The 72,089-nt window shown below is 34.1% G+C and overlaps 4 protein-coding genes across 11 annotated transcripts; 2 read left to right on the plus strand and 2 right to left on the minus strand.

The window, feature by feature from the left end:
* Positions 1-5,346: 5,346 nt before the first annotated feature.
* Positions 5,347-7,295, minus strand: LOC109177349. Its single transcript, XM_019326683.1, has 2 exons — positions 7,112-7,295; positions 5,347-6,003 (listed from the first exon to the last, which is right to left on the minus strand). Exons 1-2 carry the CDS (start codon positions 7,197-7,199, stop codon positions 5,495-5,497), a joined length of 597 nt encoding a protein of 198 aa, XP_019182228.1. The 5' UTR covers positions 7,200-7,295; the 3' UTR covers positions 5,347-5,494.
* Positions 7,296-9,087: 1,792 nt separating this feature from the next.
* LOC109177346 (septin and tuftelin-interacting protein 1 homolog 1-like) lies at positions 9,088-13,020 on the plus strand. Of its 6 annotated transcripts, none has more exons than XM_019326681.1 (4): positions 9,088-9,160; positions 9,210-9,262; positions 9,789-12,485; positions 12,650-13,020. In XM_019326681.1, exon 3 carries the CDS (start codon positions 9,821-9,823, stop codon positions 12,377-12,379), a length of 2,559 nt encoding a protein of 852 aa, XP_019182226.1. In that variant the 5' UTR covers positions 9,088-9,160; positions 9,210-9,262; positions 9,789-9,820; the 3' UTR covers positions 12,380-12,485; positions 12,650-13,020. The 6 variants fall into 6 exon arrangements, with proteins under 6 accessions (XP_019182226.1, XP_019182225.1, XP_019182223.1 ...); XM_019326680.1 differs by having other exon boundaries at positions 9,210-9,254; positions 9,786-12,485; positions 12,650-12,998; XM_019326678.1 differs by lacking the exon at positions 9,088-9,160 and having other exon boundaries at positions 9,161-9,254; positions 9,786-12,485; positions 12,650-12,752; positions 12,867-13,020.
* Positions 13,021-22,984: 9,964 nt separating this feature from the next.
* Positions 22,985-27,101, minus strand: LOC109177348 (guanine nucleotide-binding protein-like NSN1). Its single transcript, XM_019326682.1, has 9 exons — positions 26,967-27,101; positions 26,597-26,844; positions 25,941-26,073; positions 25,656-25,829; positions 25,032-25,246; positions 24,543-24,807; positions 24,272-24,451; positions 23,954-24,165; positions 22,985-23,476 (listed from the first exon to the last, which is right to left on the minus strand). The coding sequence occupies exons 1-9, from the start codon at positions 26,983-26,985 to the stop codon at positions 23,108-23,110; spliced, it is 1,815 nt and encodes a 604-aa protein (XP_019182227.1). The 5' UTR covers positions 26,986-27,101; the 3' UTR covers positions 22,985-23,107.
* A 17,901-nt stretch (positions 27,102-45,002) lies between these two features.
* Positions 45,003-51,563, plus strand: LOC109177394. Of its 3 annotated transcripts, XR_002053575.1 has the most exons (7): positions 45,003-45,444; positions 45,957-46,071; positions 46,278-46,940; positions 47,170-47,278; positions 48,378-48,448; positions 51,149-51,193; positions 51,268-51,563. XR_002053575.1 is itself a non-coding variant. In XM_019326758.1 (6 exons), exons 1-5 carry the CDS (start codon positions 45,362-45,364, stop codon positions 48,401-48,403), a joined length of 996 nt encoding a protein of 331 aa, XP_019182303.1. In that variant the 5' UTR covers positions 45,003-45,361; the 3' UTR covers positions 48,404-48,448; positions 51,149-51,556. The 3 variants fall into 3 exon arrangements, 2 of the variants coding, with proteins under 2 accessions (XP_019182303.1, XP_019182304.1); XM_019326758.1 differs by having other exon boundaries at positions 51,149-51,556; XM_019326759.1 differs by lacking the exons at positions 51,149-51,193; positions 51,268-51,563 and adding an exon at positions 48,742-48,959.
* The last annotated feature ends 20,526 nt before the right edge of the window (positions 51,564-72,089 follow it).

Below are 72,089 nucleotides of genomic sequence, written 5' to 3' on the forward strand. Positions count from 1 at the left end.
TTGGTGAAGTTAGTAAGGTATGTGTGCAATTTATGAAAGGTCCTGTGTTTGAATTTGTCATTATCATGATTTTAAAAAATGATAATTTTCATCATCTAAAATGTTCTATCGGATTAGAGATTCAACATTTTTGGGAGAAGTATGTACTAAGATAAATCTATGAACTTGCAAACTACTTAATTGTGCGTTTTGAGTGCAGTTTGAGTGGAGACCCTACGGGGACAACTTGGATGAGTACCCAGATTACTGCAAAGCCGGGGAGGGCATTTGGATGACGAAGTCGCCTCTGATCATGTACGAGGTTGTAGAGTGGCACCTGCCGGACCGAGTTCTCCGTCAGTTCGGGAAGTTCAAGCAGCCACCGCCGGCGAACTTCGACACAGAACCAAAACTGCACAAGATCGACGGGAGAGGGAAAGGGTGCGCAGATTGGAGCCTCCGACACGACAAGTACGTGAGAGAATGGGGAAAGCGCCAAGAAAATGTCGTGCGTGCAGTGGCTGATGATGACGACGATAGAAGTTGGGAAGGCGAGTATGATAAATGGTTTGAATTGATCGGACGTCGCATCATCACCAACCCCGTCCACCGTCCTGCTCGCGGATTCATGCCCTTAGCATCAAAACTAGAACACCTGGTAAGTTAAATCACCAATCCATTCTATTGGGCTGAGACTCGTGAAGGGTCGAGTCCAGCAATGGATGACGGTGAAGGGTCAAGACCAACACTTGCAGTTAGACATTTATTACGAGCTATAACTTGATTTGAGTCTCAGCAATAGTCAAAACTATACAAACTGTGCATTTAAGATTGGGACGGAGGGTTCAGGGTCAAACCCAACACCCTGCCTCTCCAGTAAGTTCTTGATCCTAATACATATTCATAATTTGACTGTTTTTGCCATTTATATTGGAATGCTGCAGACGAGGGTGATTCATGGCATAAGCTGGATGGCAAGGGATGAATTGGAGAAAAATACAGATATAACTGAGGGGCATCAAGGATACTTTGCCATTAATGAAGCATGTGTTGAAGCTTTGAAGCTTATTGGTGAAGAGAAGAGGCTTGAAAGTCGTCCTGATCTCTCCATCCCGCCAAGTGATGATGCTCAGGGAGCTGATGTTGCAGATGATGATGGTGATGCTCCTCCACCGGCACCTCATCGGCGTAGAGACCCGGCTGATGGGCCGCAGCCTAGAAGGGGAGGGAGGAGGAAGAAGATAAGGGTAGTTGAAGGTGCTGACGTTCAGTAATTATGAATATAGAATCTTGTCCACCTTCTTATATATGTATGTATGTATTTGGTGGTTTAATGTTGGAACTGAATATGAAGGTGTTTTAAATTTTAATGTTGGTTTGTTGGAACTTGCATTGTTACTTTCTGATTACTGTGGGGTTGAAGTGTGAATAATTATTGTGTTTTGATTTCTTTTGTGTATGTAGTGATTGGAGTTGGTTTCAGTTATTTATTTATTGTTTCAATAGTGCAGATGAAGTGCAGAAAAGGGGAAACAACTTTCTATTGTAGCTGATGATGATGACTATCATTTTCAAAATTTTTATTTTTTATTTGAATAGTTCTTTGTTTTTATTAGGATGACACCAAGGCAATATGTATAAATGTTTCAACATATACAAGTTTAATTGAGAAATTAAGATACTTGATTGTTATATATATCTTTTATATCTATCTACTATACTAATAAGAGTCCAAGAGAGTTAGGCCTATAATCGGTAGAAAAAATGGCGGTCAAAATTTTTAATCAAATGAATGGCTCATATTGATCATATTTTAATTTTTCCTTGAGATTTCCTAATTTATCCTTAATGAATATGATTATCCGTTAACTTTTCCATTAAATATTATCTTTTCTGTTAATTTATGTTAGTTCACCGTTAACTTACTCATTGATTTCAATAAGAAAGGTCTTAGGTTCGAACCCCATCCTAATCAAAGTTGGCATATTTAGTACTCTATTTTACTCTTATTAAATTAAATAATAATTTAGTAGCTACAACAAAAAATAATACATATGCATTTCTTTGATTTAGAATTCTGTGTCTACAATGCATTTATTAAAAAAAAATTATTCATTATCAATAAATTAAATAAGATAAATAATTTCATTAGTTATATTGTCTTTATTTTTGCTCCAATATAAAAATTCTTTACATTCAAACTTCAAATTTATTAATTGATTATATTCGCTACATTGTCCCTACAATGTCTTTATTAAAAAAAAAATTATTCATTATCAATAAATTAATTAAGAAAAATAATTTCATTAGTTATATTGTCTTTATTTTTCTCCAATGTAAAAATTCTTTACATTCAAATTCATCAATTGATTATATATATTCACTACATTGTCTATTATCTTTTTTGTGCACTATTTTTTAATTAAATATCAAAGTTATAATACAAAATCATGTTATATATTTATTTACCAAAGTATTTTATTAATACCATGAAAAAAATTTTAAAAAATAAATTAATAAAGCCAATCATATTAACTATTTGAGGGATTGGTTGACAAAGAGTGTATTCAAATCACACAACAAATTGAAGTGAGAAACTATCTCGCAGTGTCCTTGTTTGACAATCAACAGTTAGCGGTTAGCATTATCGGATTTGACCAGCGAATTACATCAACGGTTGGTGAAAAGATATTTGAAAAAATTAACTATTTAAATATAGATGTGTTTTGCGGAAATCATTCTTAAAAACGCTAAGTGAAAATATTGTAAATTGCAATGTTTGTATTTTCAGTGGTTTGGAACAAATTGTTGCTTCAAACTGTTGAATAACCAAAACACTTTCTTTAGCATTTTGATCTTTGGGTTACATCATATTTACTAATCGTCCAATATATTTGAGTTACATTATAATTAAAAATTTTAAATTTTTACTACATCTAAATTCCTTAAATTAGAAATTTCTGTATCCATAATAATTTATTCAACAATAATGGTTGAACTAAATGAACACTGAGCAAAAACACCTAAAGGATTGGTACCGTTGATTCATTCATTGATCTTGTATATATGTGCATTCATTAAATATATTAGAACCCTTTGCAACAAAAATACTTGGTTACTATTTAAAAAAAAGTTTAGTAACAATTATAATGAATCTCCTATATTACATTGTATTCGTATACTTATGAATTACATATTTAAATAAACAAATTAGACATTAAATTACTTATGTTGAACTTCTCATATATAATCTTGCATTGATATAGTTTCAAATATTTATTTAATTATAAACATTAGGTAGAAAAAATAACCGTCAAATTATTAAATCAAATGAATAGTTCAGATTATTCAGATTTTAATTTTTCCTTGAGATTTTCTAATTTATCCTTAATTATATGATTATGTGATCCGTTAACTTTTACATTAAGTACCTTTAATTCACCATTACTCTAATTCTAATATTAAAGTCTAATATAGAATTATAACTACAACATTAATCTAATTCTAATATTAAATTCTTAATAGAACTCTAACCACAAATCCTACAGTCGGAATCTCCTCAAACAATATTAGCATATATTTAATATTTTATGCTTTAATTTTTATTTGCTCTCCCTTATGTCCCGTATTTGGTTTAAACCATACCCATACAATTATTTTATTGACAATTATAATCAATCTTGAATATATTATCTTGCATTTGTAAACTTAGAATTACCAATTTAAATACGCAAATTCAACATCCAATTATCTATGCATGAACAATTCCAATATAATCTTGCCTTGATATACTTTAAAATACTTATTTAAGAAAAATATTGGGCATTATCCCAATCGCGCATTGCGCGTAAAAAACTAGTATATATATAAGTGCAATCCAATGTTGCAGAATGTCTTAGGCTCTACTCGGGTATTTTGGGAATGCCTAGCACTTAAGGTGCCTAGGTGGCCAACTAATTTTTTTTTAATAAAAAAAAAAAAATTATTGAAACTCTAACAATAGTGCAATACTAAGGCAAATTAAAGTTAATATGAAATCTTAGGACTTATTGAAGATGATATTTCCGGTGTGCCTAGATGGCGGGAGGTTTATAACTCCAGCTAATTGATGTACTACAACTCGGGTTTCCCCCTTCCAGTTTTATATAAAAATTAAAAAAAAAAGTTAATATGCCACTAATGAACTTAGTACCAGTCGATGTCACCCGCAACGACGAAAACTTAGAGAAGACGTACAGGCGGCACAACGGTGCAGAGTAAGCGGAGGACGAGTAGACGACGGCTGGTCTAGCTAGACAATGGAGTCATAGATCACAAATTGTGTTCACCCTAATTCACCATTTCTTGCATTTTTAATTAGATCCCCAACTCAATAGATTGGTTCACCCTCGAATCGTTTCTCACCAAATTCTTCCATTTTTGCAAACAACTCGACTCGATCTCATTATCATTCACCATTCTATTTTGTAATTATACTCTATTTCACTTGTAAGCATAGATCATTTGACAATTTCTACCATTTCAGGTAGGTGAACTTGTTTCAATTCCTTTCAGAAAAATCAAATTTCTCATCATTGATCATCTTTATTTTAGGTAATTATACTCTATTTCACTTACAAGGGAAGAGCGCGTACCCTAGATCTATAACTAATTTCTACCATTTTAGATAAGTAAACTCATTTCCACCATGTAACACGGGTTAATTGGCAAAGGCAATAGTGCAATACTAAGGCAAAATTAATATGACACTAATGAACTTAGTACCAGTTGATGTCGACGGTGATCGGCGATGACGAGAACTCATCAAAAATGTGCAGGCAATGCAGAGCAAGTAGAGGACGAGCAGAAACATCGGGAGATTGCAGAAGGAGCGAGCTTTGCATTTGTTGGGGAAGGAGCGGAGCATTGCATTTGTTGGGGAAGGAGCGAGTTGCGAAGGATAAGGGTTAGGGATTCTTAATTAATTTTGGAAAGAAAAAAAATAAGCACGGCGTGTGCACAGACCAACGCGTATGCTTGATCACTCCAAATTTTTATATTAATTTTTTAAATTTCATTTTATTTATAAGACTTGGGCCACTTTTTAATTTGATTTTATTTGGAAGACTTGGACCCAAAAAAAAAAAAAAAAAAAAAAAAAATCCTAACAAGAATACTTTGAAATCTTATTTTTTCAAATAGAAATATTTTTAAACTTATTTCTCAAATAATCACCCTACGCCCACGACAACTGCCCAACAAGCTTTTGGGATTCCATTTGGATCTAATACCTATCGATAAAACCAATATAAATTTCTTGTAATTATTTGTACGTTGACCTCGTAGGTGAACTTGTTTCAATTCCTTTGAGAAAAATCAATATATAAATAACCACAACATCTATCAATTGTCAATTTCCCACAATGAATAGCTTCCCAATACCAGATGAAGTGCAGAATGGGGGAAACAACTTTCTAGTGTAACTTCACCACAAGGGCCTATGTAACATTCTGCCCATTTCTCACACCCTGAATTCTCAATCTTCTTTCTCTAAACACTTCTCAAGATTATTCTTTCCAGCCAGATCTTCAAGTGTTAAACCTAAAGTTTCTGGAGAACCTTTTTTCACTTCCTCCCCACGAGCAGCCAGAAAGTCCTCCACACTACTAGGTTCTCCGAACCACCCCAACCGATCAGCAATGAGGTGCAAATTATTGCACCCATCACATCTAGCCACCACGACCCCTTTGTAATATGACTCACGACAAACTGACTTCATGGACCGGGTTTCGCACCTCTTGCATGTAAAGAACATAAGAAGGTCGTGTCTTGGAGAGATCTTCAAATTTGATGTCATCTGCTTTATCATGGTATTGCTGTTGATTGGACTAGGGGCAGAGTTAGCAGATACACCGCAACTTTCAAGTTCTTCCCCAGTTTCACCATCCTGTTTACTGGCTTCTGCAAGTGTTCCTAGACTTCTGCTGTGAATGTCATCCCTGCTTAAAAATGAACTTGTCGAGGAAAGAAAAGGCCAGGACGATTCTGCAGCCATACACAAAGTTATTAAAAAAAAAAAAAAAAAAAAACCATATATAAGAAACACAATAGTATGCCAAAACTTGATCAAGACATGCAGAAGTTGCAAGGGTAAAGGTATAACCAGAAATATCACCATATATCAGCCATAATATGTGTTACGATTAGGAAAAATAGTCATTCCATCACTGTTTAGCAACTTTAGAAAAGAGAAATAAACTTCTACGTGAACAGGTGATGATAGCACAATACAGAAAGCCACTTCTAGGAAAAAAAAAATCATGAGATAAGCAAATGGTATTCTCAGAAAGATATACTTTGCCATACTGAAAAAAACACAACTGTAAACAAACAATAATATACACTCCAAGTGAAGAAAATCTCGAAAATATTCAATGAAGTTAGTTGCCCAGTGATATAACTGAACAAAGCAATGTTCCTTCCCAAGAATCTACAAATCTTTCTTCCTCATAGCCTGCAACATACAGGAGCCTGGAGACTAGAAAAACCTTTTCAAAGTTTGGGCTTGATGCCATAGTCCAGAGCTCAGCACAGATTATTTAGAAAGAAAACAAATAATCTGTTAGCAATTCTCCTTTCATTCTTTGTAAAAGAATTAAAAGATATTAATCCATATTAGTACTATTTCATATTCCCTGTACACACATTGAAACGAAATTCCATGGATTCAGTCTCTTTCAGAGAAAATTTTATTCATTTTCATTCCTCAACCAAGCCCACAAACAAGACTACCATTATTGTAACTTTCAATATGCAAAATTCACAAAGATGCTGCAGCTCTTAAAGGTTATTAGTATAACCAGAATATGCTCCACAGCATCAATAGACAAGCGACAATATATGATTCAAAATAGTTAGCTGCTTATATGGTGAAATGCATATATGACAGTGAGGAAAAATATAAACACTTCCATTTTTTCCCTAATATTGATCATTGAAAGATATTTCGAGACCAGAAACACCCCTACACACAAATATAGATAATCCCCCGTAGAAAAAGATTCAAAATTTATGGCATGTCCATCCAGAATTCATGGCTTCAAGTGGAATGGACATGTATTTTTTGTGAAATTTAGGGCTTAAAATTAAGTACCTCTGAAGCGACGGGCGGGGGTCTGAAACTGAGGCTGACTGGCTGCGAGGAGAGAGAGAAGGCGCCGTTGAATCTGTCGAGCTGCCATTGATACTTCTGCTGCCCGAATTCGCAAGTTAAGAGAGAGAGACACACGCCGCCGCTGAATCGGTACGAAAATTTTGATTAAGGGAGTGTTTGGTTATTGCCTTATCAGTCAAAAAATGGTTGTTTGGACCATGTTTAGTGGCAATTTATATCATGTACCACGGCGCGCGTTGCATTGTGCGGCTAGATGCAAAACGACTTCATTTTAATTTTTTTTTTTTTTGAAATTTCCCGCTCCAGTGTTTGGCAGTTAATTTTTCTTTAAAAAAAAAATCATGTTCAAAAATGTACATAATGTTATACTAGAATACACATAATTGTATACATGAATGTACATAATTATATAACAAAATATACATACTCTTTTTTAAAAGATAATACACATAATACACAAAAATTTTCTAATTAGAATGTACAGAATATACATAGTCACAGCAACTTACCGGGTTTTTAAGTTTTTTTTGTTGGAAGTTACGTTACTAGCTCTATTACATTGTAGTATCTGTTAATATACTTTCTCCACTGAGGCTCGAAATCATAATCATAATCTTCCAAATGGAAGTTCAACCCGGATACCATTAGACCATATAGTCCTGGTACGATTGATGTTTAGTAGTTTGATCCTATGAATAAATTGATTTGGAGTATTTGATAAATGGCTTATGGGTCTTGGCTGATTGGGCTTATCAGTCAAAATACTAAATGCTTCTATACCTAGAATAGTTTATTGATTTTATTTGTAAAATGACAATGTTATTTTTTTGAAATCCTTAATTTTTCGCTCAGTTCTCACCTTTGTGTTTGCCTCCTTCGCTTAGTTCTCACCTTCCCATCTGCCTCCTGTCCCCATATCACGTCGTCTGTCGTCTGAATTCCATCTCTTCTCACCTTCGTGACTACCTTCTCCGATTCACTACCGGTCGTCGCTTCTCTCCAAGGTAAATTCACCCCCTCATTATATCTTATTTTCTCAGAATTTCTCTTCAATTTGTAGTCTATATTTTATTTTTCATGTGCCTTCTTTGTGTCGCACTTGTGATTAGCACGATTGGCAGACTTCTCATGTGTTTGCTCTTGAAGTAGAGCTCCATTTGAGGGTTGGGATGACAGTGTAATTAACCCAGCAGACATAGAGAAAAAACTTAGGCCTCTCCCTCTCTGCATATATGACCCGTCAGAGTACCAAATAATTTTTTGTCCAAAATTGATTGCCAGAGACCAAGATTAAAAAGGAAAAAAAAAAAAAACATAGGCAAGTGGGACTATCTTCCACTTACGTTTGTGTTTGATCGGGATTGACATAAAACACATTTTTCAAATGTCTTTTTTCTAATTTTGTCCAATTTTTAGAAAAAAAGTCCTAATTTTAGAAATACATGCTAATTTTGTCACATTTTCTCAAGATATTTTCATCTTGTGGGCCCAGAAAAAATTGTCTACATCCATGATTTGTGAGAATGAGTAAAAGTTGAGAATACACAAGCAGTATTTTCCTTGTGCAAGAACTTTTTCTTTTTGTTTTGTCTCCAAAATGGAATCCACCTATAAAAAATGTCACTTGCCGCGTGAATAACACCAGAATGCATCCAATCGGACTCGTGCACTTCACGTGCTTGCTGGGAGCGTTAATCTACAACCATTTTTTCTTTTTTTTTTTCAGATTTTATTTTACTTTTTCCTTCATTTCCATCTTTTTTCTTAATCATCTACAAAAAAAATAAAAATAAAAATAAAAATAAAATTCTCAAAATCTATGATTATTGAGGATACTCTAATAGCCAAAAGTAAAAAAATTTAGCCCAATAGAAAAACAAAACCCAATTAGCCCTTCCCCTTCTTTCTCAAATCTCTCTTTCTGACTGTCTCGACTCTCGACCAGTGACCAAGACGACCACTCTCTGTCTCTCCCTCCGCAGTCCGGCAGTTCGCCCTCGTCATTCGTCTCTCACCGCCTCACTCCCTCACGCCCTTCGCCCTCGCTCGGTCGCTCCTCACATCCTCAGACGGTCAGCGACTCACCGGCGACCGTACGGGACTCAGCGACTGCAACTCCACTCCCTCAAGGTAAATTTTTACATATTAAAATTAAAAGGAATTTCATACATTATATATGCTGGATTTTCTGCGAATATATGGAGCTCTAATTGTTTGAAAATTAATTGTGGAGTCTGGACAGTGTGTTACCGACTTACCGTTTAATGGTTCATTATTATTTTATGTAAACTTTTGAGAAATAAGTAAATAACCCTACTATGGTTGTATCATTGTATATTTGTATATTACTGACTTTGAGAAATAACCATACTGTGTAATGGTTCATTATTATTTGATGTATCACTGTGTTTGAGAAATAACCATGCTTGTTAATTGTTCGGTTTTTCAGCAACCGACCAAAACCCAGGTCGGATTTTCAGTCGGTTATGCCGGTCAAAAAACCCCATCGGTTATTCAGCTGACTGATTGATCACCCCTATCTGAAATTTATTAATATGGGTTGATTTGCTGATTTTTTTTTGCAAGTTTGAGTGTTGTTGTGCTTACTTAATGGCAATTATTCGTTTTGATTAGAGTTTATTGTGTTGACTTGTAAGTGTTTCTGCAGTTTATAAGGAGGGTGTGAAGATGGATGAGGACCAGGAGATGGAAAGATTTGGGATGGAGAATGATTTTGATGACGGTCAGTGGATTGGTGGTGAGTTTTACTACCGTAACCGCAAGGAGAAGCGGACGCAGACCAAAGACGATGTTCTCTATGGCATTTTTGCTTCTGGGGACAGTGACTCGGACTATGAGGGAAAGGGGTTAGGTTCCTCCAGAAAGCGGAAGAAAGACCTTTCTAAGAAGCCAGACCTTACCAAGCCTGTTCACTTTGTCTCCACCGGGAGTGTAATGCCCAACCAGGAAATTGATAGTGATCTTAAGGAGGATTTGAAAGAGATGGAAGAGGATGATGATGATAGGCCGCCTGTTCTGGGGGCTGGAGCATCATCTTCTGGCCTTGGATTTGGTTCAAAGACCACTCATGGGGATGGAGAGGGAGATGTTGACAATTTTCTTCCCTCTGCTTTTGGAAAGAAGATCAAGGAAGGCGCACTGTTGAGACGGGAGAAGGAAAAGGAGAAGTCAGTGTTAGCCAAAAAATCTTCTCAGGCTGAGAGGAAAGAACCAGTCGCGGGTGACGTTGGATCCTTTGAGAAGCACACTAAGGGGATTGGGATGAAGTTGCTTGAAAAGATGGGTTATAAGGGAGGTGGCCTTGGGAAGAATAAACAAGGTATCACAGCTCCTATTGAAGCAAAGTTGCGACCCAAGAACATGGGAATGGGTTTCAATGACTACAAAGAGACTAAGGTGCCAGCACTTCAAGAATCAGAAGCAAAGTCTACCCCTCTTCCTGCTCAGCCATTGGAAAGCCACAAAAGAGAGAAGCCCTGGCTGAAGCAAGCTTCAAAAAAGAAGCTTTACATAACAGCAGACGAATTGCTGGCCAGGAAGCAAGAGCAGAGTCTTGATGTTGTTCAAAAGGTGTTTGATATGAGGGGTCCACAAGTTCGGGTATTGACAAACCTGGAGAACTTAAATGCTGAAGAAAAAGCAAGGGAAAATGATATTCCTATGCCTGAATTTCAGCACAATGTCAATTTGATTGTTGATTTAGCAGAGCTTGACATACAAAAAATTGATCGGGATTTGAGAAATGAAAGGGAGACAGCGGTTGCTTTGCAGAAAGAGAAGGAGAAACTCCAAGCTGAGGCAGTTCACCAGAAAAAACAGCTTGAAAATATGGAAAACATTATGAATGAATTGGACCGGATAGGTGGAGAGAGTAAAGAGGGTACATTGACTCTTGACTCACTTGCAAACTCATTTCTAGATTTGCAACAACGTTATGCTGATGATTATAAACTTTGTAATTTGTCATCCATAGCATGTTCGTATGCTCTGCCTCTGTTTATTAGAGTATTTCAGGGATGGGACCCGCTTCAAAATCCAACACATGGGTTAGAGATTGTTTCTTTGTGGAAGAATCTATTGGAAGACAACTCTTTTGGTTTCTCTGATATGGCATCTCCTTATTGTCAGCTGTTTATGGAAGTAGTTTTTCCTGCTATAAGAATATCTGGGACCAACACTTGGCAGGCTAGGGATCCAGAACCCATGCTTCGATTTTTGGATTCCTGGGAGAAGCTGTTGCCTCCTGCAGTCCTTCACACCATTCTGGATAACATTATTTTGCCAAAATTATCAGCTGCTGTGGATTCGTGGGATCCCCGTCGAGAGACGATTCCAATCCATTCTTGGATTCATCCTTGGCTGCCCTTGTTGGGACAGAAGCTGGAAACATGCTATCACACTATACGTTGCAGATTGGAAAGTGTACTTCATGCTTGGCACCCAAGTGATATGTCTGCATACTACATATTGTCACCTTGGAAGACTGTGTTTGATCCAAGCAGTTGGGAAAAGCTGATGGTAAGATTTATTGTCCCAAAGTTGCTGGCTGTCATGCATGAATTCCAATTAAACCCATCAAATCAAAACCTTGATCAGTTTTACTGGGTCCAGACATGGGCTACTGCTATTCCCATTCATCACATGCTTCCACTTATGGACATCTTCTTCAACAAGTGGCAAGAAGTTTTATACCATTGGTTGTGTTCAAATCCAAACTTTGAAGAAGTTACTAAATGGTATTTAGGTTGGAAGGAACTTTTCCCACCCGAACTTCTTGCAAATGATCATATCCGCTATAGGCTTAATGTTGGTCTGGATATGATGAACCAGGCTGCTGAAGGCATGGAGGTAGTCCAGCCAGGTTTGAGAGAGAATATAAGTTATCTCAGAGCACTTGAACAGAGGCAGTTTGAGACCCAGAAGAAGGCGGCAGCCCAAGCTCAAGCAAACTTGAGTGGTGGGCTACAAGGAGATGGTAAAGACGGTGGATCAGAGCTCAGCTTGAAAGAAGTAATAGAAGTTCATGCGCAGCAGAATGGTTTGCTATTCAAGCCAAAGCCAGGCAGGATACATGATGGTCATCAAATATATGGCTTTGGTAGCATAAGCATAATAATAGACTCTCTGAATCAGAAGGTATTGGCACAAACCGAGGATAAATGGTCTTTCGTGTCTCTTGAGCAGCTTTTGGAGTTACACAATCGATATAGTTTGAAGAGGCGATGATAAAGCAAGAAATCTTCTGTTTGATCCACAGATTACACTTTGTAGACTCTTTTTCCAGACAATAGACATGCTTTTGTTAGCAGTGTTGATCCAAGAGTCATTCCCGGTATGTTATGCTGCTTTACTGTTTTAATGGTTTTTTTTTTTAAAAATTTCTTTTAAAGAATATTAATAAACATTTTATATAAGGGTTACAGAAATGGTTTGCTATCCAGGAAAAATATGCTAATTATCATTCTAATTATACTAATGTTGCTCTCCTTCTTTCAGTCTGAAACCACAGAAACTCCACTGCTGAAATGATAATCCAAGAAATGACAGAATATTGTTTAATGGTGATGGCAATCTAACCGAAGACTTGTACCTTAAACGGGTATGCTTTATTTATTCATATATTGTCAATGTTGGACGATAGCCTAGACTCATAAATTTATAAACATTAGACACTCCAAAACGGGGCATTGAACGATCCATTTGGTCCAAACAGGAGTTTTCATGGAAAAAATTATCCAAGGTTGAGTTGAAAGATATTCATTGTGTACCATTGTTCATCCCTTCTTCATTGTACTAGTGACTGGATAATGTTCCAAAAAAAGGATTAGTGTATGAATTGGAGATACAAAGTGCTTATTCTGCTGTAATTACATACAAGAGAAAATTTCAATTTTGGTCCACTGACTATTGGGGTTGTGTTAATTGCAACACTTGACTTTCAAAAATGTTAATTGAATACCTTGACTATGCAATTTCTTTCAATTTTGGTCACTCCGACCAAATTACCGGTCAAATCTCACCGGAAATTTTTAATAGGTCAAATAATGAGGGCTTTTTTGGTCATTTTACTTTTTACCTTTCTTCTCCGGCGAGCAACTCCATTTCCAGCGAGTATGCCGGCTCAAAATCAGTCGCTCCGGCGAGGCTATTTTTAGATGGCAAAGCAATGAGAAACCAGACATGACACAACATTGAATTTCACCACCTTCGACACACTACTGTTGGTTTTTTCTATTACTGGAGCACCGAATATCGGAAAGAGTGGTGGGTTTATTTTGCTAGGGAGAATGGGTGAAGCGCAGGCGAACGGCGGCGGAACGGAGTTCGGAGTTCAAGAAACAAAGCATATGGAAGTAATCGAGGCGAAACAGGGGAAGAATAGGGAAACAAACAGCGCAGAACCGCCGCAGACGGCTGCGACGGCGTTGAGGTGGGAGAGCTTTCTGACGAAGATGGTGCTCAGAGTTTTGTTGGTGGAAGCTGACGATTCTACTTGCCAGATCATTGATGCTCTTAGTTACCTTACTCTGTTCAGCACTGCTTCGGTTGGTAGCTAGTGGTTGAGCATTTAATTCATCCGACGATTTTACTCTGCCGACTCCCATCCCCTCTCCTCTCCGCCGCATCTAAGAGAATCGGGAAACTCATCGAATTTCGCCGGAAATGGAAAAACTCACCGGGGAAGAAAGAAAAGACGATCAAATGACTAAAATACCCTCCTTATTTGACTTATTAAATTTTTCCGGTGAGATTTGGCCGGTAATTTGGCCGGAGTGACCAAAATTGAAAGAAATTGCATAGTCAAGGTACTCAATTAACATTTTTGAAAGTCAAGTGTTGCAATTAACACAACCCCAATAGTCAGTGGACCAAAATTGAAATTTTCTCTTACATACAATTATATATTTATGTTTGTTCCCTTGCTTGGAATTCATTACTCTTCTATCCCAGGTTAGTAATTCTCCTACTCCATGTCTATTTTTATTCATTTAGTGAACCAAACATGCTGCTAATGAAAGTGCAATAGTAGCTTTGTGAATTTTGTAATAGTCTTTATGAAACTATAATGGTAACTTTATGAATCTATAATAGTTACTTAAGAATTTATAATAGTTTAATGACTTTATAAACTTAGCGTAGCAATTTTATGAACGTATATATTCATTTAAAAAATTAAACAAAAAAATCACTACGGGTGTTATTTAAAATATTTTAATTAAAACTGTTACAATGTTATATTTTTTACAATTCCAAAATAAGCTATTACTAGAAACTACTAAAAAAATTCTACATTTGATCTAAAAATTGTTTGGAATTAAAAAAATTCTTAAAAATAACAGTTGAATATGGATAGTTTTAACAATTGAAATTAAAATTGAAAAAAAAAAAACAAAAAACATAGAATTAAAAAAAAAAAGATTCGAATTATCGATTTTGAAACCACTTGTTCTGAACTTGAACTATTAATATCAGACTCCCTTCAACCATTCATGAAAATATAAGGTCACCTTAAAATATATGATATTCTCATGAGAATCACATTCTTCTCATATTTTAAAGTTACCTAAATTTTTTGAAAATATTATATATTTCAAAACATTTCTTGAACTAAACATCCTTTTTTAATGTTATTTTAAAAATTTGTGAATTATTTGTTATAATTAATTTGAAGTATTTTTAAATATAAATTTTTAAAAATATATATACAATATTTGATCAACATTAGTGTCTTTTGCATAAAGACAAAGTACAATCATATAAATATATATACAATATTTGATCAACATTAGTGTCTTTTGCATAAAGACATAAAGTACAATCATATATTTTTTTAGTTAGATTTCCTTTGGGCTAGTTTCTGTGCCTCCCGGAGCGAACCGGGTGGATCTGGATCGTTAAACGGACGGAGAAAGACCCGAACTACAATGTGTGGTTTACACCAAAAAAAAAAAAAAATTATTTTTTTAGTTGTATCGGATATGATACAATCCTCTAATGTACTTACAATCCTAAAAGAGCAAATACCAATTTTAGTCCCACGAGTATTAGTAAAATGACGGTTTTAGTCCACATGTTTAATTCCTACCAATTTTCATCTACGACTATTGTTTTAGTACCAATTTTAATCCACGTCTATTATTTTAGTACCAAAATTCATCACGTCTGTCACCTATCTATTTAAAACATCCTGAAATTTAAAAATTTAAAGGCATTTTCGTCCTTTTCAACTTAAGATTTCAATTTGAGCATAACTAAATGAATTTAAGCCCTAAAATCGATCTCAATTCGCATTTCTCCTTTTCATCATATCTTCATTTGAGGAAGAAAACTGCGAATTGGTATAGATCTTAGGGTTTAAATTCTTTTATTCATGCTCAAAAAGGGATCTTAATTTGAAAAGCACGAAACTGCCCTTAATAATTTCATATTTCGACATGTCTTAAACAAAGGGGTGACCAGTGTGATGAATTTTGGCACTAGAACAATAGTTGTGGATAAAAATTGGTGCTAAAACTATAGTCGTGGATGAAAATTGGTAGGAATTAAACATGTGGACCAAAACTGTCATTTTGTTAATACTCGTGGGACCAAAATTGGTATTTTTTCATCCTAAAATTATACGGAGTACATAATTATACCAATTACCCAATTTCAAAAGACATCGGTAATTATAGTGTAAAGTTAATTACTGATTTGGTCCCCCGACTATAAGAATTTTACCAATTTGGTCTTCAATTTTCAAAATTCTTCAATTTAGTCTTCCACTATGCTTTTTTACCCAAATGTTCCTAACCGTTAGATGTCCGTTAACTCGGGACCAAATTGATAATTTTGTTATAGTCAAGGGACCATTTCAATAATTAACTTTCAGAGAACATGATGCATGTGATGACCGAAATGGTCCCTCGACTATGGTAAAATTATCAATTTGGTCTCGAGTAACAGACGACTAACGATTAGGACCAATTTGGGTATAAAAAATAAATAAATAAATAAATAAATAAATAAAACATAGTCGGAGACTAAATTGAAGAATTTGAAAAGTCGAGAATCAAATTGGTGAAATCCTCATAATCGAGGGACCAAATAGGTAATTAACTCTTATAGTGTAATTTGGATCTTCAAATATGTTGGACGGATTGTTAAGCAATGTCATAGCATTGCTAGTGTCTAGTGATATTCGGAAGGTGTCCGTTTTGTATTAGCACCATTGTGCGTCATGACCCAAAATGACGTCATTTTGGACCTTTTCGCGTGTATGCTGTGTTAACTCCTTAAAAAAAATTCATGTTTCGAATCTATAGAATTGTATAATAGAATACACATAATTTTATATCTGAAAACACAAAATTTTATAACGAAAAATTCCCATGTTTAGAGTGTACAAAATTATATAATAGAATGCACATAATTTTATACATGAAACACAAAATTTTATAACGAAAAATTCCCATGTTTCGAATGTACAGATTATATAATAGAATGCACAGCATTTTATATATTCAAATTTCAAAATTGCGCGGGTACAAGATATCTATCAAGAAGTCCTCTGATTCTTCACTTGATTTACTGAGTTGAAAACTTTGCTGACTTGTTAGAGTCTCCGATCTTTAATTGGCTTGATCTTCAGTCCACTTTAACTTAGCTTGAATGGATGAAATATTTAATTTTCAATCCACATAACTTGATTTGATCTCCAATCCTCTAGCTTGATTTGATCTTCAATCCAGAGGTTCTCTTCAATTCTTCAAGTGTGTTCTTTAAAATGGATGAAGAGCTCTATTTATATGGAAGAATATAAGAGACTTCCACTAGAACCCAAACTCTTCAATATTATCCTTATATTATCAATTAATATTTTAGGATAATATGAACATTTATCCAGAATGCATCTAGTCACCATTGCATCCAGATTCATAATCTTATCACATATTCAAATTAAATAATTAATTATTTTAAATATATAAATATCTTATCACATATTCCAATTAAATAATTAATTTAAATATTTTCTTGCTGGGCCAAATATGGATCAGTCCATATAATCTGAGTCCACTAGTCTTCAATTTATATTTAATTCGGATAATTTTGCCACTTTAATTGGTCCAATTTTATCAAACAAAGCTCAACACATATAAACCAATCCATTTGTCGATTTCAAATTTTCTGTGACTACAAATTGTCCGTTCTAAATTTGTCCGAACACGCTGCTTGATGTGCTTGGAGCGAGAACGTGTTGAATTTTAATCTCTAGTCATCAACTGCCGTTGTAATTATGAACTCATCCTTGTCTTAATCTATTAAACATGAATTCACAAGCTTTAATCAATCAATTTAAATTTCCTTGAAGCCATCATGCTTTACCGTGCCAGTCACGACTCACGAGCTTTAACCCATCAATTTAAATTTGCCTGAAACCATAATCTTTTTACCGTGCCAGAAATATAAATTCTGAGATCCCTTAAACTGCAATCCCAACTCTAATTCAAACTTTAAACCCCAATCAAACTATGAGTCCTGATTTACTCAGAATTTCAATTCAACCCATATTGAACCACCAAGAATACCTATAAATAGGACCTTCCAGCATCACAAACTTCACTGGTGGATTAAAACGCACGAAACGAATCAAGAATTGTGTTCAAGATTGATCTTCACACAAAGGTAATCTTGAAAATTTCAAACTTTTTTTCTTGCAATTTTGCCTTTGTTTTTTTCCCCTTTTCTTACACAGTACACGGCACACGTACACACATGCAATATATATAATACATATGTGTATACACATGATATATACGTACATACATATATGTTCACGTACACACATGTTAATTATGTGCTAATGACTAATATATGTGTATGGTTCATCATCTTGAAATGCATGATTTTACATAGCATGTACGTTTACTTTCCACTGCCATACGTACGAAACATTCCTTTGTATTATGTACGTGGCGGACAAACTCTGCATCATTTTAATTGCCGATAAACAAACTTCTTCCTTTTGCAGCTACTCCAAAATCATGAATTTACAGGATCACACGTACCCAATGGTCAGAAAAGTCTCATACTAACGAATAGCAGGGATGCTCAAAAAGTTATGCTGCCCATTGACCCACCTCTAGTTCCACAACACTTACCAATATTAATGATATCATACGGCGAAAGCGGTTGGACCTCTGAATACGACCTTCCTCCATCTAAAGTTTGGACTCTGCAACCTGGTCTACATCACGAACCCTTCACAGGCACATTCCCGTTATTAGGAAAGCGCATACTTGACGGAGAGGTTTCTTGGAGCAAGCACTTGAACTTTGATGGTGAATTTTCTTTCACAAAAGACTACTGGGAATGGCTGAGGACATACTCAGCCACTTTGGCAAGCTGCTTAGGAAAGGGTCCATATATGATGTTGTGTACTTGTGTATGCATCATTATTCATATATGATTGCAACACCAACATCATCCAGGCCTTTTGCGAAGCATGGTACCCACTAACTAACACTTTGGTTACATCACAAGGCGAGCTGACTATCACACTCCGGGACTTGCACATGCTTGGTGGATTACCCTTACTTGGCGAGGCATATGATGAATGAATTCCCACGGCTTCGGAGCTAAACGAGATTCATATCAATGCTAACTCTTCACCTAATAAGTGTTGCTCATACCTATTTGCTGTTTTCCATCACCTGAGCAAACAAGAAGTTGACTCTCCTCATATTTATGCCTCTCAATGGATCGCATTTTGGTGTTGAAAATCTCAAAGATACGAAGCTCCCCCACCTCGTAAAGAAGCAAAGGGTAGAAGATCTCGTCCAAAAGCTACGTATAACCCAAATGTGATTCTTGACACTTCCAAAAGTTGGTCAAGTGCTAGTGACGCGCCCTTTGAGACACTCGGCATTCCACGAATTCAAGAAGGAAAAGTCTGCTGCTGGAGAAGTCTACTTGGCAGCATTCTTAGCGTGTCTCAATTGTCTTAATCCATTGTCAAGTAGACTTCTCCTTCTTGAATTCGTGGAATGCCGAGTGTCTCAAAGGGCGCGTCACTAGCACTTGACCAACTTTTGGAAGTGTCAAGAATCCCATTTGGGTTATACGTAGCTTTTGGATGAGATCTTCTACCCTTTGCTTCTTTATGAGGTGGGGGGAGCTTCGTATCTTTGAGGTTTTCAACACCAAAATGCGATCCATTGAGAGGCATAAATATGAGGAGAGTCAGTTTCTTGTTTGCTTAGGTGATGGAAAGCAGCAAATAGGTATGAGCAACACTAATTAGGTGAAGAGTTAGCGTTGATATGAATCATGTTTAGCTCCGAAGCAGTGGGAATACATTCATCATATGCCTCGCCAAGTAAGAGTAATCCACCAAGCATGTGCAAGTCCCGGAGTGTGATAGTCAGCTCGCCTTGTGATGTAACCAAAGTGTTAGTTAGTGGACACCATGTTTCGCAAAAGGCCTGGATGATGTTGGTGTTGCAATCATATGTGAATAATGATGCATACACAGCATCATATATGGACCCTTTCCTAAGTAGCTTGCCAAAGTGACTGAGTATCTCCTCAGCCCATTTCCAGTAGCATTCGGCTTCAAATTTTCTATGTCTACAATGAAACTTACCAAAACGACGTCGTTTTGAGAGGCGCGGGGCGCACATTGTTATGTGCGCCGTGGTTCACAGTATAACGATTGGATTGGTTTCAATTGGTATCGTCCTCTCATTTTTATAGTGACTTATATTTTAAAATAATTTGGTTGATTTCTTTCATAAGTGTTAATAGTGTACTTTTTGTATTTTTAATTAGTTTACATTTCCTCAAAATTTTGAAAAGTTACTTTTTGAATTATTTTTTTATGGTGATACAAAACGTGATTATTTATATTAAAATATTATTATACAATTTTTTGATATGATATAAATTGCCAATATAAGTTTAAATTAAATATCAAAAATGGGATTCACGATAGTACGAGGAGATCCTGTTTCGCTGTGGTTTGTGTCTCACATATCAAGCTCATTGGTCTTCTAGCTGGTCCTATTTTTTTTTCTCAATAACTAAAACTAAAGACACTTTGCGAATAAATATAGTTTTATTTTATGCTAGATTTTAATCCAGATGATAATAGTTTTGTTTAGTTTTTGCCTTTTTTTGGTAACAATCTATAGTTTTATAATAATTAATTATTACTCCAGTATAATAAATGATGTTTTTAAAATAATTTATATTGGATATTAAAAAAAGAAAATCACACTCGTACGATTACTATTCCCTATGCCACTTAAGGGTTAAAAAATGTTATTGGTGAATCGGTTGACCGCACCTTGTATTCAGGACCAGTTATGAACATGTCTAACATGTGCGACCGCACAGGATCCCCAATTTTTGGAGGCCCTATATTTAAAAAAAAAAAATTATATATGTATATATAGTATAGGCAAATTATGTTGTGCATCCGTATGCACCATGCATCGTGTATACGGATGCAAAAATGACGTCATTTTATTAAAAACGCGCATCTCCCTTTAAAAAAAAAAATTCAGGTTCGATTCCCAGCAACAACATATGAACTAAAATTCCAGAATCGATGAACTATAATTCCAAAATCTATGAACTAAAATTCCAGAATCTAATCTATGAACTAAAAAGTCCAAAATGAATGAACTAAAATTCCAGAATTTATGAACTAAAATTTCAGAATCGATGAACTACAATTCCATAATCGATGAACTATAATTCCAGAATCAATGAACTAAAATTCCATAATCTATGAACTAAAATTCCAGAATGAATGAACAACATAATGTTGTTGCTGGGAATCGAACCTGTTTTTTTTTTAAGGGGAGACGCGCGTTTTTAATAAAACGACGTCGTTTTTGTATCCGTATGCACCATGCATGGTGCATACGGATGCACAGCATAACTATATATTTTTTCTAATCCTTTGATTCTCTTCCCTGCTTTTGGCAATTTCCAATTGAAAATCTCAAATAACAATTAGCATTTTCGATCGGGACGTTCCGCTAATTAGCAATTACAATTAATTTTATTTTTTAATTCAATTATATTCCCAAATCTCAATGAACAGTGTGCAGTGGTGATATTAATGGAAATGAAATGTCTATTGAGCTACAATTGTTATCGAAAGAAAAGATATGGGCAATGAGTATATTGAATTCATTGAAACAGATGGGTTGTTTTCTAAATGCCACTATTGCATATCGAATATTATTGGCTATCCCAATTACTGTTGCCTCTGCAGAAATGAGTTTTTTTTTAAGTTGAAATGGTTGAAATCTTACTTACAATCAAGTATGTTGCAAAAGAGAGTCAATGAAATAGCTTTAATCTCCATTGGAAATAAGTTTTTGGAATTAGTTGATATCAAAAGTTTAGTAGATAATTTTGCGTCTAAATTTGCACGGCGCATGTCAGTTTTTAAATGAAAATTTATGTATTTTTTATACAATATTTATATTTTGATATAACGTTTTGAATAACTATTATTTATATAGATATTATTTAGAAAAAAGGGTCTCAAATTAAGATATTGTACAGGGCCCCAATTGTTATTGGAACGGCCATGCTTGTATTAATAAGAAATCTACGAATTTAATAAAAAGATGGCATGTTAAAGAGTGATAATTGTACGAGTCTCTAGCATGGTTCTTAAATAAACAATCATCGTTTGATTATTACATTTTGATATGATTTATTAGTTTTATATAATAAAAAATGAGTTAATACCCAAAATTGTCCTCGACTATAGTGGTTTTTCTCAATTTCGTCCTAAACGACTTTGGTGACCTAATATCGTCCCAGACTTTTGTGTTTCGCTCAATTTAGTCCCAGACTTTAGTGTTTTTGCTCAATTTAGTCCTTCATTTGTTATTCTGTCCATTTGGTGTTAAATAAATAGACAATTCAGTAATTTTAATATTGACATCTCTTTACTCATAGACATGTGAACTGCGAAAACTTTTTTTTTTTACGAATTACTCCCAGAATTACTCCTAAAACTGCGAATATAAAATTTGATTTGCAGGTCCGGGAGTAATTCTGGGTGTAATTCGTACAAGAAAGATGAATTTCGCACTTCACATGTTGAAAGTAAAGAGAGATCAATATTGACATTACTGAATTGTCCCTTTATTTAACACCAATTTGATGAAATAACAAATGGAGGACTAAATTGAGCGAAACACAAAAGTCTGGGACGATATTAGGTCACCAAAGTCGTTTAGGACGAAATTGAGAAAAATCACTATAGTCGAGGACAATTTTGGGTATTAACTCAATAAAAAATGTTTTCTAAGAGTATTGTTATTGATTATTAATATTGCATATGTCAAAAAAATTGTTTAAAAAAATAAATGTTATTTAATTTATTTGATATTAAGTTTTAGCATAAACAATTAAACGATGACAAGAGGTGTTTATGGTGGCGTGTAAGAAAGCATTATCTTAGATAAGGAGCTTTTAGCTTCATAATATTATTTTACAAACTAATTGCCTCATGCTTCAATAAATCATTACTAATTGCCTCATGCTTCAATAAATCATTGTGACCATCGTAGCACTTTTTCCTACCTCAAAGACTTGGAAGTTGTCCTTGCTTGAACAAGTGAACAACACGTGAAGCGTCATTTCAGCCATCTCATCAAACCGAGTCGCTTCCGCTCAAAAATGTAGCGCGATCGACTTGACTAGGCCTATAGATAAACATCATGTCCCTCTTGTCCACAGGATTTTGGCATATGTTCCATGGTCCAATTCAATAAAAGCTAGTTTACTATAATTAGAACATACTATAATTAGCAAGGCATATTTACACAAAACTCTATTTCGCAGAAAAATCTTTTGAATAAATCAACTCTCCAAATCCCTTATACATTAAATCAACCTGAAATTCAAAACTTTCCTCAAAAATTCTACAAGCAAAATTTCCCATTATTCATTCTCCAATGTAACCCCAGAAGGTAGCTCAAACCTGTTTCTATTACTATCATCAGCAATGACAATGTTCTCACTGACATCCATTGCTGAGCTGCTTTTGGCATAATCTACCTTGAAATCATAATCATCGTCATCTTCCATCATCGACGACTCCTTGTCTTTTTTCCTCCTCTTTTTCTCCGCTTTTACCAATTTGGTATTCAGCATACCCTCCTCAGTGTATAACCTCTCGTTTTGTTTGCTACTGGCACTTTTGGTTCCCGTAGTACCTGCATCCTCTTCTCCCGAACCCATCGCTTCATCATCTCCATTATCAACGAGTTGATCTCCTTCACTGTTAGTCGGGCGTTGTTGTGGATTGTCCTGTTATAGGATTCAATAATATCCAATCAACAGGGATAACCATCAAACCAACAATTAACATGATTTTTTTTAAGTGGACAGGAATTTCTATCTATTATTCCTTTGACAGCATTTATATAAATTTTAACAAATTGCAGCAGCAGTACAAATCGGGCAACAATTTGAGGCTAAACAAATCAATCACATATCAAATATGCTATCACGAAAACCAGCTTGGTTGGCGTGAGTGGCCGTGCACTTTCATTCCTTAAGAGAGGTCGGGAGTTCGAACCCCCTCTCGTATGGAAAAACCAAACTAGCTTACTAGCCAGCACTTTGCCCCTTAATTGGGCCGGGCCGGTGCGAATGGGGATTAGTCTGAGTATGGTACAGGCTTAAAGGTGCCTCCTACAGTTAGGGCCTGCTCAGGACACCTCATGGCCTGACCCCAAAAAAAAAAAGTTATGAGGAGTAAATGGTATTAGAAAGCTCGTATACCTCAAGCATCTTCTCATCAAAACTAACCGGACAGTTAGATGGAACCTCAACTGGGTTGAATTCATTAACAGACTTGAGGCTGCCAATGAACGACGATTCACCGCCATAAACTTCATCCACATTGAATTCTTTCCCCAATTCTGAAACAACCTTCACTTCTGAATGCTCTTCCTCATTCCGCTTTGGAGGCATTGTGTAGTATGGAATTTTACCTGGAACACATCAAATTATTATGCTCTACACTCTATGAACCTTTGTTTTCCATCTTATACTGTTCCCCCGAGGAAAAAAAAAAAATCCTACCCTAAAAACACATACCCTCATTCCAGTCATGTAGAACTATCCTAGCTGCTGCATCGATGTCAACAATGCCACCCTTTTTAAGTTTACCCCTTAGAGTAGCAACCTTTTGAAGAAAATCATCTGCTGTTTCGAAGTTGGGAACCTTGTACAGAGTCACCAGCTTTGCAGCAGGACAGAGTTTGAGAATCTCCTTCACTGCACAATCCATAGAAGGTATATGCATGAATTTCTCGTGGAAATATAATGATAAGTATCCTTGCAGAGATAGAAAACACAATGAAATTACCTGGACCAATTGGGTCATCTAACTTCTCTATTCTCTTGCAATTACGAAGAGCAATAGATGCATCATTCTCAGCAGATCTAAGCATCACAACACCAGGGCAGTCCAAAAGCTTAACGTTCTTGTCTAAATGAACTTCCTGCATAGATCTGGTTAATCCTGGTGTAGATCCAACATTGACAACATGTGATCTCTTCAAGCTATTAATCAAACTGCTTTTGCCAACATTGGGTAGACCAATAATGCCCACAGTGATTGATTTCTTTATCTGCAGCCAGAACATATCATTACTAACTAAGGCAGTTCACTCATATAACTGAGACAACAATATGGATTGGAAATGAAAAGAAAATCCCACAGTTCTACAAAACAGACTATCATAAATTCATCAAAAACATTTCAACCATCCTAACAAGGAAAACCAGGATTATCAGTACTGTTAACCGTTCAGATCTTAGATAGAAATTGGAATTCCACAGGAGCTTTAAATACCTCATGGCTTCTTGAGTAATTTTTCAGCAATTTTAGAAGAGTTTCAGCACCAAGACAATCACTTGTCTGCAAAAGATTCTTGGTCTTTCCAGCCTTTGAAGATTTCCAACTCAAGTTTGACTTCTGCTCTTGAGTATTACATTTAAAAGCAACTGTTGGTAATTCCTCTCGAAGATACTTGAGCCACTTTTCAACGGCTTCCCTTGGGACTAGATCTGAAATGGAAAGAAGATAACTTTAGCCATAAAAAACGAAAATACAATCATCCAACAAAATACCACAGTAAGTCTCTATATACTATACATTTGATTGATGGTTCACTCCAATCTTTGCATAGTCAAGCAAAGAAACACCATTCTATTCAAAGCCTACCATAACTCAGAATCTCAGATATTTGTCAACTCTAAATATCTAGTAGATTATATTATATTGTAAATAAATATAAAAGAAATTTAAACTATTATACCCTTATTGCAAATTTAATTATGGCTTGAGATTATTGGTCAGCTAAAGATGACATTATTAACAATTAAACATATAAATATAACTTGAACCACCTGTCTAAGATCACAACCTCAAACGAACAAAATATTAGTCTGAAGAAAACTAGAAGAAAATGCATACCAATTTTATTAAGGAGCAAGACAAGATGTTTGTCATGTCCTGATCTCATAACCATCTTTTCCATGTCAATGCAACGAGTACCAAGTGGATCTCTGGCATCAAGGACTTCCAAAATGACATCAGAAGCTTCAATAACTTTGACTAATTCCTTGCAGAAAGCCCGATCTGAGTTATCTGCATTATTCCAATGAAAAGGCAAAATCAGAACCAATCAAACATGAGGTGGCAAAACAAACACACAAGTAGCCACAAAGAGACAAAAGTGTAGAAAACTTTCTAACATACCATGCTTTTTACCAACAGCTGCAAAACCATCATCAATAATTTCCCCAACAAACTTTTGCTCTTTCACAGAAGCCATGTCTGCTAGTTTTGACAAATCATCATCTTCAAGGAGCCCCAACTTTCTCTTCTTAGCCTAGAAAATCAATTAAAGACATCTATTAGTTGACAGCAGAATAGGAGAACAAAACTTATACTATCGATGAGAAAGGGAAACTAAGATAATAAAATAACAAGCACCCTATTCAAAACGCTAATTTCAAACAAGAAACTAGGGAAAGGCCCTGTGTCCCAAACTTGCTCCTATTTTCTCTCTGGGGATCATTTACAGTCCCATACTTAGCCAATCCTATAGAAAATGCCTCTAATCCAGTTCTAAAACTGTTGCAAGACTATTAAAAACCAGCTAGTAGATATTAAGGTGCCATGTGACCTTAATGGAATTTTTCTGTTCTTGGTTTAAAACCCCATAATCGCTACAACAATCATCTATTATATATACAAGTATACAACCAATATAAAATTAAAAATATGGCAAAAGTTTTCATTTTATTAACCCCTACATTGCCATTTAAGCTACAATTCTTTTGAAAAAGTGTGTAATATAAATCAAATATAAGAGCAAGCATCTCCAAGTGATATGATAGTATAATTAGTACCCTCTCTTTGCGGGCAGCTTTCTTCTGCTCAATTTCCTCAAGGGCTCGATTACGACGATCTTCGAGAGCCTTGAGCTCCTGTTCCTTGAAAGGCCATTCATTGGGGATACCAGGGTCCTTCTCGACCTTCTTGCGGCCACCTGACTTCGCCGCCTTCTTGGCCTCCTTGGCTTTCTTCTTGTGGTGCTCCTTCACCTTCCTTATGACCTTGTACTTGTTCTTCAGAGATACTCTCTTGCTCTTGCTCTCTGCATCCAAGGCAATAATCCCAAAAAAAAAATTATTAAAACAAAGTCTATGTCTATCAACTATCAAGGCAACAGATAATCGAATCCAAATTAAAGCAATAAACGGAATGTAGATAGCTTACTCTTGCTCTTCTTAACCATCTTCGTTTGTCGAAGGAGAGAGCTGGGAAGTGCTGAATGCCGTCTGCCGAATTAGGGTTGCAAAAGTATGCTCAATAGTCAATATAAGATATCACAATCACCAAAAATACATTTAGACTATTTTTTATTATTTTTTTTTTGTCATGCGATGAATTGTCCTGAGCGATCACACTTTTAACTCTTTAAACTCATATCCTACTTAGATTAATTCTCATTCGCACTGAACCGGTCCGAATCCGAATTAATTTTTTCATACGAGAGGAGTTCGAATTCTTGACCTCTCTTAAAAATGAGAGTGCAGGACCACTCACGCCAATTAAGCTTGTTATACATTTAGACCATTAACAAAACCTCTAGATAAATAATGTTGGTAAATGAAGATCACCTAGATCAAGCACCAAAATAAATATTATTCAAATTAATTAATATTTTAATTTTTAGATTATTATGAACTATTTTGAAATTTAAATTTTTAGATTATTATGAAATATTCCAAATTAATTAGTATTTAAGTTTTTAGATTATTATGAAATATTTTGAAATTTAAATTTTTAGATTACTATGAAATATTTTGAATATTATGACAATTACAAATATTTTGGTAAATTAATCGTTTTTGTTCAATTTTATCAAAATGTCTTTAATCTATCTATGGATTTATGTTTTATAAAATTTATATAAATAAATAGATAAGTTACATTTTAAATTCAAATGTTTTAATAGGAAGATATCCATGATAATAAATAGTTAGGATCTTAAAATTGTTAGAAGGTTATATAGACTACTTGATTTCACAACCTCCCATATGAGAGTGCAATTTGGTGTCACTAGACCCCAAGTAGAGACTGAATATTAAAAATATTATTGTTATGTTATAGCGAGATAAGTATGATTATAATTACTTTAAGTTGTTTATTAAATATATAATCCTTTAATATAAAATATAAAATAGCAATAAGAAACCGTAAATGCTTAATAGGTGTCAGAGTTGTACGGACTTATGTAGTGATGGAAAGAAAGTGTTACCTGAAATCAAGAATATAAAAGTTGTCTTCCATGATGTAGAGGTATATGCCCATAACACTATATTGTATTTCAACACTTTCATTTTTCAAATTGCAAACAAGAAATTTAAGTATGGTTAATTTCATTGTAGGGCACTGTTATCCATTCCTACGATGAATGATGTGTCTAGAATTCAAATTGTAAAAGATAATTACAATATACTAATACAACTAAACTAACGTAACTTACAATTAACAATATCCTAATATATCTCACACACACCCTTCAAGATAAAGGTTGTAGGACAACAACATTGAGCTCGTCACGAAGAGCATTGAAGCGCGAACCGGTAAGGGGTTTGTGAAAATATCCGCAACATGGTCCTTGATGGAAATAAAGTTGACCTGGAAGTCACCTGAAACTACTTGTCTCGAACAAAGTGGTAGCCAATGACTTATTATTAGTTAATAAAAAGTAATTGAATATGGAAAATTAGAGAAAAGATTCATTTTTGGTCCTATAACTATTGGGGTCTTGTTAATTGCATTTCACGAGTTTTAAAACTGTCAATTTAAGACCTTAATTATTCAATTTTTTTATCAATTTTGATCCCTACGGCCAAATTGTCGATCAAAACTCACCGAAAAATATTAATAGGTAAAATAATTAGGGTATTTTAGTATTTTTACTCTTCTTTTCTTTTCTTTTTTTTCCCTTGGGATTTTCTTCATTACTTCTGCCATTGCATGTGTGTGCTTCCGGTAAGGCCGGGTTGGGGCAGTGAGCCTCCACCCAATATGTCGCCTTCACCGCCAACCCAAGCACGATATAGACGACGAATGTCATGTGCTTAATTGGCAAATTGAATAACTCATCTAGTGGGGGTGCTTGGGCTAGTTCGTGAAGCACACGGGCCGCCAATCACAAACCCTAGGCAATGTATGGAAAAATAGGGATGGCTTCAGGCCTTCCGCTACATGCACCCAAAAGAGGGATCTCGGGGCAACTCACCAAGGAGGAGGAGAAAGAGTTGGACGAGCCCTGTCATCACAAGAAGCATGCGATCCATGTTATATTCGTGGGGGAGGGGGGCAGTGATACCCCAATCGAGATGAAGAAATGGGTGAGGTCATTCGGTTCCCCCACGACAAGAGGCCCCGGAAGGAACACATCACCTTCACAGATGACGATTTCTCTAACGGTTTGTTGCTATATAGAAACACACTAGTGATCCAGGTAGAGATAAGTGATGTCATTGTGCACCGGGTACTCGTGGACATAGGTAGCTCGATCAACGTTGTGTACTACGACACCTTCACCCAACTAGGTCTGTTCCGAAAGTAGCTCGGCCAAGTGAAAACATCGCTATCTAACTTCACATGGAACTCTGCTGAGACAGAGGGGGCATTACATTGCCTGTAGAGTTCAGAACTCGGTCGCATATTAAGGTGATAGACGTAGAGTTCATTGTAGTCAAGATCAACTATGCCTTCAACATTAACTTGGGGAAGCCGGCCTTAGAGGACATCCGATGTGTGATCCCAATGGAACACCTGCATTAAGTTCTCAACTCCAACTGGGGTAGGCGGGGCCCAGGTGAACCAAAAGATAGGTCAAAGGAAGCCTTGCTGGACAAGAAGGCTCGAGACTGAGGAGATCACGCTGGATCCGAGTCGCACTAAACCGGGTAGTACAGATTGGCACCAGCCTCACGCCCGAGCTCCAAGCCTAGATAGTATATATCATTCGAAGCTTTAAGATGATAAACATGTGGGGCCCCGATGACATGCTGGCATAGACCATGAAGTTATCACCCACCGCCTCGCAGTCGACCACACGACCAAGCCAGTCCAACAAAGGAAAAGATACTTACTAGCAAAGCATAGGGAATTCGTCTAAAAGGAAGTCAACACTTTGCTCAAGATAGACAACATTTGGGAAGTCCTAAACCCATAATGGCTTGCCAATGTGGTCCTCGCCCCTAAGCCGCCTACTGGAGGATGTGTGGACTACACTAACCTCAACAAGGCATGCCCCGTGGACCTGTTCCTGTTGCCCAACATAGACTAATTTGTGAACGAGACAATGAGATGCCAACTGATGAGTTTCATAGATGCCATCCAGAGGTACCACAAGATTTTTATGCACGAGGATGATATTGAGAAGATTGCCTTCACGATCCCAGAGGCAGTGTATTGTTATCAAGTGATGGCCTACGAACTGAAGAACTATCGAGCCACGTACACGAAAATAGTGGTCAAGTTATTCAAGCGGGTCCTCCATGGCGTACGTGGATGACATGATAGGAAAAATAGAATACTTTTAAATCGAAATGTAAAAGTATTACATTTCTCTTCAAATGTATTGCATTTTTTCTTATAAGTAACAAACAATTTTCTAGTACAAATATTACATTTTTATCTTGACCCAATATGTTTCACACATAAGGATCCATGAGATGGTTTCACACAAGTTTTTACTTTAAATAAATAAAGTAGTTTAATTTATTTAAGATTACCAAATTTAATGGGAGTACAAAATATCTATATGTTTTCCGGTGCAATCCTATATATTTAGCACTAAAAGTAAATGCAATACTTACCTAGATTCCAAAGAGCACTGGTGCACACAATTACATTAAATGAATATGATATTCATGAATCAAGAAATAATCTACCACTTTAATATTAAAGTGGATATACATAACTTAGCAAAACGCAGCGTCAATTAAAACCAAAAAAAAAAAAGTTGGTCTGCTCTTTGTATACTTAGCCAAGCCCTCAAAACAGGGATGGAATCAGAAATTTCATCAAGTGAGGATGAAAAATTAAAATAAATGAGATATTTAAAAAAAAAAAAAAAACAATTAATCAAGAGAGGCGAGTTCAAGTGTGGCGGGGTCTTTCCGTGCGGCGGTGCGGCGTCATTAATAGTAAAGCAAATATACACCATCAATGTTAGAAAATGCACCACAAAAATGCATACAAATTAGGTTCACATCACCAAAAACGCACCATTAATTGTGAGTAAACGCACCATACAGTGTTCAGAAATACACAATTAGGGGTGGTGAGTTATATGGTGTATTTTTTTAGGTGTGTTGTGTATTTTTGGTGTATTTTTACATTTCATTGTGGTGTGTTTCCCTTACACTGTTGGTGCATTTCGTTAATACTGTTGGTGTATTCTGAAACTCCGTCGCACCGCCGCACGGGAAGACCCCGCTGCATTTGAACTTTCTTCTATATATATATATATATATATATATATATATATATATATATATATATATATAACCAAGGGTCCCTATACATAAGTGGTGAGGTGGGGGTGGGGGAGGGGGTAGCTGCCCCTACTGCCTCCATACTAGCTCTGCCCATGTCTCAAAGGGTGATAGTTCACGTGCGAAGCTTCTCTAGATAAAAAATGGGATGAGATCTAAGCCGTTGATCTAATCTAGATCAACGGCTCAAATTGAAGGAATTTTTTAATAATAAAAAAAAAAACGTGCTCCCTGGCAATATGGACGCAAATGATCAAGTGTCTCGAACTAACGCACCTTAAGCTTTGAACTTATGCACCTTAAACTTTAAACATATGAACTTTAAGAGTTAAACTGATATATCTTAAGCTTTAAACATAAGCACCTTAAGCTTTAAACTTAAGCACCTAAAGCTATAAACTTACGCACCTTAAGCTTCAAACTTATGCACATTAAACTTTGAACTTATGCACCTTAAGCTGTAAACATATGCACCTTAAGAGTTAACCCGGTGCACCTAAAACTAGAAAGTAACGCACCTTCAACTTTAAACGTACTCACCTTAAGCTACAAATTTACACAACTTAAGATATAAACTTTAAACGTACCGTTCTTGATATGAGTTTCTAAAAAAAAAAAAAAAAAACTTCTTGTTTTTAATGTTTGCCACATAAGAGTGCAAATTAATTATATCATGGATCGTGGTTTAAATTTAAAAAAAAAAATGAATTACTGATACATACTTGTTTTTAGTATAATGTAAGTTTATTTTAGTACTTTAAAAATAAATTCATATAAAAATATAATGAATCTACTAAAAATGTATATGTACTACAGTAAATATATGGGAGCATCCACCTATTGTTTCAAACTTTTTTTAAAAAGTATTATTAATTCTAGAGTTAATTATCAAAATGGTCCCTTGACTATAGCGAAACTATCAATTTTTGGTTATCGACTATTTTTTTTGACCAATTAAGTCCCTCAATTTTAAAAATCTTAACTAATTTGGTCCTCCGTTAGTTTTGCCGTTAGACTTCGGTTAACTTGAGACCAAATTGGTAATTTTGATATAGTCAATGGACCATTTCAGTAATTAACTTTAGGGGTGGTAATTCGGTTCGGTTTTCTCGAACCGAATCAAACAACCGAACGATAATGGATTCTTGTATACCGAATGATTTGGTAAAAAACTAAACCAATCCAAATTATTCGGTAAAAAATCAAATCAAACCAAATACCGTTTGAATTTTTTAAATATAATAATAATAATAATAATAATAATAATAATAATAATAATAATAATAATAATAATAAAGTAAATCCAAGTCCCTTGTTGCATGCTCTGTCGTTCAACTCATATTGTCACAGGTATCTCTCGTAAATGTTTTATAACAAAATAGTAAACATCCGTTGGGTTTGTTATATATTAGACTTTGAATTTATACCAGAAATACCAATGAGAATATGAGTTGAACGGTAAAGGAAGCATCAAGGGACTTGGATTTACTTTTTTTTAATTATTATTATTATTATTATTATTATTATTATTATTATTATTATTATTATAAATAAAATTGAATGGTATTTCCTTTCGATTTTTAACCGAATCGTTCAGTATACAAGAATTCATTACCGTTCGGTTGTTCGGTACAGTTCAGTTCGAAAAAACCGAACTGAATTGTCTACACCTAAAATTAATTACTGAAAAGGTCCCTTGACTATAGCAAAATTACCAATTTGGTCCCAAGTTAACGGAATTTTAACTGCAAAACTAACGGAGGACCAAATTGGTTAAGATTTTTAAAGTTAAAGGACTTAATTTGTCAAAAAAATAGTCGAGAACCAAATTGATAATTCCGCTATAGTCAAGGGACCGTTTTGATAATTAACTCTTAATTCTATTACAATGTAGTATATGTTCAATTCATTCTATACTTACTCTATATGTTGCGAGTCAATACCCCACTACTTGGATTGGATCTTGTAGCCTTCTCTGAAGGAGAGTCATAGAAATACAATTTGAGCATAAAGCATTTGACATTATTTTAATCTTTTTAATCTATCTATCTATCTATCTATACTATATATAATAACAAAATACTTAAATTTTAACTTCCCGCCCAATTCCTAAAAAATCTCTCTTCCTAATAAAATATTTTGATTTACTTTCTCATTCGTACAATAATTCTGTGTTAAAATTCTATTCTAATATTATAAAATAGTGTAATACAATTCCTGTTCTAATATATCAATCTATCTATCTATACTATCTATACTATATATAATAACAAGATCCTGAAATTTTAACTTCCCGCCAAATTCTTAAAAAATCTCTCTTCCTAATAACATATGTTGATTTCTACTTTCCCATTCGTATAATAATTCTGCGTTAAAATGCGTTAAAATTCTATTCTAATATTATAAAATAGTGTAATACAATTCCTGTTCTAATCTATCAATCTATACTATATATAATAACAAGATCCTGAAATTTTAACTTTTTCGCCCAATTCCTAAAAAATCCTTCTTCCTAATAAAATATGTTGATTTCTACTTCCTCATTCGTATAATAATTTTGTGTTAAAATTCTATTCTAATATTATAAATTAAATAGTGTAATACAATTCCTATTCTAATCTATCAATCAATCTATACTATATATAATAACAAGATCCTGAAATTTTAACTTCCCGCCCAATTCCTAAAAAATCTCTCTTCCTAATAACATATGTTGATTTCTACTTTCCCATTCGTATAATAATTCTGCGTTAAAATTCTATTCTAATATTATAAAATAGTGTAATACAATTCTTGTTCTAATCTATCAATCTATACTATATATAATAACAAAATCCTGAAATTTTAACTTCCCGCCCAATTCTTAAAAAATCTCTCTTCCTAATAACATATACATATGTTGATTTATACTTTCCCATTCGTACAATAATTCTGCGTTAAAATTCTATTATAATATTATAAAATAGTGTAATACAATTCCTATTCTAATCTATATCTATACTATATATCAATGTTGCAAAAATCGCGCCACTGGCCGCGGCGATGAAGGCCGGAATCGGCTTCTTCCGCGGCCACCTCGCCGGGTGAACCGGCGATTAATTTTTTTTTTTTTTAAGGTTTAATGTGTCAAAACTTCGGCACGACATAACTTTTGACTCGGTTGTCCGTTTTGGACAAATGTATTTTTGAAATCGCGTATTTTTTCAAGATCTATCCACCGCAAACTGCCGTAGGCGGTTTGGCCCACCAATTTCTAGAAAAAAATGGTTTATTAAATAGTTTTTAAGAAAAAACTATGAGAACATTATATTTTATTAATGGATTTTTTAAATTTTTTATTAAAAAATTGTCGCGTGCATTATTTAATAATCTTTCTTTATAATTGGTCAAATTATTTAATTATGATAAATTAGGGAATAATTAATTATGGTAATAGAAATTCTAGAAGAATATAGAATTGAAGAATATGTAATTATTGTTATATTATTATTGTGACTCACGGAATACAATACAAGAATATTTAATTATGGTTATGTTATTATTGTGCCTCACGGCCATTATATACTAACAGAACTTGAAAAGAAACTAATAATAATAATAATAATATAAGTGGTAATAATAATATCTAAAAGTAATTAAGTGTTAATAATAATAGTAAGAATATTAACTTAAGAATTATAACATAGAATAAATCGTAATAATTAATAACTATAGTCTAGGTTTAAATTTGGAATTGTCATGAAAGATAAGCGACCTCGGGTGAAATTAATTCTTAAATAATTATATATCGATTTAAATATTCTTAATATATTACAATAATTCCATTCCGTGCATCGCACAGGTGAAAATACTAGTTAAGATAGAACTCATTATTATTATTATTATTATTATTATTATTATTATTGTTATTATTATTATTATTATTATTATTATTATTATTATTATGAATTAATTTCACTTTTGGTCCCACGACTTTTGATGTTCTATCACTTTTGGTGCACAACTTTAAAATTTTTTAATTTTGGTGCCTAACTTTGTTATTTTTATCAATTTTGGTCCTTTCGGCCAAATTGACAGCGAAATGTTGTTGGATTTTATATTTTTAGGGGTAAAATCGTTATCCTAAGGAAGCATCTTCAATATCTAAACAAAATCACTTAAAATCATATCTATAGGTGTTTGATCGATGAGAATAATGGGAAAGACGGGCAGAAACCAGACAGATCTATGGGATTTATAGTTTCGACCATTGGCAAACTCTTTTTTTCCTCTTAATATGATTTTTCTTTTGTTTAAATATTGAAGATCTTTAAATTGGATGACGATTTTGTCCCTAAAATATAAAATCCGGAAATATTTTACCATCAATTTGGTTGGAAGGACCAAAACTGATAAAAATAACAAAATTAGGCACCAAAAGTGAAAAAATTTAAAGTTGTGCACCAAAAGTGATAAGAACTCAAAAGTCGTGGGACCAAAAGTGAAATTAATTATTATTATTATTATTAATTACAGGAAGGGGGACTCAATGAGCTTAAGTCAGAATTGTGATCTGGTTTGGGTGGCGACTCTCGCGGCTTCGCCCAGTGATTCCCATGTCGAACCATTGATTGAAAAATCCTTTTCCAATCACTAATAAGGTTGAAGTTTACAACTCATGAGCTTTGTTACATACTCAACTCTTTTTTTTTTAGAGAATAAAATCATAAATTAACTAAAGTTCGAAGACACCACATTACAAAGATAGAGAGGAGGGTTATTAAACTACTTCATACAATCAGGCGTAGAAACAAATTGCTTAGCTACCATATGAGATGTCTAATTCGCTGATCGATTAAAGAAAGATAAAAACACATGAGAAAAGCTACTCAATAGATTTTTTTTTTTTTATGTCCTTAACTAACAAATGAAAGGATGACTACTCAGAATTATGTTTAAAGGCATTGAACCACTTTGAGAGAGTCTGTTTCTATTGAGCATATAGCCAATGCAATCCAACTATCAGCTTAGGCTTTTAGTTGAGATAGAGCACATGCTTCAATTCGGTATCAAAGTCATGCCAAAGGTCATGTGTTCGAATTTCAACGCGACTACAGTCCACGTATTACTTGGAACGACCCACCGCACATGTGAGGAAACGTATTGAGCATATAGCCATTAATGTGCAACCCGAATCACAGCCGCTTCAACTTCTCTTGGGGTGTAGAGACCAGATTTCTGGACTTCTTTTGCAGCCACGAACTTTCCTTCTTCATCGCGAATGACACAACCAAATGCCATTCTAGCATGGTGCTCAGCTTCGGCATGTTGATATACAGATTGGTGCATTTTGGAATCTGTAAACTTGCAACTCTGCAAGGGTCTATACAACTTTTGCAAATCTGCATTCACACTAACTACTTTTGTACGGAGTATATATTATATAATTATTTTAAGAGCAAATACAAATTTTTGGTCTCTCTAGTCTAATTAGCAAACTGACAATTTTGATCCACATTATTAATTCATACCAATTTTCATTAATGACTGTTGTTGTATTGTCAAAATTCATCATAACAGTCATCCCTTCATTTCAGACATGTCGAAATATAAAATTATTAAGATCTCAATTTGAACAAAATAAAGAGATTTAAATCCTAAGATCTATCTCAATTCGCGATACCCAAACCTTTTCCCAAATACTCCGATCCCTTAGAAGAAGGATTAGATAAAAAGGGAACTACTCTATCACACATTCACACCCAAAATTAACAGGGTGTTTAATTGAGATGAAAGAATTATAGAGGAAATGTATTGTAATTCAGGAGAAATAAAATAGGAATCCAAATTACATTGTTTGGTAGGAATGAATATAATTATTAGAAATGAGAAGAAAATAAGTAATATAAAGACTAAAATATTTTTGTGTAATAATAATAATAATAACCAATAGTACTTGTGTTATTTCTTCTTTTTTTTCCTTTCCAGCAACCATTGAATTGCAATTCATATGGATACCCTATAAATTACAATTCAACAAAATGAGAAAATTGCAATTATGTAATTTGTCTTACCATGGAATAAAGTAGGAAATGAATTCCAATTACATCCAACCAAACATCCTTGTAACATGAAACGGAATGCCTAGGGACTAGGGTATTGATCTAGTAGATAATGAGTTTCCTTTAAAACTTACTTTCAACGGTAGAATAGGGGTTTGATTTTTACTACAAATATTAGGAAGTTAAATTTGATTTCACTTAAGTTTTTTATACACAAAAGTGTACAGTTCAGTGGGAACCTGAATTATCTTTTAAAAATAAAAAGAAATGGAATTGGAGAGGGGAAATTGGAGGAAGCTATAAAGTGGTTGGGTGGGTGACGAGGATGAGAGAGGAGCACCAATTTCCTAAAATCCCACTGGCAATTGAGGCATAGCATAATGGGCAAAAGACCCCACAAAAAGGCACCAAACTCACCCTTCATTTGTCCTTTTCTTTCCCCCACCGCCCACCACATTTTGTTTTTTTCCCCTATTTTATACGCCAACCATTTTTTCTTCTTTTGTTTTATGTTTTTTTTTTTTAAATAATAATATGAGTATGATTATTCCATTAGGATATTATATTATTATGATAACATAGTTAGTTTATCAATTAATTTTAATTTATTTGACAATTATTACCTATTTAACTTGATTAAATAACTAATATAAATATTTGATTAATTCGCTTTTGTAACATTTTATTACTTCAAAATGCTAAAATTTAAAAAACTGCTCAAAGTAGTTTTTTTTGATTAATTTTTTTTTAAAAAAAGTCATTTTGCATGTAATCGACTATCAACTAACAATTAATTTACCAAATATTTTTTTACAATCAATCAACTAATGTTATCAACTAGTCAAACTACTAACCCAATCAAGTAACAGTCATCAGCTAACAACTGTTTACCAAACATCCCATAATGCAACTGTTTTATGTTAACACTATATACTATAAACGTAGTATAAATGAAGATGGAAAAGTCAATTAATTATAGATATTAAATTAAAAAAAAATTCAATTTTCAATTAAACTTAAACTTAAAACTTGAAATGAATGAACTTGATTTTCAACATAAAGACATGAGCTTACAGTGATTTAAACAAATGGTTTAATTTACAGTAAGTTATACAAATGGTTAAAAAAAAATCAATGTTGGGTCTTCAAAACTTGAATTTTTAAAAGGATTTGAGTGATTTCTAAATGAGTTTTCTGGATGATTCAACCCCTAATTAGAATTCCACCGACACAAAATCATCTTGGCTGGAAGCGTCATGTCAAATTGTTTTCATACAACGGTACATGTGATTTTTGTTGGACTATGGAATTAACTTAAATTTGCTACCTCAATTATCCAATCAATTAAATCAATTTATTTATTTTTATTTTTTTTATGCTATGGAGGGGCAATTAAATCAATTATCCAATAGTCTAATTGTTGAAAAATTGGCATAAAATGACTTATGAGTAGTCATTTTAAGACAATATTTTGAATATGGTTCACTACCGATTTTGGTTAGATTAGAGTGAGTTCATATTCTCCTAATTATAATTGATGTGTATAATAAATTATGGAGATTAATTTTTAATAATTATTAAATTGAATAACTTAATTATAATGTTGCGTTGTTCTTGATAAAAACTATACGGAGGATTAATGTATTATTTATGCATTACGCTTATTTGAGTATTAATTAGGAAAATATCTATTTTTGTTTGGAATTTAATTTCTTTTTAGGTATAAATCCTTAAGATGGTTTTAAAATGGTGACAAGTTATAAGCCAATCGTTACTAATGCCTTTGTGATGGTTTGCTAAATAATTTTTCTAGGGATGTGAAGAAATTATCATGAAAATATTGTATTGATATATTTTTAATATGCCAAGTTTAGTTTTGTCCTTTGATCTTATTTTGTTAATTGATTATGTTATTGAGTGGCTAACTTTGATGCAATTCAATTAGCTTATTTGAGGGGATTTTTAGAATACAAATCATGCATAATAATCCCATGCTCTGGAGGATAAATGAGTAGATAATTTGGTTGTCTTATAATATTATATGTTTGGTTCTTAAATCAGGGATTCCGTAATTCTTTTACGCCTAATAGGTTTTAATTATTAAAACACTTGTTTTAGATGCATGAATAATTAAAGTATGTGACTTGCTCTAGACACTATACAGAGTAGGCATATTAAAGATAGAACGAACACTTAATTTAGTTGACATGGAAGGGCCATTCTTGAATTGGATTCTGAATCCGTGGTGGCTGCCATGGACGGGGACAAGATCGAAGAAGAATGTTCATCTTCCATTTATAAAGACTGCAAACATTTGGCTTCGCATATGGAAAAAGTGATATTCAGGCACACGTTGCGCGAAGGTAATAAGTGCGTGGATCACCTGGCGAATCTGAGCCAGTCTGTGAGTTTGGGGACAACGTGGCTTGACCTCCCACCGCCTAGTTTTAACCATCTGCTGGAAGCTGACGCTTACGATGCAAGCTGACCAAGCTCTGCAAGAGTGTGGTAGTCTCTAGTGTTCCTTTCCCGTAGAGTACGAGTCTTTCCTCATTAAAAAAATTTAGTTGACAAGTTGAACTAATCTTAAAAATTAGTAGTGATAATGGATTCATGCTCCTAGAGCTTTGTTTTTCCCGTTAGTAACTAAATTTTCTGCTATCCCATTCTTCTTAGTTGTTCGTTTGCTTTCCTCAAGTCATTTTACTATTTTGTCTTAATTTATTTTAGATTGATATTTTATTTTGGGTACTTTAAATTATTCTTTTCAATTATCTCTTAAATTATTTTGTTTTGCTTTGAATCAATTTTATGTGGATTCAACCCTTGTTTATGAGGACCATTAAAATGTCCATCAATTTTTAAAACCTTTGATTATGAATTGTTTACTTTGCAATTTGTCATTTTCTTTAAATAATTACTTAATTCTTTTTAAAGTTTTTTTTTTCGATGTCCCTTTTGTTGCTCTTTTTTATTATTTCATTTCATTTTGTTTATTTATTTATTTTGTTATTCCATTGTATGCGTGGTTGTCGATGATTAAAACTAAATTGTTGCCTTTAGACGATCGTGTTGATAGTATAGAAAGAAACCCAATTCTTACTTAGTGAAGATTTTAGTAGGCCTCAAGTAGGAACATCACCATCTTACATAATGCTTACCAATGCAGCTAGGAACTATGAATTAAAGACGGTCTACTACAACCAGTTGTCGTCCTTTCATGGTTCAACAACTGAGGATGCCCTAACCTTCATATGGGACTTCTACTGCATCGTCTAAAACTTCCCACTCAATGAACTAACGAAAGAGGAGTTAAGGATGTGGTGTTTCCCATAAAAGATGCAACAACGGCGTGGTTCATGTCTTTCACGCTCAGTTACGTTGTGTGTGCACTTTCACTTAATTATATGAAACCTGACTCATATATCAACTAAGCCGGCCAATTAGCTAGCACAGGTAGGACGACACCTCACATAATGATTATTGAACATATTTCAAATGCATAATCTTTATTAATGTACAAAGTACTTAATTAAATTATCATGAATGATCAGATGGAATATTGAATATTAAACATGGTTGCTGTTGTAATAAACAAATACGGAGTACCATTTTGCCAGACGATCAACTGTTTTCAATTTGTTTAAACAAATATATGATGTTGCAAAGTTTATTATACTTTTGGCCTTACGGTTTTTATTTCAAACTCATTATAGAATTCAGTAATAAATATGAGGGAAATAGAGAATATTGAGGATAGTACAGTGGATAAAATTAGATACTGGCTAAACCTTGTTATCCTTTAATCTTTTGGTCTTACATTGTTTTTTTTTTTTTTTTTTTTTTTTTTTGGACTAATAAGTAGATCATTCTATATATTACAATGGTCAACAATCAACATAGTACACACTTCACTTTGAAAAATCTCTAATCCTTTATAGTCGTATGATTTATATTTATTTTAAATGCTCAACTTTTAATCTAAAATGTTATCAAATGTAGTATAATAAAATTTTGTAAATATTTTATAAATCAAGGACATTTTAGACTAAAAGATAAACATTTTATAAATTAAGAACTACTAATGAAGCAAATCAAAATCTACTATACTAATAAACACTAATAAAGTTAGGCTTATAACGGGAATTAAAAAATGTTATCTAATTATTTGATGAAATGAATGGTTTATACTATTTTTATTTTAGTATTTTTATTTGATTTTCATACTTTATATTCTATTATATCATTTATTTTTCTTAAATACCCATGCATTCCGTAAACTCTAGTAACGGAATATTCGGTTAACTATTTATTATTCTTAACTTACACATTTAAGGAAGGTCTTAAGTTCGAACCTCATTTCAATTAAAGTTGGCATAATTGTTGAACATATACTATGGATATGTTAGAGTGTATTAAAAAATACAGTATAAAATTTTACATGAATTTTGGTCAATTAATTAGCTATACTATATACCTAGCAAATACTACAATGTAATAGAGTCAGTAGCATTAAAAAATAGACTTAATTCCAGCAATAGTCCTCCGACTATATTGATTTTTCAAAATTAGTCCCCGACTTTTAATTTAGACACTTTACGTCCCTTGACTTTCAATTTCTTTCCAATTGAGGTCTTTTCGTCAGATTACAGTAAAGTGGACTTTAAATAAAAGGGTAAATTAGTCATTTCATTTGCCTAATGTATAATTCTTCGTATTTCTTCATTGTATACGCGACTTCGGACATCAGATTCACTTAATTGCTTAATCCCTAATGGAATTTTTTTCTTCGGGTGGATTTAGAGATTAAACAATTAAGTGAATCTGATGTCCGAAGTCACGCATACAAGGGAGAAATACGAAGAATTATATATTAGGCATATGAAATGACTACTTTACCCTTTCATTTAAAGTCCAATTTACCGTAATTTGACGAATGGACCTCAATTGGAAAGAAATTGAAAATCAAGGGACGTAAAGTGTCCAAATTAAAAGTCAATGACAAATTTTGGAAAATCAATATAGTCGGAGGATCATTGCTGGAATTAACTCTTCAAAAATATACCTAACATTCAAAGTTGAGCATAAAAAATAATATATATGCATTTCTTTAATTTAGAATCAGGTGTCTACAATGCATTATGTATTAAATATATATATATATATATATATATATATATATATATATATATATATATATATATATATATATATATATATATATATATATAGGAAGGTTCAAGTGCGGCAGTGCGCTTAGGTGCGGCGGTGCGGTTAAATGTAGGCCATTAGATTAGATAAATTCAACGAATCACATTCATCCAGGCTTTTCCGATATTTTCGCGCACGTTCTCACACTACGCGAACTGCAAGGTTAAAGTCGTCATTGGGCACCTGAATAGATCAAATCATAGTGTTGTGTGTTTTATGTTCGTTATTGGTGCATTATTAACCTTACTGTGGTGTATTTGAGGATTCGTGTTGGTGCCAAGTTTAGGTGCGCCCGCGCCTTCCCATGCGGTCAGTGCGGGTGCACTAATAGTTATACAAATATACGCCATCCATGTTAGAAAATGCACACCAAAAAAACATGTCACAAATTAGATATGCATCACCAGAACACACCATTAGGTATGAATAAAAGCACCACACAGTGTTCAGAAATACACCATTGGGGTGGTGAGTTATATGGTGTATTTTTTGAGTGTGTTGTGTGTTTTTTGGTGTATTTGTGCATTTCATTGTGGTGCTTTTTCCTAACACTATTGGTGTCTTTTGTTAACACTGTTGGTGTATTCTGACAAGCGGTCGATATAAATGACCACTACAATTACCATAACACCCCCCACTTATCAGGACGCGCTTAAATCTTTAAATCTTCAGAAATTAGCCGCTGCCGTTAGATTAAGCAAAATGGACGATGCTGATATAGCCGCACCGCCGCACCTAAAGCCACTGCCGCATTTGAGCGCTAATCTATATATATATATATATATATATATATATATATATATATATATATATATATATATATATATATATACATTATTAATAAATTAAATAAGAGAAATAATTTCATTAGTTATATTGTCTTTATTTTCTCTAATGCAAATATTCCTTACATTCAAATTCATTAATTGATTATATTCACTACATTGTCCATTGTTTTTTTTTTTTTGCACTATCTTGTAATTAAATATTAAATATATGCCAAGCACCTTGTGCACAGATGGCACCCGGGTCGGACTTTCATATGGGAGATTGTAAGTTTGAGCCTTAGCGGAGAACTTATTCAACTGCAATTAATTTGACAAATCCAAAAAATGAAAAAATTTTAAAATAGCCACCATTGTTGCATTCATTGATCTGTATGTGAAATACTTATTGTGTGTAATCCAATATATACATAATTTTAGTATAACTACAAGTCTATAAAAAGTGATGATGTATTATTATAATATAATTTTTTTTAAGGAATAAGGGTCAAATAGGTCATCGAACTGCACACAATAATGCAATTAGGCCATTGAACCTAAAAAAACAACAATTAGGCCATTAAACTAACCAATTTTTTTCTATTAATCTAATTTACAAGTTTTACAGGTTAGTAACAGGTCACCCAAAAAATTTAAAATATTTTTTAAAAATAATAAATTAAAAAATATTTTTAAAAAAACGTTTCTTCGTCTCTGCCGGAGACGACAAAGAAACTTTCTTCGTTTCCATGGCGGAGACGAAGAAACTCTTCGTCCCTGGCCAGAGACGAAGAGAACTCCATGGCCGGAGATGAAGAGACTCTCCATCTCCGGCCATGGAGACGAAGAGTTTCTTCGTCTCCGGCCATGGAGACGAAGAAACGTTTTTTTTTTAAAAAATATATTGTAATTTATTATTTTTAAAAATATTTTAAATTTTTTGAGTGATCTGTTACTAACCTGCAAAACCTGTAAATTAGACTAATTGAAAGAAATTGGTTAGTTTAGTGACCTAATTGTTGTATTTTTAGGTTCAGTGACCTAATTGCATTATTGTGTGTAGTTCAATGGCGTATTTGACTCTTATTCATTTTTTTAATAATGTCCACGTATATTTATTTACCACAAAAATTATTAATCAAAAAAAATGTAAGGGATGAAAACTGGAAAGTAACATTAATTTGAGCTAAGAGTTTTTTTTTTTTTTTTTAATTTAAATTTTTATTTGTATATTTTTTTTTGTACTTTTGGTCTCACGACTATAGTGACACTCTCAGAATTGATCTGCGACGTTCAAACCTTGCAATCTCGGTCCACGACTATTATTTTTGTTGCAAAATGGTCATTCTTGCCAATTTTTCGCTGGAGAAAAAATTCTTCATTTCAAGCAGGGATAAAATTTTACATTGACCTTGCAATCTCGGACTGCTGTTGACTTCTTATTCTGACTTTGGTAAGAATAAGAGGCCTACAATGACCTGAAATTGCAAGGTCAATGTAAATATCTATTTTATTATTATTTAAAATGTATTTTTTTTTTCTGGTAAGAAATTGATAAAAAATGAGTTAGAAAGACCACTTTTTTAATAAAAATAATAGTCGTGTATTGAAATTATTAGATTTGAAAATCGCGGATCAATCTTGATTACAAAGATGGGATTAAAAATTCAAAAACCTCTTTTTGAGCTAGATATGGTCTCCGCAAGGTGAAATAAGACAGGCGCGAGTTGTTTGGTAAAATGAGGAAAAATTCCCAACTATAAACGGACCCAAATACTAGGGGGAGAGAGAATAGAGAAAAAGCAAAGACAGAAGAAGAGGGGAGAGGGAAGGGGGAAGAGATTCGCTCATACGTCTCTTTCTCTCTCTCTGTTTCTGTGCTTTCTTTCTCTCTCTTCCTTCTTTGCTTCGCCTTCTCAGCAAAGAAGAGAAGACAACACCGACCAGGATTTAGCTAACTTGTGCGCATCTCAATCCTCTCTTTTCCCGTATTATTATTATATATACACAGGAATTTGATTTTGAATCGGCGGTGGCCAATTTGTTGAATTGGGGAGACGAGAGAAGCAAAGATGCTGGTCGCCAACAGTTTTGACTTATGGCAGAAGGACATCTTCTTCTCCGCTGCCGAGGAGGTTCAGAAATCTGCCGATATGTATGTCTTTTCATTTTGATTTCTATTTTTTTTCCTAATTATTATTCGTTTTATGCGTATGCGTATGTACTTTTGTATCCGTTGTTCCCCTGTAGTTCTTTTTTTGCTTAAAGTTATTTTTTCTGGAAAATTTTGCGTACCTACTCGGATTTATTTTCATTATAAAGGGTTTGGTGGGTGGTTGAGTAGCTACTTTATTATTGTAATATATACCCATATTTATGTATATATATATTTTTTTGTTTTGGCATATGCACAAGTGAAAATGGGAAAGGTGGAAGAAAAAGAAATTATAACGATTATAATAAATGGGTTGGATGAAGTCCTGGTTATTGATTTGTTTATCTATCTGTTGTTTTGTCTTTTGTTTTTGATTTTTCTTTCTCTTGAATGTTTTATCAAATAAAATTTATCATTTTGGTTCAGTAGAAATTGGATTTCATTCCTAAAGGTTAAAACAAATTGCTTGATGTGATTTTTATTTTAATTTTAAGAGTCTTTTTCTTTGTTAGAATGGAATCAGCTTATAGGACCTGGGTAAGAGAGAGGAGAGAAGGGGTAGCACCTCAGTTTATAGATGAGCTCCGGGGAGAGCTTCAGATGGCTTTAGGCACAGCAAAATGGCAGGTAAGGTTCTTCTGTCTTAAATTTGTCTCTTTTCACTCCTCTCTCTCTCTCTCTCTCTCTCTCTATATATATATATATATATATATATATATATATATATATTGATGTTACTTGTGAAATGACTTTTTCTTTAATGAGATGTTACTAGCATGGTTCTTTAATTTTCCTAGAGAGTAATTTGGTGCTTTCTTTGACTGCAAAATTAGCTGGATGAGTTTGAGAAGGCGGTTAGGCTGAGCTACAGAAATCGTGCTGACGAGATTACGATGACCAGGCATAGAAACTTTGTTTCTGCAATGGAAGCTCAAATTTCCCGTGTTGAAGCAGCCTTACGAGAATCCTACAACATTGAAGGGAAGAAACCTCTTACATGGGTGAGATTGGATGATAATGAATGTGATGATTTAGCACAGTTTCTTTCAGGATCCTCACAAACTATGAAGGATGAGCATCCCAAGGTCCTTTGTACTACGGAATCTCTTTTGGAGGATCATAAAACAACAAATGATTTTGATCTAAATGCTGAAGTGGCCAAGAGAAATCTTTTGAATCAAGATGCTATCACATGTAACATGGCAGCTCATTTCACCAGAGAGCAAGAAATTATTGAAATTTCTCAATCCATGCATGATAAAAACTATGAAGCTGATAGACTACTTAGTTCTGAGAATGCAGTTAATAATAGTGCATTGGAGATTGTGATTGATAATGGATATGGACAAATGGCTACATCTATGTCAACTGAGATCACACCCAAAGAAAAGGGCTTTAAACCTTCCTTTTGGAGGCCACGATGTGAAGATCATCGTCAAGCAAAGGGAGGAATGCTCAGAGATGCCCAGTTGATGAGATTAAATTGGATAAATCAGGTAAAGTTTTATAGTTGTTTTAAAGACTGTTCCTTTGCAATGTGTGTGTGTGTGTGTGTATGTTTTATCGTTGAGTGTATGCTTTTGCTGTCTTTGTCTTTGTCTTTTTTCTTTTTACAAAATCTTGATTTGAATTTATGCCTGTTTTTTGGTTTGCTTTAATAGTATCCTAAATGTATTGGTAAAAATTTAATGGTGCCTTAAATGTATGAGAATATGTAATGTGCAGCTTTTGGGACAGCTTACTGGTTACAGACAAGTACAGGCCCCATTGACATTGCGATCCAGCCGTTCGATTCGATTGATGCTTATTTTGATGCTGACCATTTTCCTAGTGGGTAAGCTCCTTCTCATATTGAATTTTATGACAAGACAATACTTAATAAACCTAATAAGAAGTAAAATTTATTATTATACACTGTTAGAGAACCTCATGATGCCACCTAACTGAAAATCCAATTCAAAATTGTTGAAACCCTTATTTGAATTGATTTTTTTTAATGAAGTGGCAGGATGTGGTTCAGTGACAATGTATTAAACTATACTGCCAATGCATCAAATATTAACTCAACTAATTAATATACAATATATTTGTTTGTAGTCCATAAGCTCCTCTACAAACAGCATTTGCAGATTTTGGACTGTGATGTTCTGTTTCTTGGGTCTGAATATATCTGTGTGTGCGTGCTTGTGTGTGTTTGTCTATTTGCGTGTGTATTGATATTAGAATTGTTAGAAGTCATTAGGATGGTGGTCTGGTCAGTGGCAAAGATCCACTACTTTCCAGTGATGGGGAAAGACAAAAGAAAATAAAGCAAGAGGGATACTTAAAGATGTGTTTGTGTAGAAAAAAGTGACCTTGTTCCTATGACTTGTTGTTTCACAATCCTTGCTTTTAACTATCTTTGGCCTTTTCTGTAACTTTCTTTTACTGGTTAAACTTTGAATAAGTTACTACCCACTAAAGAACAAGATTACTTCTCAAACGGCTGATGAATATGTCCAAGGTTTTATCGGTCAGAATCATAAGCAAATTTTGAAACATAGAGGACTCTAATTGGGGATGCTTTAATGTATTATTCAAGTACTCCATAATCTATGTGATCTTAATTTCATGTTTCTTCTAGCTTCAATATAAAGAAAGTGATTCTGTAACATGAAATGTATTGCCGTGTGAGAATTAAATTCTTTTGTACAAGATTTTTCCATAAATCTCTCAATTGAATTAATTAGTTACGGATAAGAAATTATGCTATATACATATACATACATGTAGTCATGTACTGTTGTATGTATGTTTGTGTGTTTTTACTATTGCTTTGATTTATTCTAGTGTTTATCTATTCTTGTATTTGAACCTCAGGCAAACCCCACATTGTGTGAAAAAGGCTTTGGTTTGGTTTATTACATATTGACTTGTTTATTTTGTTTTTGTAGTGCCTTTCTTACTTTGTTCAGCTTAGGTGGAAGTTGAATTCTGTTCTCACCCAAGCTAGAGTAGAAGACAGGTACATGTCCATTACCTCTAGATCTTCAATTAAATTAATAGCTTAAATATTTTGTTAAGATGCCATCTCGTTTTCATGTTTATATATTTATTGGAGATATATTTGGAAAATTTATGCTGCATTCTAGTTTTTTAAGTTAGTGTGGCAGTAATGCAGTATTAAGTTGTTATAAGCTAAGACTCTAGTAAGTCAGTCTAGAACAAGTGTACAAACCAAGTTTTAGAAGTATCCCAAGACACTATTGAATAAGCTGGAATTTCTCTCATTTTTCTGACATATGTATCCTGTCCAAGACTCCAAGAACTGTTTCTCTCATCTACAAAGAAATTACTGAGAAGATGCAAGATCATGTAGATCAATGGAGAGGAATTATCTATAGTTTATAGCCTTCTACTTCATACAGCTTATATTTTCTTAGCTTGTATTAGAACATTGTAAGTTGTGTACTTTGCTTATTGAAAAAATCATACTACTTGTTAATATTTAATTTAACACATAGCAATTTGAGTCACTTTCTAGCCTAAATCTCACTGGGAAATTAAAAACATGTTGATACCATGATAGGAAGGATGGTAATTGCCATTGTATAACCTTTTCCAGCCCAAAATGGTCACTGATACGCACCCAAAATAAGAGATGGTTTACTCAGAAAAAAAAGGAAGGATGCAAATCAGGCAAATCAGAATATACAAGGAAGGCTTAACTCAAGGGATTTGACAAAAATAGATAGAGGCATAATCATCTCAACAATCATCTCCACAATCATCTCCTTTCTATAATTATTTATTTCCTAGCACTATAAATTAGAATCTCTAGATGAGAGTAAATCATCCAATAATCTTCCATAGTCTTTAAGCTTTAGTAGCTAGGCAAGAGCCTAAAACTCTTGTGGGGCAAGAGCCTAAAACTCTTGTTGGGGAAAGTCTTGTGACTTCCTGTTCTTTTTCTTAAGTTTCAGTCAATAAAGCATACCTTTGTTCTTATCTCTAACAGTCACCTCCTTCATGAACTGTTCACTCCTTAAGTTTGCCATATTGGAGAGCTTTATTTCTCACCTTTCTGGCCTTCCTAGCATTACCTCTTGGTATGTGATTAATGATTTGACTGCACAAGTTCACAATCACAAGCAATGAGCCAATGATTAGTATTTAAATAGCCAACTATCCTTTCTCTGTTTTTTCAATGATAAAAGAGCAAAAGAACTGAAGGTTGGAGAATGTGTTGCAATCTTGTTCTGTAGTTTTTGATGTACACAAGTGGGATTGTGTATATATCATTTCACAATTAGAGAGCTTTACTTCAAGATTTCACCTTTCTGGCATTCCCTTACACTCCTTTGAGTCCTTTCTCTTGTTATGTGATTTGACTGAATCAAGTTCACAAGCAATGCTTACTATTTAAACATCCAGTTATCATTTTATCTGTAAGACACAAAGCAAAAAAGAACAGAAGTTGGAGAATGTAAACTTTTACAGTAGGGAGTACAAGAATTGGGATCTGCGTGGTCTTGGTGCGTGTGCCATGCAGACCTCAACATTGTTTTCTGTTGTGTTTTTGGCTGGAAAGTGATTCTACACCTTTATGTCCTTAGAATTGTTTAAATTCTGATTCTCCTTGTAAATACATCTGGCTTTGCTTGTGATTATGTGCTGAGTTGAAAATTGTGTGTGCAGAATTGGTTAACCCATTTTCTTGTGGATTGCAAGAAAATAGATGACTAAGCATACTATGTAAATTGTACTATAATTATTTTGAGAAAAAGAATTTTTTTTTCTCTTAAACTGCACGCTATAAGGGAAAGAGTGCTGTTTAGCCATGTTCACCCCTTCCATTATCAATTCAAAGACGATTTTATTATTTATATATCTTGATAATGCAAAATTGTAGGACAATAGTCAGATGCATGACATTTATGGTTGCCTGTAATTGAATTCAACCCTTACCCCATCATTCTTGGTTGGCTATATGAATCCTCTATCTCTGCTCTGCTGTATCTTGGGTCAATTCAGTGTTAAGCTTCTCATTTATTTTATCATTTCAGTTATTTTCTTTTTATCTACTCATTATTCTGGGGTTCTTTTTAATCACTCTTTCATAAGGAATATTTCCCATCTTTGTTGAATGCTTCTAGACCATCTTAGGGCCTGTTTAGTAACTGGAGAGTTTTTCAGTTTATATATATATATATATATATATATATATATATATATAAAGAAAATAGAGAACAGTTTTCTGTTCAAAGTCAACCGCTTTCAGAAAACAAAAAAATGGAAAACTGGAGAGTTCTTGAAGTCGCCCATTTTTATTCTTCATTGAATGTTCTTTTTAGCCCCTATTTTATCTTGTTTCTTCAGGTAACCATCTCGGCCCTCTAAATTTGGCTGCATTTATTTTGTTCCAATGTAGTTTGTTTCTCCTAATATCCAACATCTCTAGTCATATAACCGAGCGGGGTTTGGTATGATATATATAATATATGTAGATAAAAGGACACCATTACTTGTCGTATGAACTAAATGAATTATTGAATGGTTTCCTCACATTGCAACTAAATTTGCTTGTAATTGGAGCATAATCCTACTTGAAAAAGAAACAAGAGCATATTACTTGCCCATCGTGTTACAGCACTATATTTTGTTGAAACCATTTTAATATTTTTAGCTGGAAGATAAATCTTTGTCAACATTGTTTGTTTTGCAGGCAGTGGAGCTATGCTTCTGGTTTTGAGTTTCCTAGGAATTAAAGGTCAGGATTTCTATTTTTCTTTTGGTATGGGGAGTGCCCTACAATATAAAATGCAAAGTGCCTATTATTTTCAGAAGTTGGAGTCGAAGACAAATATTTACGTGGAATAGCATTGTAATAGGTAGGTCAATGTTCTCGAGTTCAATCTTCTTCCATTTTATTCAACAAAAAAAAAAAAAGAGGAATTGTAAAGCCATCATAGAATATGAATCATGGCAAGTTAAAGATTAGGACTCTAATGGCTTCCATGACTTTGTGTGCTTGTTATTTGTGCTGTGGCTTGTTTAAGTAAGCCTGTACCTATAGCAGGGCTGTGTAACTGTATTTCGTTGTGTCCAGTAAATAAAATTGCATAATATATTTGGTTTTAGTGCTCTAGGTAAGTAAGAAATCTCTCTGATATTAAGATTCAACTATTTAGAGTATCAAAATTTTTGGCGAAAAAGTTCCTCCCATGACCCATGGCCATCATGGTTTGAGGTTGCATTACAGAGGATTCTGGAAGAGGAAGACATGGGTGTTACATGACCCTTGACATTGGTTACTAAAGGAGTGTTCTTGGGTACAACCCTTGTTTGGATTATAAAAAAAATGGTGAATCATTTTTTTCATATTATATTTAACATAACAAACACATCAATCTACTTATATATTAATAAAAAATAATTCAAGATGGAGCTTCTTTAAGGTATTTCTTTGAGTGTCTTAAAAAAAAAAGGTATTTCTTTGAGTTGTCAAACATTCAAAAACTAATTATTTTTTGTTGTTTTTGTTTTTGTTTTTGTTTTTAATCTGAATGCTCCTAGCATGCCTATTGCCTAGTTTTTATTTATTTATTTATTTTTTATCTGAATGCTCCTGGCATGCCTATTGCCTAGAAAAAGTTGAGGAACCGTCACTGCACCCAGCATTTCCAATCATTCTAATTTTTATTTTACCGTGTGTGTGGCCAGAGCTTTCATTAGGTGTTGGGAAATGCACCAATATGGGTCGTTTGGTTGGAAGGAAGAAATTAAGGGGGCGTTTGGTTAAGGTTATATAACATAACCATGGAAATGTGACATTCCAAAGCTCACATTCCGGTGTTTGGTTCATATTATCTTAGGAAATTTGACATTCCCAAGGAATGTCATATTCCCTCCACATAGGATTTTGAAGGGAGTGTGATTCCCTTCAAAATCTTAGGTAATGTAAGATAATCTTGGTTATCTTAAGGATATTATAGTGTGTATAAAAGATAACCCTAAACTAAACATGATTATATTACATACCCCAATTTTAACCAAACACAGGAATCTAACATTTCCAGTAATCTAATATTCCCAGCAATCTAACATTCCCTAAGGTAATCTGACATTCCGTGAACCAAATGATCCTTAAGGGGGAAAGGAATTGTAATTCGGTGGGAAAAGAATAAGGTGAGAATAAAGTAGGAATTACAATTACATTGTTTGGTAGGGAGGAATAATGAAAATGAAATAAGTGATATAAAGACTAAAATACCCTTTGTGTAATAATATTAATAATAACATTCAAGGACAAATATGTCTTTTCTTTTCCTTTCCCTTTGCATGAATTCATTGAATTGCAATTCATAGGGGGACCTATGAATTGCAATTCAATGAATTGAGGGAATTGCAATTCCCTCCATCCAAACAATGTAGTTTATCATTTCATTGAATTGCAATTAAACTCTAACGCAATTCATGCCAACCAAACACCCCCTTAGGTGTTGTGTATTTTCGTGTGTGATGCATTTCTACATTTTATTATGGTGCATTTTCGAGTATTATATGGTGCATTTGTGCATACTTAATGTTGCAATTCATACTAGCCGCATAGGAAACCCTGTTCGCATTTCATCCCATATATATATATATATATATATATATATATATATATATATATATATATAAAAGGATCATATGAGAATAAGTCCTCAAGAGAAAATTAAAAATTAATCTCAACCTTATACCTGAAAAAATTGAATGCATCAAATCAGATTTAAAAGAAATGTGATGGCATTTTTGTAATTATCACCAACATTACTATACAAACTTAAATACTAAATATGCACTTTTAGTATTAACATTTTATATATTTAATATTAAAAGATTACACCTGTAAAAATGCTAGAGAATTGCATTCCGCAAAAAAAATGACACAACAATTCACTCGAGAAAACTAAATACCTTACAACAAATGGGAATTTATTGCTCTAATATGTCACAGAAGATAATTTAAAACCAAAATTGTTTAATAAAATATATTTTAAAGTGATGATCATTGTTTGAATATGGAATACGAATTTTGCATATCTTATGCTACTTTTTTTTTTGAAAAGCCAACTAAGAGTGGTATAATTAATGAACCAAAACAGAAATAGAGTCAGGAGGGATCTCGTCCCATTCAGTACAGAAAAACAGACTGAGTAGTAAGTGTATGAGCCGCTTGATTCGCACATCTAGGGACTAAACTAATGCAACGAGTAAAAGATGACATTAAAAACATACGTAAATTAATTGCAAAACCAACATAAGAAAGGAGATGTACGCATGCAGAAGACATAATGTTGAAGATTGGAGCAGTCAGTATATAACTCGACGGAGGTAACGCCACGATCCCAGAGCCAAGAGAGCACTTCTTTGCAGGCTATATATATCTTATGCTACTTGTACTTATAAAAAAAATAATAAAAAAAAAAGAAAGATGAGAGATCAACACCCTTAACCACTTTGATATAGTAATATCATTTGATAAAAACAAATAAACAATAATAAATAAAAAAAAAAAGAGAAAAAGTGAAATAGGCCTTTGAATTTTACTCAAAAAATTAATTAGGCCTTAAAACTTTTAAAAGTTGTAATTAAACCCATAAACATATTATTTTGAAGCATTGAAACCCAAAAAATCGATTGATAACCTGTAATTACAAGTAACCTAAGGTTCTGTCGACCATTCCATAATATTCTGGCCACAATCACTTGCATTTAGAGGAGGCGACCAAATTGGTCGCCTTCTCCAGTCACCAGAGAAGGTGACCAAGTTGGCAATCGTTATGCGTTGGACGCGTGTCCAGCATGCTTGCTGGACACGGGTAACAGTGCCGTTAAGCACTGTTATCTTTTTTTTTTTTTTTTTTTTTTTTTTAATTTCAGACCGCTTCGTTATAGGAGTATATGTTCATAATTTTATTATTATATTATTAATAACTGTACATTCATAACTCCATAACTGTACGTTCATAACTCTATTACTGTACATTCATAACTCCATAACTGTACATTCATAACTCCATGACTGTACATTCATAACTCTATAATTGTACATTCATAATTTTCGAAGCTCTATGTTCACAATTTTAGAGCTCTATGTTCATAATTTTATCACTATATGTTCATAATTGTAAGTTCATAATGTTAGAGCTCTTTGTTCATAATTTGATCAATAACTGTACATTCATAATTCCATAACTGTAGATTCATAATCTCATAACTGTAGATTCATAACTCCATAACTGTAGATTCATAACTCAATAACTGTACATTCATAATCTTCGAAGCTCTATATTCACAATTTTAAAGCTCCATGGTCATAATTTTATCACTATATATGTTCATAATTGTAAGTTCATAATGTTAGAGCTCTGTGTTCATAATTTCATAATTGCATAACTGTACATTCATAACGGCATAGTTGTACATTCATAACGGCATAACTGTACATTCATAGTCCAAAAAAAAAAAAATAACGCCGTTAACGGCAAAACGCGCGCGATGTTTTTTTTTTTTTTTTTTTATAACTAAATGACGCGTTTTTTTTTTTTTGAAAAACGACGTCGTTTTGGGTCCGTGTCCACAACTCACTGTGGACACGGGTCCAGGGCATAATTTGCCCCAAGTTGGTTTGCCCTTTCCTTCTCTGGAGAAGGTGACCAGTTAGATCGCCTTCTCCAAATGCGATCGGCGATCGTCCAATTGCCGATCGCCGGTGATTGTGATTGGAAAATTATAGAAAGATCGCCGGAACCTTAGGTAACATATAATTACCGGTTACCAATCAGTTTTTAGGTTTCAATGCTTCAAAATAACATGATTTTGGGTTTAATTACAATTTTTAAAATTTTATGAATTTAATTAATTTGAGTAAAGTTTATGGACATATTTAACTATTTTTTCATAAATAAAAAACCATTGCCATCTATAAATCAACGTGCTATCCAAATCATAAAACTATGCATTAATTCCGCATTTAATAAATTTCCACTACAATTGTGTGATGCATCCATCAATTCAATTTTAAATTTTTATGAACCTTTCAAAAACATATGGTGCATTTTCGCGTGCCGATGACCGACCAGGCCACCAATATAATGGCCATTATTATTTTTATTATGACTAATAATAATGCCATTTCAAACTTTGAGGTTTTTATTTTTTAAGGTCAAAGTTTGAGGTAAAGCATAGCAATAAGCAATTTGTCTTTTCTTGACCAAAGAACATTGTGATGTAAGCACATGGCGGGCTGTTTATCAACGACGCTCCACCTAAATACGAATCATATGCCAAAACTAAGTTATAAAAACCGCATCATATATATGGTCAAATTGATTAAAGAGAGCAGTTCATCCTACTAAAATTTAAATTACATTATTAATAAACGTTATACGTGTGTTATTTTATGCATTTTATCTTTAATTTGCGCACTGACAAAAATAAAAAATATACTATAGTTGACCTACTTTCTTGAGTGTGTGGGTTCAATTTTTATCAAAAGCAATTTTACGTGAATGTATTGATTCTTTTTAGTTAAGGGTATTATATACAGTTAATTTCATTTGTAATCTTGAATTTATAGGTGACAGTTCAATTTTAGTCTTTTTTTTTCTTCAAAACATTATCTTTTGGTACTATTATTATTATTGTGGCAAGATTATTTTTGATTCTCTATTAACAAAACAGTTTAAATACCGTTGAATACAATGAAATTTCCGTCTTCAATTATGAATTTTTTCAAAAAAATAAACATAAAAAATATAACAGGTCAACACACTTTGTATTGAAAAGATTGAACTGCCCTTGTATTTAATGAAATTTCAATGATTTTGTTGATGGAGGACCAAAATTGGTTATGTCACAATAATGCTAGGACTAAAAGAGGATGTTTTGATAAAAAGAGACTAAAAATGGACTATCATCTATAAATATAGGACCAAAAATAGAATTAACTCTATTCATAATATATAATATTTATGAAATTGATCAGTTTTATTTCAAGGCTCTGTTTGACAGAGCTTATAGCTTATCTTAAGTTATTAATAAGCTATATGCTCTGTTTGGTAATGTTTTCAAAATAAACTAGTAGCTTAAAATAAGAGCTTATTTTGAAAAAAGTTACTTTAGGTAGCGTTTCAAAAATAAGCTAGTAGCTTTCCAATTAAAATAAACATCTTTTATCCTTCCCAATTAAAATCATTTTGGCATTTTTTTCTTCTCCTATTTTTTTTTATTCATTCTCTTCCACGACTCTTCACCCTCTAGCTAGCAACTCCTTAAAGTTCTAACTCTAATCATCCGTTCATAAATAAATGACATCATTTACCCTTCACAATTAATTTTTTTTTTTAAATTTAATATATATCTCATATATATTATAAAAACAAAAACTTTTTTTTTATAAATTAAATATATCTCATATATTTAATAATATAAAAATAATATAATAATCACATCATTTAAATTTTATGAAAATGTCATTTTTAGTCTTTTTACATTTATCAGCTTATCAAAAAGTTAAGTTTACCACACACTTTTAAGCATAATCAGCTAGTTAATAACTTTTCAGTTTTCAGCTTCTAACTTATAACTTTTTAGCTTTCAGCTACCTTTTCAACTAGATTTGTCAAACATAGCAAAAACCAAATAATTAATGACTAAAATTAGTATTAATCCACAATGTAAGAACTAAAACTATAACATTGGAGAACAAATATTGTAATGTGGTTAAAACTTCAAGGAATATACATTCTTGCACTGAATAATTAAATATTAAAATTGTTATTCTATCAACACAATATGGCTAAAAATTTAGAGGATCGATCCAACTATACAACAAAGCTCCTTGCCCTTAACCCTTATTGTAATTATTTATAGTTGTTGTACGTAAATGATCGTTTTTTAAATTTTTTTTGGGTTGTTGAATGCATTATATTATAAATCATAATATTATTTAGTATCTCATGTGCTTATCCTGTTGGCGGCCAAATCTAAATTTCGAAATTTATCTTTGAGCTGATTTTGCTCAAACTTTGTTCTTTAAATATCAAATTTTGTTTTCATTTTTTTTTTCCGTCCCTCCAATTTTCACTTTCTTAATCATACATGTAAAAACTCCTTAAAAACTACAACTATTGGGAATGCTCTGATGAATTGATTTTAAAAGTGACTTAAGGTGTGTGTATAAATAAATAAAGAGCGGAGAGTATTTTAATATTTTTTTATAAAAATAAAGTTTATTTCTCGATCACAAAGAACGTGACAAATAACATTATATTGCTCTATTAATAACTGTGTTTGAATTTATTAATTTCAGTATAAATTAATTAAGATGGGACAAAATTTCAAGTGATGAAAATGACTAGTGTAGAGGGGGACAACAACATTAAAATAAAATAATTTATAACTGCCACGTAGTATAAAAATGAATGAGGATTCCACAACACTCTCAATACTCGTGATCAACATTGATTTTGAAGGGTCCCATTTATGATCAATCAACTTTTAAGGCACAGCTGAGGACACCATCATCCACCATCAAATATGTGCCCTAAAATGAATATGTCCTGTCTTCTCTTCTCCATGAAGCATTTATTAATAATTTATCATTAGTAGAATTAGAAAAAAAATACAATTTGTAATTTCAGAATGAAATATCTATTTTTAACGCAATTAGCCGATTGAGTTAGTAAGTTTGATTAGTTGATAATATTAGTTAATTGTAAAAAAGTATTTGGTAAATTAACTGTTACATAATATAGCAGATTACATGCAAAATGATTTTCTCAAAAAGTTGCTTTGAGCAGTTTTTTGAATTTTAGCATTTTGGAGGAATAAGCTGTTACGAAAAATTAATTAATCAAACATTCATATTGATTGTTTAACCAAGTTAAACAGCTATTTGTGGTCAAATAAGTCAAAATTGACTAATAAATTAATTATGTTACTAAACAGAGTCGTAATATTTGGGCACTTGGGGCTTAAAATTTTAACATGACTCTTTCTTTACACGAGTCGAATGTTTGTACTGTGTATGACTCATAGGGGTACATATAAATATTGATGTTATAACTTTAGAGATGTATTAACTATTATCATTATAATAAAAGAATTGTTTTATTGCCAAACTATGTAAATCTTTGTGTCAGTTATTCTTTATTATTATTATTATTATTATTATTATTATTATTATTATTATTGATCTTTAATCCTGTCTAGATTTCTCTACGATTTGCTTATCAACTATTGCAAATGATTGGTCTAACACAATAATTTAATTTTATTGATTAGCTAGATAGCAGGTAAGGAAAAAATAAAGTAAGTCGCACTATAGACTTAATGACTACTTAATATACTAAGGAGTAATTAAGAAGACAATAAAAGTATATGTAGCAGGATTCAATTAATTATATCTTGGTCCAAAATTGTAGCAAACCCTAATTATTTGGGTTAATTGAAGTTGATCTAATTTTAACACCTTCACTGACACTCAAACTCATAACCTTCCAAATGAAAGTCTAACCCGAGTACCATTAGACCACATAATCTTGGTAAATATTATTGAATGAAATTTATCTATTGCATCTGATCTGCTTTTGTTCTTAAACTTTAGTTATTTGCCTTCAAGTACAAGGCACTTTGTCGAAAATACTTTTTATTCTCATGTTGCTTTCTAAAAGTTAATAATAATAATAATAATAATAATAATAATAGAAAAGCATCTTTTGATGGCAAATTATGTTCTGCAACCGTGTGAACCATGCATGGTGCACATATGTCTAGATTCATAATTTCTATAGTGTAGATTTATAATTTCTATATTGTAGATTTATAAAATCTATACTGTAAATTCATAATTTTATAAATATATGTTCATAATTATAGAGCTACATGTTCATAATTATAGAGCTATATGTTTATATATAATTTTCGATGTTCATATTCACAATTGTTGAACTCTGTATTCACAAATCACATAACTATATGTTCATAATTTGATAACTATACAATTTAGAAATTATGAATTTACAGTACAGAAATTATGAATCTACAATACAGATATTATGAATCTGCAGTATAGAAATTATGAATCTAGACATGTATGCACCATTCATTGTACACAAGGTTGCACAACATAACAATTGTATTTTGATCACGCAAATTGAATTAGGTAAAGAAAAGGAGAAAAAGTGTTATGTGACAAAAATGCTTTGACACACACATATATATACAAATTTTATAAATTTTAAAATTATATAAAATAACAAAACCGTAAATCATAATACTAGACACTGTAAATTAGTAAATTAAATTAGAGGGTGGTCATGCTTGTGACATGCACCGAAACGACGTCGTGACAGCAACACTTGCAGGATCATTGCAGCTCAAAACCTTTAGCAAATCCCAAGAGGTTCTCCGGTCACTGCGCCTCACCGGAGAAGCACTACTGCACGACTCCGGCGACGGAAACATCCGGCAAAGCGGGTTGTTCTGGCGGACCTGCCGGTTCTTAATATCTCTCAGCTCCATTTCCCGCGGCAACCCAAACATCAGAACGTACCACCTCGGCTTCTGTATCTTTAACCTCGGACTGGAACTCTCACCTTTCGCCGCCGCCGCCGCCGACGATCCAGACCCCGGACTTCTCCGGAACTTTCCAGAATCCAGAGACCGGCTGCTCCTCACGTGCCGACCTCTCTCGCTCTTACTACTACTCCCTAACTCCGACGAGGACTCGCATCTCCGGTGATAGAACCCGCCGCTCTGTTTCCCATTTTCTCCGGCGAAGCATTTCTCGCCGTGGATTGCAGAAACAGGATGGGCTCTCAACGGCACGAGTTTCCCGCAGAAGATTATGTCGTCTGCGTGGGACATCTCGCACGTTAAATCGCTAAGGAACTCAAAAACCTCAGACGACGATCGCGTTTCAATGCTCTCTCCAGATTCGTCGCCGTTTGTCGGGAAATCGCTCAGTGATATTGTTTCCTCTTCTTTCCTTACTCCATTATCATGAAGGTTAAGCATGCTGCAATCCATGAGAGAGAGATATAGAGAGAGAAATTCAGTGAGAGAGAGAGAGGATATATATAAATGGCTTGGATTGCTAAGGCTTATATATGAGTAGCCTTGAACTACAAGTAATGGTCACTATATATATTTTAAAGAATAGACTCACGTTTTAATTTGTTTCCTGAAATTGTTTTTATTTGCAATAGCAAATGAGGGTCAATAAAATAATTTAGCCATCACAGCATAATTAATAGAGTGATCATATCGCTAATTCCAAGTCAAACGACAATCCACTTACAATAATTTTTTTTTTTTTTTTCTGAAAACCACATAACTCAAATTCATTAAAACAAATGTTCAATACAACGCGGTAAAGAAATAGACCAAATCATAGGATCAGGTTGCGAACGTGCCGCTCTAGCCAAAGCATGAGCCGCCATATTCACTGATCTCGAAACATACTGAATAGACACTATATCAAAGTGTCGTTGAAGATCTCGGCATTCACTTAGGATACAGCCGGCGTAGGTATAGTCTGGTAAAGAGCCATTGAGCAACTTACATATCATCTGGCAATCAGAGTGTACTCTAGCTTTTAAAATACCTCTCTCCTTAGCCCAAGAGAGAGCTTCCTTGATAGCTATGGCCTCAGCTAAATGAACATCATCCATGCATTGTACCTGGCCATTCTTCGCTGCGACAAAGTTACCATTTGCTTGTGTAATCACCACACCGTAGCTAGCTTCATGTGTGGCTGTAAAAACCGCTGCATCGACATATAGCATAAACATATCAGCCGACACCGTGTTTGATGCAGAAGTATTTTCCAGCCTTGCGCCACCACCTTTCAAAGCTTCCATTCTCTCCTGCCATTCATGTACAAGACGTGCTACTTCCAACTTGATGTGTGCTGGCTGCCAAGATTTATTGTTCCAAACAATCTCATTGCGACTCCGCCATATACACCACCATAGAGCAATACAATTAAGGTTGGAGGCATTATCAGAGAGTGCAATATTACCAGCCATCCAAGCCGCAAAGTCTGTAATAGTACCTGGCAAATTGCACTGCATTATATCCTGCCACAAAGGAATCACGAGCCCACATTCGCAGAACAGATGCATAAGTGATTCATTGGACTGCCTACACAACGGGCAAGACATATCAGCTTCAATACCTCGACTCCTCAACGCCACCATTGTAGGAATGACACCATGCAAACAGCGCCATAAAAAGTTTTGAACACTAGGTGGTATTTTTAGTTTCCATAATCGACGCCATGCTTCACGAGTTTCCATTGCAATTGTGCTAACGTCGGTCTGGAGTCTGTACCCCAGTTTTACAGAGTAAACACCCCGTATGTCACCCCTCCAACACCAAGAATCTTCAAAATGATCAGCAACTGGAATTTTCAGGATGAGCTCCGCATCTCTTTGATCAAAGGTATCATGAATCAACTGTCTGTTCCAGTCGTGTGTTGTGGTGTCAATCAACGTGTTCACAGTTCTATCCTCATCATCAGGTGAACACGTGGTATGAATATAAGGGTCCTCTATACTTGGTAACCACGGATGATTCCACACATTAGTAGTCGCTCCATTTCCCACGCGACGAACACAACCTTGCTTTAACAAACCTTGACCTGCAAGTACAGACCTCCAGCAGTAAGAGGGGTTGGCTCCAATTTTCGCTGAAAGGAAATCTGAATGCGGGAAATAGCGAGCTTTATACAATTTTGCAGCCAAAGAGTGTGGATTAGTCAAAAGTCTCCAACCTTGTTTTGCTAGGAGTGCTACGCTAAATTTGCTCAAATTTTTGAAGCCAAGACCACCATCCATTTTTGGGGCACAAAGTCTGCTCCACGCCATCCATCTTACTCCCCCACCACTGTTGTTGTTGTTTACCCACCAAAACTTGTTCATAAGGCGTTCTATTCTTTCACAAAACGTGACTGGAAGGTAATAAATACTCATCGAGTATGTGGGTAAAGCTTGGGCAATGCTCTTTAGTAAGATCTCCTTGCCAGCTCTGGATAGCACTTTCTTTTTCCATCCACTCAGCCGGTGCAGTAATTTTGTCTCCAGATAACTGAACACTTCCTTCTTATTTTTTCCAATTCCCAAAGGTAAGCCAAGGTATTTCCCTAGACTTGCTGCTTGAGGGACCATGAAGACATTGGCTACAGCAATTCTCAAGTTTTCACAAGTGTTGCGACTGTAAACAATGCACGATTTATTATAGTTGACGGCTTGGCCTGACATGCGAGCATAATTAACTAGACATTCTTTTACAGCTTCAGCTTCCCTCACCGTTGCCTTAAAGAAGAGCAAACTGTCATCTGCAAAGAAAATGTGAGACACTCCCGGGGCTCCTCTAGATATAATACATGGAGATATTGAACTATTACTAGCAGCTTCCATAATCAGGTGTGATAAAGCTTCTGCGCATATAATGAACAAATAAGGGGACAATGGATCTCCTTGGCGTAGTCCACAAGTTGGCTGTATCTGATCAGTAAGTCCACCGTTAACATTGATTCTGTACTGCACTGTAGTTACACACCGCATAACCAAATTAACCCACCGCGGATCAAAACCCATTCGTAGCATAATCTCCCGTAAAAAAGACCACTCCATTTTATCATATGCCTTAGCCACATCAAGTTTCAGTGCACACCACCCTTCATTGCCTTGTCTCTTACGGTTCAAGTAGTGAATTAACTCAGAAGCAATCAAGACATTATCTGTGATCAATCGACCTGGAAGAAAAGCACTTTGGGAAAAAGAAATTACCTTGTCCAGAACTTCCTTTAGCCGATTAGCTAACATTTTTGAGAGAATCTTATATAAAACATTGCACAAGGCAATTGGGCGCAACTCCCCCATGTTAGCAGGAGCAAACTTTTTCGGCACCAGTGTCACAAAAGCGTCATTTAGGCCACTCGGGAACTCATCGGCCGTAACTAGTTGTAGGATGAAGTGGGAGACGTCTGGTCCTATTTCACCCCAGAAGTGTTGAAAAAAGGCGGGATTAAACCCATCGGGTCCCGGGGATTTATCTGGAGCCATAGCAAAGAGGGCATCACGGACATCTGCATGCGTGTACGGGCGTAGTAACCTCACATTATCATCCGAAGATATTTTGGCACTGAAGTTATCCAGATTATTATCAATGGTAGAACCCTTCGAGGTAAAAACTGTCTGAAAATACCTCTTAGCCAGTGATAACAGCGCATCACCCTCAACCCATCTATCATTCTCATCCTTGAGCTTAGTAATTAGGTTCTTTCGTTTTCGTGTCGAGGCATACAGGTGAAAATACTTGGTATTTCTGTCACCCCCAACTAGCCAGAACTGTTTTGCTCGTTGACGCCAAAAGGTGTTTAATTGATCATTTAGAGAATGAAGCTTGGCATCTAGTTCACGGACCTCCGTCAAACCTGCTGAATCAGTCCTATTACGAAGCATGTTTATTCTGGCTTGAACCTGGACTATTTGTTTCTCGGCTTGTTTTGCAAAATTACCACCCCAAGCGTTTAATAAGACACCACAGTGAGAAAGCCTCTTTGGTATTGTTTCTGCCATCGATGCATTCCATGCACCTAACACTACTTCTTTGCATCCTACCTCTGAGAGCCAGGCATTTTCAAATAAGAAAGTACGTCGCTGCTTCGCCATCCGAACATTGTGGACTTCAACAAATATAGCAGAATGGTCGGAAGTAATGACGTCATGGTTATGGACCGTTGCATGAGGGAATAGAGTGCACCAATCCGCTCCCGCTACAGCCCTATCAAGTCGTTCCTCCACCCAATTGTCCGTTCCCCTTCCACGATCCCATGTGAACCTCCTACCCCGCATGCCGAGATCAAAAAGGCCACAATAATCCAGTGTGCTGTTAAAGCCATCAATAAGCGTAGACGGGTGTGGGTGAATTCCACGCTTCTCATTCGGGGATGCAATATCATTAAAATCTCCAGCTACTAGCCAAGGCAAATCGGACTTCTGCTTTAAGGAACGTAATAAATCCCATGACTGTCGACGTTGAGTTCTTTTGGGAAATCCATAGAAACATGTTAACCTCCAAGGTTCACTGCCAGGCAGTTTAACTTGGACATCAATGTGATTCTTGGAGAAACTTATTAAACTTGCTACTCCTCTATCTCTCCAGAATAAAGCTAGCCCCCCTTTAAGTCCTCCTCCATCCACATAAAATAGCCCTTCATAGTTAAGTTTAACCTTTAATCTCTCAGCATGATCACGACGAACTTTCGTTTCCATCAAAAAAATAAACATAGGCTTGACCTTATTTTCCAAGGCCAATATTTCTTGAACTGTACGTGGGTCGCCAAGCCCACGACAGTTCCAACATAGGGAACTCATTGGGGTGGGCGGGCCTGGGTCATACCCGGTCCCGCCAACAACAAGTTTTTTGGCATAGTAACTTCAATATCCATAGCAACATTTGGTGTATCTGATTCACCACCCAAACTGCTTGTGCGTCTTCTTTTTGGATCAATTATGGTAATCCCGGATTCCATGCATGCAAGGGGATCGTTACCACTATTTGACTCTTTGGTCATCGGTGCTAAAACGGCAGGAGAGCTAATCCCGGAATTGATCGGCACTGTTAAGGAAAGGGGATCAATTAAGCTAGGAGAGCTATCCACTGGCTTTATTATGGAAGGAGGATCATTCTGATCATTCATAGGCGCCTTTCCTTTAATATCTCGGTCAACCTGCATCGTTGGCGAAACCCATTGACTACGATCGACCGTCGTTTCTGGTGCGATCCACCGTCCACCGGAGTTTACTGTAACCTTCCGGCCACCAGCACGGAGTTCAGGACCGTAAAGTTTTTCATCAGTTGCATTCCATCCTTGTACCTTCCTATGACAGAACTTTTCACCATGACCAAGGATCCCACAGATAAAACAAAATGTAGGAAGTCGTTCATAGCGAAAGTCAACACGAATGCATTCTCCACCATCTTTCTTCAACTTCATGCCCCTTTTCAGTGGTCTAGAAATCTCGATTTCAACACGAATCCGGAAGAAAGTTCGTATTGCACCGTCAAAGTTGCGTTCATCTAGTTTCACAACCCTTCCAATGTAGCCCCCTATAGCTTGGAGCACTGCTTCTGATCTTAGCCCCACAGTTAAACCATGAATCTGGATCCAAAATTCAGAATGGTCCAGCGAAACTGTTTCTGGATCCTCATCTGGCTTGATCCGTTTGAGGACCAACAAGTTTTGATCATAAGACCAAGGGCCATCCTCAACGATGCGTGAGATGTCGTTCTCATGATAAAAACGGAACAAGTAGCGGCGTGACTGAAGCTCCTTAATATTCATTCCCATTGCCGGCTGCCATACTGCTCCCATCGTATCCCTGAAGAACATATACTTGACCGGCTTATTTGTAATAAGTCTACCAACCGCATAGTAGTCATCTATCCCATCCGTCGGATTAATCTGAATATTACCAACCTGGTAAGTTCTGTCTTCATCATCAAGGTCTATAAGGGACAACGAAGCCATCGACATTGAATTGGCATCCATGACTGGAAGAAGGAAAGAGGTAAAAAAACCACCGGAGAACTCTCAATGTAGAGAAGAGGGAGAAAACACGCTAAGACGCGAGAGAGAAAATTCAAGAAATTATGGAAATTAATAAATATGAAAATAATTTATGAAAAGACTTACAATAATTTATGTCGTATTAGATTATTAAATGGAAATTAATAAATATGAAAAAGTCGCCTCATTATCAACAAATGGAAAGATACAATGAACGACAAAACATTGAATTATCAAAAGTAAAAGTCATACATAATATGTGGCAAATATTATGTAGAAGAAGATGAATTTTACATGTACTTTCATTTTATACGTATTCATGATCATTTTCTAATCTTTATGATAGGAAATGTTTTGATTGTTTAATATAAAGAATGTAATGATTTTTATTCAATCTTTTTTTTTTTTTTCCTTCACTAAAATTTGAACACTGCACTTAGTACGAATAAAAATTGAGAGTAGATTTTTAGAGTCAAGAGTAGTACGTTTGATAAAAGAATAAGAAAAGTTTATGTACCGAATATTATCCATTATAGTAATAATTTGTTGGAGAATAAAAATAAATGAAATATTAATTTTAAATATTTATTTTAAACGTAAATATGTCCATTTAACATTTCAGGAGGTAAAAGAACCACTTAAATAATTCTGCAGGGGGAAAAAATGCTATAAGTATATACATACATACATACATACATACATACATACATACATACATACATACATACATACATACATATATATATATATATATATATATATATATATATATATATATATATATATATATATATATATATATATATAGTGAATGCTTCCGTGCGATTGATTAATGTGCGTGAGATTTTTACTCAATGTGCGTGAGTGTTGTGCTTAATGTGCCTAAGATTTGTACTTAATGTGCGTGAATCAGTAGGCAGTATTTGGGAGAAGAGGCCATGCAAGGTTCGAACCTCGCTAGCAGCAGTGTGGGAATTATGCTCAAAGTGGACAGATCCCTTGTGCGCACTGGCATTTGGCTTCTGAAATAGCTGACAGGTAATAATCAGAAAGTGAATCATCAACCCCTCATTCCCTGTTTGTTGAGTCATTGAGTCACTATGATTTACATCTTCCCAAATATTCTGTCAGGCCAGTGTGTGGGGAGCCCGTGGTAAAAGAATTGAAGAAATCAATATATATATATATATATATATAAGAATTGAAGAACATAGAAAACCACCTGTAATATAATACACGGAAATTTTTTTGACTCCATGCCTTCCCAAGATGTAAAGATATCTTTCAAAGAGAAGTTGAAGCCCCCAAAAGTTTCTTCGATCGTTTTCCTAAAGTCTTGGGTCTAAAATTCCCTTAAAGGAGTTTAAAACACGGCTTAAATAGATTCCCGACAGTCGACACGGCTGTGACTATGAGTTTGTTTATTTCTATATGGGATTTTCTTCATGTTTTGGATTGAATCTCTAACAACTTTTAAAACAAAAGTTGTATGTAGAAGATTGTCTTAATTTTCATGGACACTTGATTCACTTTAATTGGACTTTATATGAACAAAATATTACTGAAATATTATCATCATGTCGCAACCTTTTTTACCCTGATTTGTCCCAAATCTCTTAAAACTTTGAACATTAGAGTTGTAGAGAATTGTCTTATCTTTCCATAGAAACTTTAATCTCCTCAATTGGATTTCATATGAGAGAGATATGGAAAAAAAAAAAAAAAAAAAAAAAAACTCTTAGCATGTTGCAAGGTGGTGTCTCTAGGGCGTGTGAAAATCTTCTCAATTTTCCGACCTTAATTTATACAGAATCTCGGTAAGCTATCAACATGAAAGGTGTATGGAGCTTCCTTTATTTTCCATTTGAAACTTCAATCACCTCAATTCTACTCCGTATGATATAGTTACAACCAAATTTCTCCCAACATGTCACATGGTGTTTGTTTTATCATTCTTGGTCATAAATCCCAGAAAATCAAATGTTAATGAAGCAAACACCATATTCTATCAAACTACGCAAAACATAGGAAAAATTGATATGAAATAACATTATTAAAAATAAGTGTAATTGTGCACTTATCAGCACTTGAATCACACAAATTAGAGATGACAATGGGGCGGAGCAGGGAGTATAGGGTCCCCGTCCATGTCCTAGCCCCACTCCCCGTCCTCATCCCCATCAGGGAATAGAAATTTTTCTCCATCCCTTATCCCATGGGGAATCTTAGGGATAGGGAATCGCCACTTCCTAGTCAACCTTATATTGAAACTAACAAGGCGTTTGGTTCACTGTAATTTAGCTGTAGTCGAATTACAATTCAGTGGATGCCTCAATTACATTATTTGGTTACAGAATTGCAATTCCCTCATTTTGTTGAATTGCAATTCATAGGGTAACCCCATGAATTGCAATTCAATGAATTTGAGAAAGGAAAAACATATGAAATGTCATTACTACCATTGGTTGTTATTAGTATTATTATTATACAAGGGTATTTTAGTCTTTATACCACTTATTTCCTTCTCAATTCCAATAAATCTATTTCTCCCTACCAAACAACGTAATTTGAATTCCTACTTTATTCTCACCTTATTCTTTTCTCACCGAATTACAATTCCTCCCCCCTCCCCCCCAAAAAATTCCTTCCTTCCAACCAAACGCTCTGTTTTAGTACAATTTTTAATATTAACGTAAAAAAAATTTAAGTAATAAATTATTAATTTAAACTATCAAATTCAAATATCAGTCTAGTATTTAGTCTTAATTTTTCATAACTCAATATATACACACACACACACACACACACTATATATATATATATATATATATATATATATATATATATATATATATATATATATATATATATATATATATATATATATATATATATATATATATATATATATATATATAGAGAGAGAGAGAGAGAGAGAGAGAGATTGATTTAGGATCATATGAGAACAATTGCTTAGGTGAGAATGTGAGAACAAATCGTGTGCATCCATCTAATATTTTTTAATGGTCTAGATTAGATTAAGTGTGTGTGAACGCGATTAATGCGAATTAAATGTGTGCAAACACACTTAATCGCGTTCGCATACAATTTAATCTAGACCATTAAAAAAATATTAGATGAATGCAAACGATTTGTTCTCACGTCCACATCCCCATCCATGACGAGGAATGAGTATAACTCTCAGTCCTTGTTACAGTTCCCTGAATGGCTAAATGTGGTCCCCATCCTCATCCTCGTTGAAGTAGGGATTAGGAATTCTCATGAGTTAGGGTAAAATTGTCATCCTTAATTTCAATTAGATTATTTCATATGAAAGAAATATGACTAAAATATATACTAGCTATTAGTATGTCACAAAGTGCTTATCCGTATTCCATCAAAATAAGTGGGATACAAACAAAAGCCATAGAAATTAAAGAATGTAAAAAAAAAATAATAAATAAATAAATTAATTAAACATTTATCAATACATTTGAAAATTTTCAAATCTCTTAGTATGTCACAAAGTGCTTATCCGTATTCCATCAAAATAAGTAGGATACAAACAAAAGCAATAGAAATTAAAGAATGTAAAAATAAATAAATAAATAAATAAATTAATTAAACATTTATCAATACATTTGAAAATTTTCAAATCTCTCAAAAGACTCGCAACTCTTCTATAAATTGACAACCATGAAGCTTTATTAGCTTAGCTTGAAGAATAACTTTTGAACACAAAATTTCAGCTTTGTGATCAAACTTGGTTTGAAGGACTATCAAAGGTAGGGGTGGAAATAGGCCGAGCCAAGTTGAGCTTTTGAAAATTAGGCTTGGGCCTGAGCCTGTATGTAGGCTTTTTGTTAGGCTCAAGTCTGAGCCTACAATTAGCCTGGCCTGGCCTGAAATCTTTTTAAAAGTCTGTTTAATATGTAGGCCATTAAAAAGACTTCAAAGTAAGTCCTGTTTTGAGCTTATTTAAAATCTATATATTAAGTCTTTTTAAAAACTTTAATAAGTATTTCTAAATAATTTAAGAAATATACCTAGCTAATAAAAAATTAATATATAACTACATAAGTATATCGTCACAATGTAAACATAATAGTATTAAAACATATATAAAATAAAATAAAACAAGTCACAACTTCAACATGCTTGTTAACTTGTTTAGGAACGAATTCAATTGTATTATTGATTGTCATCCTATATAATCTCATAAATAGTTAACAATCAACTCACATAATTAAGTCGTGACACTTCATTAAATATTTAACAGTAAAAACAATTAAACAATAAGAACACTTATAATAGGATTAACAACAATGTTTATAGTTGAATAAGAATTTAGAATGCAATTTTGAAGGTGAAGGGTTAGGGTTTGATAATTATATATACTTGGAATTATATTGTAAATATAAAAATATATTAGGTATAAAATAGAATATATACTAACTTAAGATTACAAATAAATTATATATGTGTAAATAGGCTAGGCATGTACGCCTGAAGGCCGAGCTTGGTATAAATAGGTCTGACCTGTTTAGTTTAATAGGCTTCAAAATGGGCTCAAACCTGATCTTTTTACTAAACAAGTCAGGCCTATGTAGGCCTTAAATAGGCCGGACCGTAGGCCCCTACGAAGGGGCCTGGCCTATTCCCACCCCTAATCAAAGGGAAGAAAGTCAGGAACAAAACAACTTAGTTATCAAGTTTTCAAATGGCGGTCACTTTAATTTGTATTTGTATTAATAATACATTGCGAAATCCGTCCTTTGAATTTAAAGAGAATAATATATATTTATGGGATGTTATGCCATGGAACCGTGTTCACCATTCATAGTGAACACGGTTTCAACGGTGTTAGTACACCGTTATCTTCTTCTTTTTTTTTTTTTAAATTAATTGCGTGACTTTTCTTCTTTATTTTTACATTTTGCGGTTTCACTTTAATTTGAGGTGAACAAAGATTTCGGACATTCATAAATTATGAATTCATGCCTGCACATTCACTTTGGAACCATGCCTACACATTTCCGTCCGAAATCATGGACATTCATAAATTATGAATCCATGCCTGCACATTCACTTTGGAACCATGCCTACACATTCACTTTGGAACCATGAGATTATGAATTTTCTGTTATAAGATTATGAATTTTCTGTTATGAGATTATGAATTTTCAGTTATGAGATTATGAATTTTCTGTTATGCGATTATGGATTTTCTGTTATGAGATTATGAATTTTCATTACATTCATAATTTCGGACATTCATAAATTATGAATTCATGCCTGCACATTCACTTTGGAACCATGCCTACACATTTCCGTCCGAAATCATGGACATTCATAAATTATGAATCCATGCCTGCACATTCACTTTGGAACCATGCCTACACATTCACTTTGGAACCATGAGATTATGAATTTTCTGTTATAAGATTATGAATTTTCTGTAATGAGATTATGAATTTTCAATTGTGAGATTATGAATTTTCTGTTATGCGATTATCAATTTTCTGTTATGAGATAATGAATTTTCATAAAATTCATAATCTCATAACAGAAAATTCATAATTTGATCAAACGCGCGCCGTTAACTCTACATCCGCAATTTTTTTATTTTTTTATTTTTTGCCTAAAAACGACGTCGTTTTGCCTTGTGTTCACCATTCTCGGTGAACACGATTCCATGGCATAATTTGCGTATATTTATATATGGGGGTAGGTGACTTCTCGAGGCACTGCAGTATAAAAAAAATCATCTCTCCCTTTGCTTTACGTTATTTGTTCATTAAGTTTTGGCATATATATGATAGCTAGAGGGTGTCAACAATGCATGCCAGAACATTGATGGATACGGTGATATATAGTGAGTGGCCACAAATGACAATGAAAACTAAAATTGAAATATCTCTCATTTAAATGATGACGACACCTCAGATCTTGATTGGCCTGGTAGAAAGTAGAAATTGGAGTCCAAAATTACTATAGTCAGCCATGTCTTGTGGGTTTTTTCACACATTATTCA

The sequence above is a fragment of the Ipomoea nil genome, unplaced genomic scaffold (genome assembly GCF_001879475.1).
Source record: "Ipomoea nil cultivar Tokyo-kokei standard unplaced genomic scaffold, Asagao_1.1 scaffold0804, whole genome shotgun sequence".
NCBI classification, from domain to species: domain Eukaryota; kingdom Viridiplantae; phylum Streptophyta; class Magnoliopsida; order Solanales; family Convolvulaceae; genus Ipomoea; species Ipomoea nil.

What these genes read in the sequence shown, in the direction of transcription:
- LOC109177346 (XM_019326681.1), top strand. Translation starts at nt 9,821, where the DNA reads ATGGATGAGGACCAGGAGATGGAAAGATTTGGGATGGAGAATGATTTT.
- LOC109177394 (XM_019326758.1), top strand. Translation starts at nt 45,362, where the DNA reads ATGCTGGTCGCCAACAGTTTTGACTTATGGCAGAAGGACATCTTCTTC. An exon ending in GTTCAGAAATCTGCCGATAT is followed by an intron (nt 45,445 to 45,956) that starts GTATGTCTTTTC and finishes TTTCTTTGTTAG; the next exon opens with AATGGAATCAGCTTATAGGA. An exon ending in GCTGACCATTTTCCTAGTGG is followed by an intron (nt 47,279 to 48,377) that starts GTAAGCTCCTTC and finishes TTGTTTTTGTAG; the next exon opens with TGCCTTTCTTACTTTGTTCA.
- LOC109177348 (XM_019326682.1), bottom strand. An exon ending in AAGCTGCCCGCAAAGAGAGG is followed by an intron (nt 26,074 to 26,596) that starts GTACTAATTATA and finishes TTGATTTTCTAG; the next exon opens with GCTAAGAAGAGAAAGTTGGG. An exon ending in CTTGCTCCTTAATAAAATTG is followed by an intron (nt 25,247 to 25,655) that starts GTATGCATTTTC and finishes TTTCCATTTCAG; the next exon opens with ATCTAGTCCCAAGGGAAGCC.
- LOC109177349 (XM_019326683.1), bottom strand. Translation starts at nt 7,199, where the DNA reads ATGGCAGCTCGACAGATTCAACGGCGCCTTCTCTCTCTCCTCGCAGCC. An exon ending in CCCCGCCCGTCGCTTCAGAG is followed by an intron (nt 6,004 to 7,111) that starts GTACTTAATTTT and finishes GTATGGCTGCAG; the next exon opens with AATCGTCCTGGCCTTTTCTT.